Source organism: Topomyia yanbarensis, chromosome 3 (assembly GCF_030247195.1).
Source record: "Topomyia yanbarensis strain Yona2022 chromosome 3, ASM3024719v1, whole genome shotgun sequence".
In the NCBI taxonomy this organism is placed as follows: Eukaryota; Metazoa; Arthropoda; class Insecta; order Diptera; family Culicidae; genus Topomyia; species Topomyia yanbarensis.
This window is the reverse complement of record NC_080672.1, coordinates 47,924,284-47,996,372: the sequence shown is the minus strand read 5'-3', so window position 1 is coordinate 47,996,372 and position 72,089 is coordinate 47,924,284. Positions and strand designations below refer to the sequence as shown.

The 72,089-nt window shown below is 34.5% G+C and overlaps 1 long non-coding RNA gene across 1 annotated transcript; it reads left to right on the top strand.

The window, feature by feature from the left end:
- Nucleotides 1–43,482: 43,482 nt before the first annotated feature.
- Nucleotides 43,483–44,026, top strand: LOC131689402 (uncharacterized). The gene is made up of 3 exons (XR_009305393.1): nt 43,483–43,536; nt 43,656–43,837; nt 43,902–44,026. It is a non-coding gene; the product is annotated as an uncharacterized LOC131689402 (long non-coding RNA).
- The last annotated feature ends 28,063 nt before the right edge of the window (nt 44,027–72,089 follow it).

The following is a 72,089-nucleotide window of genomic DNA, read 5'->3' as shown; positions in this document are numbered from 1 at the left end:
GGGTGAAGTGACAAAGCCTATGAATTAAATGCACACCCAAAACGAATCTCTGGGAGCGTAAATCCACCTGTTTTTCTCGCTCTAGAACTGTGAGCGAAAAGCTCCCAAATGATTCGTTAGTGTTCAACCAACCTCATACTTGGGCAATACAATATCGTACCCTATAGCTGAACGTACACAGTGCAGAAATAACTTGAATAACATATACCAACGTCTCCATGCTGTCGCATTTGTGATCGATGCTGCAATGATGAGAAGTTTATATACTTCATTCGTCATGTGTCGCTATGGCCTAGACTGCAAGTAGGCGTATTTACCAGTAAATGTTTGTCGGTTCTAATCTTGAGCTACCCCTTTTTACTTTTCTTTTCTAGTAAGACTTAGTTCCCAACACATACATACAAACGGAATATTAATATCAGCGGGAAAACGGTACAAAAGAAAATGCGTCAATGGCGATGCTGCGAAACCGGCTGCGGGGAGCCAAACGATACTATATCACTCATCATCAGTGTGAAGCTGACATATGCTATTTTACTACACAACGAGTGTATGTCGTCATGCTACGGGTAGTAAAGAGGTGTTTTTGGCGAATAGAAGATTGACGGTTCTAATCTAGGAAACTGATGGCCTGAATTTTTTTATTAGAAGATTCAGATCATGAGTTATTTATAGCAGCGGAGAAAAGAAGAACAAAGCGAAATGCAGTGCAGCAGTAGATTGCGTGTGAAGGGTGAGTTGGGGGAATGCTAGGTGTAGAAGAAAGGGCACCTTTGTGAGCTTCGTAAGCAGAAATTTGATGCGGGACCACATACTAAGAAAGCCTCGCTGTGTGTGAGTATGGGTGTCATCTATTTATTCGTAAGCGTTGCGCTCATCTCGAACTGTGCGCGAACAGCTCAATGGTCAAAAAGGATTGTTTTTGGGAATGAGAACCTGAGCGCAAAAACAGAAAATCTGAGCGTGCCGTCTTGGGTGTAGATCTTTTTCTCTGGAATGACAGATCAGACATTCACAAATTTAGTTTTAAGTGAAAGGTATAAAATCCCAATAAGCTGCTGCCCAACTTCATTTAGATAGAATCTTTGTTCCTGGAGTTATGAGTTAAAAAGTGCGATTACACATGAACTCCCCTGAACAAGTTTTGCTTATCTCATATAAAAAAAGGTTTAGATGTAACTCTCTACTTTGACAGTATTACGTATGAGTTGGTAAACTGGATTGTATCAAACGAGCTCCAACCATCGTTGTCAGATCATAAGTAAAATGTCTTTGATCATTTGAACGTCTCACTAAACATCGTCATACATAGTAATACCAAATCTATGACGAACTGCGACCTCTACGAAGAAGGTTTGGTGGCTGTGTTTCATGAGTACACAGCCAACAATTTTGACTTTTTTCGAAACACTGTTAAATCAAACAATTGGTTTCCATCACTCACACAAATTTTGAAGTTTGTTCGTTAAAATTTCACAAATTTTGAAGTTTGTTAAAATTTCACAAATTTTCGTAAATTTTACAAATTTTCGTAAATTTTACAAATTTTCGTAAATTTTACAAATTTTCATAAATTTTACAAATTTTCGTAAATTTTACAAATTCTCGTAAATTTTACAAATTTTCGTAAATTTCACAAATTTTCGTAAATTTTACAAATTTTCGTGAATTTTACAAATTCTCGTAAATTTTACAAATTCTCGTAAATTTTACAAATTTTCGTAAATTTTACAAATTTTCGTAAATTTTACAAATTTTCGTAAATTTTACAAATTTTCGTAAATTTTACAAATATTCGTAAATTTTACAAATTTTCGTAAATTTTACAAATTTTCGTAAATTTTACAAATTTTCTTAAATTTTACAAATTTTCGTAAATTTTACAAATTTTCGTAAATTTTACAAATTTTCATAAATTTTACAAATTTTCGTAAATTTTACAAATTTTCGTAAATTTTACACACTTTCGTAAATTTTATAAATTTTCGTGAATTTTACAAATTTTTGTGAATTTTGCAAACTTTCGTAAATTTTACAAATTTTCGAAGATTTTACAAATTTTTGTGAATATTACAAATTTTCGTAAATTTTACAAATCTTCGTAAATTTTGCAAATTTTCGTAAATTTTGCAAATTTTCGTAAATTTTGCAAATTTTACAAATTTTCGTAAATTTTACAAATTTTCATAAATTATTATAAATTATTATAAATTAAAATTCGCAAATTTTTGTAAATTTAACAAATTTTCGTAAATTTAACAAATTTTCGTAAATTTTACAAATTTTCGTAAATTTACAAATTTTCGCAAATTTTTGTAAATTTTACAAATTTTTGTGAATTTACAAATTTTTGTCTATTTTACAAATTTTCGTAAATTTCACAAATTTTACGAATTTTCGTAGATTTTACAAATTTTCAAAAAATTTCACAAATATTTGTAAATATTACAAATTTTCGTAAATTTAACAAATTTTCGTAAATTTCGCAAATTTTCGTAAATTTTACAAATTTTTGTAAATTTAACAAATTTTCGTAAATTTAACAAATTTTCGTAAATTTTACAAATTTTCGTAAATTTACAAATTTTCGCAAATTTTTGTAAATTTTACAAATTTTTGTGAATTTTACAAATTTTTGTCTATTTTACAAATTTTCGTAAAATTTACAAATTTTCGTAAATTTCACAAATTTTACAAATTTTCGTAGATTTTACAAATTTTCAAAAAATTTCACAAATATTTGTAAATATTACAAATTTTCGTAAATTTAACAAATTTTCGTAAATTTCGCAAATTTTCGTAAATTTTACAAATTTTCGTAAATTTTACAAATTTTTGCAAATTTTACAAATTTTCATAAATTTTAGTTTTGTAAATTTTACAAATTTTCGTAAATTTACACATTTTCGTAAATTTTTCGAATTATCGTAGATTTTACAAATTTTCGTGAATTTCACAAATTTTCGTAAATTTTACAAATTTCCGTTAATTTTACAAATTTTCGTAAATTTACAAATTTTCGCAAATTTTACAAATTTTCGTAAATTTTACAAATTTTTGTGAATTTTACAAATTTTCGTCAATTTTACAAATTTTTGTAAATTTACAAATTTTCGTAAAGTTTACAAATTTTCGTAAATTTTACAATTTTTTTTAATATTTTACGAATTTTAGTATATTTTAGGAAAATTTCGTAAATTCTACAAAATTTTGTAAATTTTACGAATTTTCGTATATTTTACAAATTTTTGAAAATTTTACAAATTTTCGTAAATTTTACAAATTTTCGTAAATTTTACAAATTTTCGTTAATTTTTCAAATATTCGTAAATTTTGCAAATTTTCGTAAATTTTACAAATTTTCGTAGATTTTACAAATTTTCGCAAATTTTACAAATTCTCGTAAATTTACAAATTTTTGTAAATATTACAAATTTTCGTAAATTTTACAATTTTTTTCATATTTTACGAATTTTCGTATATTTTACGAAAATTTCGTAAATTTTACAAATTTTTGTAAATTTTACAATTTTCGTAAATTTTTCAAATTTTCGTAAATTTTACAAATTTTCATAAATTTTACAAATTTTCGTAAATTTTACAAATTTTCGTAAATTTTACAAATTTTCGTAAATTTCACAAATTTTCGTAAATTTTACAAATTTTCGTAAATTTTACAAATTTTCGTAAATTTTACAAATTTTCGTAAATTTTACAAATTTTCGTAAATTTTACAAATTTTCGTGAATTTTACAAATTTTACAAATTTTCGTAAATTTTACAAATTTTCGTAAATTTTACAAATGTTCGTAAATTTTACAAATCTTCGTAAATTTTACGAAAATTTCGTGAATTTTACAAATTTTCATGAATTTTATAAATTTTCGTAAATTTTACAAATTTTAGTAAATTTTACAGATTTTCGTAAATTTTACAAATTTTCGTAAATTTGCAAATTTTCGTAAATTTTACAAATTTTCGTAAATTTTACAAATTTTCGCATATTTTACAAATTTTTGGTAATTTTACGAAATTTTTGTAAATTTACAAACTTTCGTGAATCTTACAAATTTTTGGCAATTTTACGAAATTTTTGTAAATTTTACAAATTTTCGTAAATTTTAAAAATTTTCCTAAATTTTCCTAAATTTTACAAATTTTCGTAAATTTTACAAATTTTCCTAAATTTCACAAATTTTCGTAAATTTTACAAATTTTCGTAAATTTTACGAAATTTCGTAGATTTTACAAATTTTTGTTAATTTCACAAATATTTGTAAATTTTACAAATTTTCGTAAATTTTACAAATTTTCGTAAATTTTTGCAAATTTTCGTAAATTTCACAAATTTTCGTAAATTTTACAAATTTTCATGAATTTTTGTAAATTTTACAAATTTTCATGAATTTTCGTAAATTTTACGAATTTCCGTAAATTTTACAAATTTTCGTAAATTTTACAAAATTTCGTAGATTTTACAAAATTTTCGTAAATTTCGCAAATATTTGTAAATTTTACAAATTTTCGTAAATTTTACAAATTTTCGTAAATTTTACAAATTTTCGTAAATTTTACAAATTTTCGTAAATTTCACAAATTTTTGTAAATTTTACAAATTTTCATGAATTTTTGTAAATTTTACAAATTTTCATGAATTTTTGTAAATTTTACAAATTTTCATAAATTTCGCAAATTTTCGTAAATTTTACAAATTTTCGTAAATTTTACAAATTTTCGTAAATTTTACAAATTTTCGTAAATTTTACAAATTCTCGTAAATTTTACAAATTTTCGTAAATTTTACAAATTTTCGGAAATTTTACAAATTTTCGTAAATTTTACAAATTTTCGTAAATTTTACAAATTTTTGTAAATTTTACAAATTTTCGTAAATTTACCAATTTTCGCAAATTTTTCAAATTTTTGTAAATTTTACAAATTTTCGTGAATTTTACAAATTTTCGTAAATTTAACAAATTTTCGTAAGTTTTACAAATTTTCGTAAATTTACAAATTTTCGCAAATTTTTCAAAGTTTTTGTGAATTTTACAAATTTTCGTCAATTTTACAAATTTTCGTAAAATTTACAAATTTTCGTAAATTTCACAAATTTTCGTAAATTTCACAAATTTTCGTAAATTTTACGAATTTTCGTAGATTTTACAAATTTTCGCAAATTTTCGTAACTTTTACAAATTCTTGCAAATTTTACAAATTTTCATAAATCTTAGTTTTGTAAATTTTGCAAATTTTCGTAAATTTACAAATTTTCGTTAATTTACAAATTTTCGTCAATTTTACAAATTTTCGTAAATTCACAAATTTTCGTAGATTTTACAAATTTTCGTAGATTTTGCAAATTTTCGTAAATTTTACAAATTTTCGTAAATTTTACAAATTCTCGTAAATTTACAAATTTTTGTAAATATTACAAATTTTCGTAAATTTTACAATTTTCGTATATTTTACGAAAATTTAGTAAATTTTACAAATTTTTGTAAATTTTACAATTTTCATAAATTTTTCAAATTTTCGTAAATTTCACAAATTTTCATAAATTTTACAAATTTTCGTAAATTTTACAAATTTTCGTAAATTTTACAAATTTTCAAAAATTTTACAAATTTTCGTAAATTTTACAAATTTTCGTAAATTTTACAAATTTTCGTAAATTTTACAAATTTTCGTAAATTTGACAAATTTTCGTAAATTTTACGAAATTTTCGTGAATTTTACAAATTTTCGTGAATTTTGCAAATTTTCGCAAATTTTACAAATTTTCGTAAATTTTACAAATTCTCGTGAATTTTACAAATTTTCGTAAATTTTACAATTTTTTTCATATTTTACGAATTTTCGTATATTTTACGAAAATTTCGCAAATTTTACAAATTTTTGTAAATATGACAAATTTTCGTAAATTTTACAAATTTTCGTAAATTTTACAAATTTTCGTAAATTTTACAAATTTTCGTAAATTTTACAAATTTTCGTAAATTTTACAAATTTTCGTAAATTTTACAAATTTTCGTAAATTTTACGAAATTTTCGTGAATTTTACAAATTTTCTTGAATTTTGCAAATTTTCGCAAATTTTACAAATTCTCGTAAATTTTACATATTTTCGTAAATTTTACAATTTTTTTCATATTTTACGAATTTTCGTACATTTTACGAAAATTTCGTAAATTTTACAAATTTTTGTAAATTTTACAAATTTTCGTCAATTTTACAAATTTTCGTAAAATTTACAAATTTTCGTAAATTTCACAAATTTTCGTAAATTTTACGAATTTTCGTAGATTTTACAAATTTTCGCAAATTTTCGTAAATTTTACAAATTTTCGTAAATTTTACAAATTTTTGCAAATTTTACATATTTTCATAAATTTTAGTTTTGTAAATTTTACAAATTTTCGTAAATTTAAAAATTTTCTTTAATTTACAAATTTTCGTCAATTTTACAAATTTTCGTAAATTTACAAATTTTCGTAAATTTTACAAATTTTCGTAAATTTTACAAATTTTCGTAAATTTCACAAATTTTCGTAAATTTTACAAATTTTCGTAAATTTTACAAAATTTTCGTAAACTTTACGAAAATTTCGTAAATTTTACGAAAATTTCGTGAATTTTACAAATTTTCGTGAATTTTACAAATTTTCGCAAATTTTACAAATTTTCGTAAATTTTACAAATTTTCGTAAATTTTACAAATTCTCGTAAATTTACAAACTTTTGTAAATATTACAAATTTTCGTAAATTTTACAATTTTTTTCATATTTTACGAATTTTCGTATATTTTACGAAAATTTCGTAAATTTTTCAAATTTTCGTAAATTTCACAAATTTTCATAAATTTTGCAAATTTTCGTAAATTTTACAAATTTTCGTAAATTTTACAAATTTTCGTGAATTTTACAAATTTTCGTAAATTTTACAAATTTTCGTAAATTTACAAATTTTCGTAAATTTTACAAATTTTCGTAAATTTTACTAATTTTCGTAAATTTTACAAATTTTCGTAAATTTTACAAATTTTCGTAAATTTTACAAAATTTTCGTAAATTTTACGAAAATTTCGTGAATTTTACAAATTTTCGTGAATTTTACAAATTTTCGCAAATTTTACAAATTTTCGTAAATTTTACAAATTTTCGTAAATTTTACAAATTTTCGTAAATTTTACAAATTCTCGTAAATTTACAAACTTTTGTAAATATTACAAATTTTCGTAAATTTTACAATTTTTTTCATATTTTACGAATTTTCGTATATTTTACGAAAATTTCGTAAATTTTTCAAATTTTCGTAAATTTCACAAATTTTCATGAATTTTGCAAATTTTCGTAAATTTTACAAATTTTCGTAAATTTTACAAATTTTCGTAAATTTTCGTAAATTTTACAAATTTTCGTGAATTTTACAAATTTTCGTAAATTTTACAAATTTTCGTAAATTTTACAAATTTTCGTAAATTTTACAAAATTTTCGTGAATTTTACAAATTTTCGTAAATTTTACAATTTTTTGAAAATTTTACAAATCTTTGTAAATTTTACAAACTTTGTAATTTCACGAAAATTTCGTAAATTTACGAAATTTTCGTAAATTCACGAAAATTTCGTAAATTTTCGTAAATTTTACAAATATTCCTAAATTTTACAACTTTTCGTAAATTTTGCAAATTTTCGAAAATTTTACAAATATTTGTAAATTTTACAACTTTTCGTAAATTTTGCAAATTTTCGTAAATTTTGCAAATTTTCGTAAATTTTACAAATTTTCGTAAATTTTACAAATTTTCGTAAATTTTACAAATTTTCGTAAATTTTACAAATTTTTGTAAATTTTACAAATTTTCGTAAATTTTACGAAATTTTCGTGAATTTTACAAATTTTCTTGAATTTTGCAAATTTTCGCAAATTTAACAGATTTTCGTAAATTTTACAAATTCTCGTAAATTTTACAAATTTTCGTAAATTTTACAATTTTTTTTTCATATTTTACGAATTTTCGTATATTTTACGAAAATTTCGCAAATTTTACAAATTTTTGTAAATATGACAAATTTTCGTAAATTTTACAAATTTTCGTAAATTTTACAAATTTTCGTAAATTTTACAAATTTTCGTAAATTTTACAAATTTTCGTAAATTTTACAAATTTTCGTAAATTTTACGAAATTTTCGTGAATTTTACAAATTTTCTTGAATTTTGCAAATTTTCGCAAATTTTACAAATTCTCGTAAATTTTACATATTTTCGTAAATTTTACAATTTTTTTCATATTTTACGAATTTTCGTACATTTTACGAAAATTTCGTAAATTTTACAAATTTTTGTAAATTTGACAAATTTTCGTAAATTTAACAAATTTTCGTAAATTTTACAAATTTTCGTCAATTTTACAAATTTTCGTAAAATTTACAAATTTTCGTAAATTTCACAAATTTTCGTAAATTTTACGAATTTTCGTAGATTTTACAAATTTTCGCAAATTTTCGTAAATTTTACAAATTTTCGTAAATTTTACAAATTTTTGCAAATTTTACATATTTTCATAAATTTTAGTTTTGTAAATTTTACAAATTTTCGTAAATTTAAAAATTTTCTTTAATTTACAAATTTTCGTCAATTTTACAAATTTTCGTAAATTTTACAAATTTTCGTAAATTTTACAAATTTTCGTAAATTTCACAAATTTTCGTAAATTTTACAAATTTTCGTAAATTTTACAAAATTTTCGTAAATTTTACGAAAATTTCGTAAATTTTACGAAAATTTCGTGAATTTTACAAATTTTCGTGAATTTTACAAATTTTCGCAAATTTTACAAATTTTCGTAAATTTTACAAATTTTCGTAAATTTTACAAATTCTCGTAAATTTACAAACTTTTGTAAATATTACAAATTTTCGTAAATTTTACAATTTTTTTCATATTTTACGAATTTTCGTATATTTTACGAAAATTTCGTAAATTTTTCAAATTTTCGTAAATTTCACAAATTTTCATAAATTTTGCAAATTTTCGTAAATTTTACAAATTTTCGTAAATTTTACAAATTTTCGTGAATTTTACAAATTTTCGTAAATTTTACAAATTTTCGTAAATTTACAAATTTTCGTAAATTTTACAAATTTTCGTAAATTTTACTAATTTTCGTAAATTTTACAAATTTTCGTAAATTTTACAAATTTTCGTAAATTTTACAAAATTTTCGTAAATTTTACGAAAATTTCGTGAATTTTACAAATTTTCGTGAATTTTACAAATTTTCGCAAATTTTACAAATTTTCGTAAATTTTACAAATTTTCGTAAATTTTACAAATTTTCGTAAATTTTACAAATTCTCGTAAATTTACAAACTTTTGTAAATATTACAAATTTTCGTAAATTTTACAATTTTTTTCATATTTTACGAATTTTCGTATATTTTACGAAAATTTCGTAAATTTTTCAAATTTTCGTAAATTTCACAAATTTTCATGAATTTTGCAAATTTTCGTAAATTTTACAAATTTTCGTAAATTTTACAAATTTTCGTAAATTTTCGTAAATTTTACAAATTTTCGTGAATTTTACAAATTTTCGTAAATTTTACAAATTTTCGTAAATTTTACAAATTTTCGTAAATTTTACAAATTTTCGTAAATTTTACAAAATTTTCGTGAATTTTACAAATTTTCGTAAATTTTACAATTTTTTGAAAATTTTACAAATCTTTGTAAATTTTACAAACTTTGTAATTTCACGAAAATTTCGTAAATTTACGAAATTTTCGTAAATTCACGAAAATTTCGTAAATTTTCGTAAATTTTACAAATATTCCTAAATTTTACAACTTTTCGTAAATTTTGCAAATTTTCGAAAATTTTACAAATATTTGTAAATTTTACAACTTTTCGTAAATTTTGCAAATTTTCGTAAATTTTACAAATTTTCGTAAATTTTACAAATTTTCGTAAATTTTACAAATTTTCGTAAATTTTACAAATTTTTGTAAATTTTACAAATTTTCGTAAATTTTACGAAATTTTCGTGAATTTTACAAATTTTCTTGAATTTTGCAAATTTTCGCAAATTTAACAGATTTTCGTAAATTTTACAAATTTTCGTAAATTTTACAAATTTTCGTAAATTTCACAAATTTTCGTAAATTTTACAAATTTTTGTAAATTTTACAAAATTTTCGTAAATTTTACGAAAATTTCGTAAATTTTACGAAAATTTCGTGAATTTTACAAATTTTCGTGAATTTTACAAATTTTCGCAAATTTTACAAATTTTCGTAAATTTTACAAATTTTCGTAAATTTTACAAATTCTCGTAAATTTACAAACTTTTGTAAATATTACAAATTTTCGTAAATTTTACAATTTTTTTCATATTTTACGAATTTTCGTATATTTTACGAAAATTTCGTAAATTTTTCAAATTTTCGTAAATTTCACAAATTTTCATAAATTTTGCAAATTTTCGTAAATTTTACAAATTTTCGTAAATTTTACAAATATTCGTGAATTTTACAAATTTTCGTAAATTTTACAAATTTTCGTAAATTTACAAATTTTCGTAAATTTTACAAATTTTCGTAAATTTTACTAATTTTCGTAAATTTTACAAATTTTCGTAAATTTTACAAATTTTCGTAAATTTTACAAAATTTTCGTAAATTTTACGAAAATTTCGTGAATTTTACAAATTTTCGTGAATTTTACAAATTTTCGCAAATTTTACAAATTTTCGTAAATTTTACAAATTTTCGTAAATTTTACAAATTTTCGTAAATTTTACAAATTCTCGTAAATTTACAAACTTTTGTAAATATTACAAATTTTCGTAAATTTTACAATTTTTTTCATATTTTACGAATTTTCGTATATTTTACGAAAATTTCGTAAATTTTTCAAATTTTCGTAAATTTCACAAATTTTCATGAATTTTGCAAATTTTCGTAAATTTTACAAATTTTCGTAAATTTTACAAATTTTCGTAAATTTTCGTAAATTTTACAAATTTTCGTGAATTTTACAAATTTTCGTAAATTTTACAAATTTTCGTAAATTTTACAAATTTTCGTAAATTTTACAAATTTTCGTAAATTTTACAAAATTTTCGTGAATTTTACAAATTTTCGTAAATTTTACAATTTTTTGAAAATTTTGCAAATCTGTAAATTTTACAAACTTTGTAATTTCACGAAAATTTCGTAAATTTACGAAATTTTCGTAAATTCACGAAAATTTCGTAAATTTTCGTAAATTTTACAAATATTCCTAAATTTTACAACTTTTCGTAAATTTTGCAAATTTTCGAAAATTTTACAAATATTTGTAAATTTTACAACTTTTCGTAAATTTTGCAAATTTTCGTAAATTTTACAAATTTTCGTAAATTTTACAAATTTTCGTAAATTTTACAAATTTTCGTAAATTTTACAAATTTTTGTAAATTTTACAAATTTTCGTAAATTTTACGAAATTTTCGTGAATTTTACAAATTTTCTTGAATTTTGCAAATTTTCGCAAATTTAACAGATTTTCGTAAATTTTACAAATTCTCGTAAATTTTACAAATTTTCGTAAATTTTACAATTTTTTTTTCATATTTTACGAATTTTCGTACATTTTACAAATTTTCGTAAATTTTACAAATTTTCGTAAATTTTACAAATTTTCGTAAATTTTACAAATTTTCGTAAATTTTACAAATTTTCGTAAATTTTACAAAATTTTCGTAAATTTTACAAATTTTCGTAAATTTTACAATTTTTTGAAAATTTTACAAATCTTTGTAAATTTTACAAACTTTGTAATTTTACAAACTTTGTAATTTCATTTCGTAAATTTACGAAATTTTCGTAAATTCACGAAAATTTCGTAAATTTTACAAATATTCCTAAATTTTACAACTTTTCGTAAATTTTGAAAATTTTCGAAAATTTTACAAATATTTGTAAATTTTACAACTTTTCGTAAATTTTGCAAATTTTCGTAAATTTTACAAATTTTCGTAAATTTTACAAATTTCGTAAATTTTGCAAATTTTTGTATATTTTACAAATTTTCGTAAATTTTACAAATTTTTGGTAATTTTGCAAATTTTCGTATATTTTACAAAATTTTGTAAATTTTACAAATTTTTGTATATTTTACGAATTTTCGTATATTTTACAAATTTTCGTAAATTTTACAAATTTTTGTAAATTTTACAAATTTTTGTAAATTTTACAGATTTTCGTAAATTTTACAAATTTTTGTAAATTTTACAAATTTTCGTTAAAAATACTAATTTTCGCAAACTTTACAGATTTTTGTAAATTTTGCAAATTTTCGTAAATTTTACAAAATTTCGTAAATTTCACAAATTTTTGTAAATTTTACAAATTTTCTTTAATTTCACAAATTTTCGTAAATTTTACAAATTTTCGCGAATTTTACTAATTTTCATAAATTTTACGAATTTTCGTAAATTTTACAAATTTTCGCAAATTTTACAAATTTTCGCAAATTTTACAAATTTTCGCAAATTTTACAAATTTTCGCAAATTTTACAAATTTTCGCAAATTTTACAAATTTTCGCAAATTTTACAAATTTTCGCAAATTTTACAAATTTTCGCAAATTTTACAAATTTTCGCAAATTTTACAAATTTTCGCAAATTTTCGCAAATTTTCGCAAATTTTACAAATTTTCGCAAATTTTACAAATTTTCGCAAATTTTACAAATTTTCGCAAATTTTACAAATTTTCGCAAATTTTACAAATTTTCGCAAATTTTACAAATTTTCGCAAATTTTACAAATTTTCGCAAATTTTACAAATTTTCGCAAATTTTCGCAAATTTTCGCAAATTTTACAAATTTTCGCAAATTTTACAAATTTTCGCAAATTTTACAAATTTTCGCAAATTTTACAAATTTTCGCAAATTTTACAAATTTTCGCAAATTTTACAAATTTTCGCAAATTTTACAAATTTTCGCAAATTTTACAAATTTTCGCAAATTTTACAAATTTTCGCAAATTTTACAAATTTTACAAATTTTCGCAAATTTTACAAATTTTCGCAAATTTTACAAATTTTCGCAAATTTTACAAATTTTCGCAAATTTTACAAATTTTCGCAAATTTTACAAATTTTCGCAAATTTTACAAATTTTCGCAAATTTTACAAATTTTCGTAAATTTTACAAATGTTCGTAAATTTTACAAAATTTTCGTAAATTTTACGAAAATTTCGTGAATTTTACAAATTTTCGTGAATTTTACAAATTTTTGCAAATTTTACAAATTTTCGTAAATTTTACAAATTTTCGTAAATTTTACAAATTCTCGTAAATTTACAAACTTTTGTAAATATTACAAATTTTCGTAAATTTTACAAATTTTTGTAAATTTTACAAATTTTTGTAAATTTTACAGATTTTCGTAAATTTTACAAATTTTTGTAAATTTTACCAATTTTCGTTAAAAATACTAATTTTCGCAAACTTTACAGATTTTTGTAAATTTTGCAAATTTTCGTAAATTTTACAAAATTTCGTAAATTTCACAAATTTTTGTAAATTTTACAAATTTTCTTTAATTTCACAAATTTTCGTAAATTTTACAAATTTTCGCGAATTTTACTAATTTTCATAAATTTTACGAATTTTCGTAAATTTTACAAATTTTCGCAAATTTTACAAATTTTCGCAAATTTTACAAATTTTCGCAAATTTTACAAATTTTCGCAAATTTTACAAATTTTCGCAAATTTTACAAATTTTCGCAAATTTTACAAATTTTCGCAAATTTTACAAATTTTCGCAAATTTTACAAATTTTCGCAAATTTTACAAATTTTCGCAAATTTTCGCAAATTTTCGCAAATTTTACAAATTTTCGCAAATTTTACAAATTTTCGCAAATTTTACAAATTTTCGCAAATTTTACAAATTTTCGCAAATTTTACAAATTTTCGCAAATTTTACAAATTTTCGCAAATTTTACAAATTTTCGCAAATTTTACAAATTTTCGCAAATTTTCGCAAATTTTCGCAAATTTTACAAATTTTCGCAAATTTTACAAATTTTCGCAAATTTTACAAATTTTCGCAAATTTTACAAATTTTCGCAAATTTTACAAATTTTCGCAAATTTTACAAATTTTCGCAAATTTTACAAATTTTCGCAAATTTTACAAATTTTCGCAAATTTTACAAATTTTCGCAAATTTTACAAATTTTCGCAAATTTTCGCAAATTTTACAAATTTTCGCAAATTTTACAAATTTTCGCAAATTTTACAAATTTTCGCAAATTTTACAAATTTTCGCAAATTTTACAAATTTTCGCAAATTTTACAAATTTTCGCAAATTTTACAAATTTTCGCAAATTTTACAAATTTTCGTAAATTTTACAAATGTTCGTAAATTTTACAAAATTTTCGTAAATTTTACGAAAATTTCGTGAATTTTACAAATTTTCGTGAATTTTACAAATTTTTGCAAATTTTACAAATTTTCGTAAATTTTACAAATTTTCGTAAATTTTACAAATTCTCGTAAATTTACAAACTTTTGTAAATATTACAAATTTTCGTAAATTTTACAATTTTTTTCATATTTTACGAATTTTCGTATATTTTACGAAAATTTCGTAAATTTTTCCAATTTTCGTAAATTTCACAAATTTTCATAAATTTTGCAAATTTTTGTAAATTTTACAAATTTTCGTAAATTTTACAAATTTTCGTAAATTTTACAAATTTTCGTGAATTTTACAAATTTTCGTAAATTTTACAAATTTTCGTAAATTTTACAAATTTTCGTAAATTTTACAAATTTTCGTGAATTTTACAAATTTTCGTAAATTTTACAAATTTTCGTAAATTTTACAAATTTTCGTAAATTTTACAAAATTTTCGTAAATTTTACAAATTTTCGTAAATTTTACAATTTTTTGAAAATTTTACAAATCTTTGTAAATTTTACAAACTTTGTAATTTTACAAACTTTGTAATTTCATTTCGTAAATTTACGAAATTTTCGTAAATTCACGAAAATTTCGTAAATTTTACAAATATTCCTAAATTTTACAACTTTTCGTAAATTTTGAAAATTTTCGAAAATTTTACAAATATTTGTAAATTTTACAACTTTTCGTAAATTTTGCAAATTTTCGTAAATTTTACAAATTTTCGTAAATTTTACAAATTTCGTAAATTTTGCAAATTTTTGTATATTTTACAAATTTTCGTAAATTTTACAAATTTTTGGTAATTTTGCAAATTTTCGTATATTTTACAAAATTTTGTAAATTTTACAAATTTTTGTATGTTTTACGAATTTTCGTATATTTTACAAATTTTCGTAAATTTTACAAATTTTTGTAAATTTTACAAATTTTTGTAAATTTTACAGATTTTCGTAAATTTTACAAATTTTTGTAAATTTTACAAATTTTCGTTAAAAATACAATTTTCGCAAACTTTACAGATTTTTGTAAATTTTGCAAATTTTCGTAAATTTTACAAAATTTCGTAAATTTCACAAATTTTTGTAAATTTTACAAATTTTCTTTAATTTCACAAATTTTCGTAAATTTTACAAATTTTCGCGAATTTTACTAATTTTCATAAATTTTACGAATTTTCGTAAATTTTACAAATTTTACAAATTTTACAAATTTTCGCAAATTTTACAAATTTTCGCAAATTTTACAAATTTTCGCAAATTTTACAAATTTTCGCAAATTTTACAAATTTTCGCAAATTTTACAAATTTTCGCAAATTTTCGCAAATTTTACAAATTTTCGCAAATTTTACAAATTTTCGCAAATTTTACAAATTTTCGCAAATTTTACAAATTTTCGCAAATTTTACAAATTTTCGCAAATTTTACAAATTTTCGCAAATTTTACAAATTTTCGCAAATTTTACAAATTTTCGCAAATTTTTCAAATTTTCGCAAATTTTACAAATTTTCGCAAATTTTACAAATTTTACAAATTTTACAAATTTTACAAATTTTACAAATTTTACAAATTTATCGTTAAGTTGTCAAATTTTCGTCAATTTCACAAATTTTCGTAATTTTCACCATTTTTTGTAAATTTCACAAATTGTTGAAAAGTGTAGATAAGGAAACTGAGTATCTCCGGATGTCGTCAATGTGGTGTGCTATCACCACTTCTATGGCACCTTGTCAGCGACAGTTTGTTGAGGAAACTTAATGAGCTTGGGTTTCGGACATATGGTTTCGCCGATGATTACCATATAATGATCACCGATATTTGCATTAACATACTTTTTGAACTATGTGTGTTTATGCTATCCAACGTTCCGATTATTTATAGAGTCTTCTCATAGGAATAATAAGTTCAAGTTATGCGTAGATTAGTATTCTTAGGAAGAAGCCACTATAAATTGTCGAAACGGTGGATAACATAAACGAATCGTTTGTGCTGCATTACATGACTGATATAGTTGAAAATCCATTGAAAAACCAAACTTTTTGATTTATTACAACAAACCTCATGTGTTTTTGAGCAATGGTGTCGTCATATTGGTCCATCAGTAAATCCTAATAAAGGCATCAATGGTACTTATCACGCAACGAAAGATTGCAGTTGGTGTTCGTTCGTTGATGGTCTTTGACTCTGAAATTATTGTAGCAGATCAGGTTAAGCGGGTTTTCTACTCTCATGGTTTCAAAAAATCGATTTTTTTTTCTATTTTTAATTTCATTCTATATGTATCTAAGAATACGCCACAAAAAGTATTTGGTAAATGCATGGCATGTTTCTGGGAACCGAAAGGTACCCATCTCCGGCCGTTTCCGAGATACTAAGCGCGGCGCACCACGATGGCGCTTGTCAATGGAAAAATCATGGTTTAAAGAATTCACCGGTCCATTCTTGACGGTTTATGAATGTGTGAGCGTCTGTGAATGGTTTCTTTTTTTGGGACGAGAAAATCGTACAGAAGAAGGAATGCGTCGTTGAAAAGCGTATGGGAACGAGATTCGTCTTCAAAAGTCAAAACAAGTTTCTAAATCCATTGAGTAGATGCTTTAAAATTTATTCCCAAAAAAGTGTTCAATTTTAGGCCTCGCGAGTAGTAGACCCCCTTTAGTGTGTTAAGGTAATTCTTGACTCAAAACTTAATTGGACAACTCACATCGACTTCAGAATCAAGAAAGCTTGCATGGCCTTCGACCAATGTAGACGAACTTTCGGAAAATCTTGGGTACTCAAACCCAACTACAATCAGTGGATCTACATAACAATTGTTAGACCAATACCACCAATACGACATCCATATCGATGATGGTTCTCAATATTTTGTTGTGACCGAAAGTCACCATTTTGGATTTCAAAATGGCGCTTATCATCAATTTTTGATGTCTACTGACCACCCTCTTTCAAGTGACACCCTTATTGATGATGATTTCCACTATGATGTGATAACCGGAAGTCGCCGTCTTGGATGTCATAATGACGTTAATGATCAATTTCCGACCACGCACTTTCTAATGATATTAATATTGATGTTGGTTCGTGAATTTTACAAATTTTCGTAAATTTTACAAATTTTCGTAAATTTTACAAATTTTCGTAAATTTTACAAATTTTCGTAAATTTTACAAATTTTCGTAAATTTTACAAATTTTCGTAAATTTTACAAATTTTCGTAAATTTTACAAAATTTTCGTAAATTTTACAAATTTTCGTAAATTTTACAATTTTTTGAAAATTTTACAAATCTTTGTAAATTTTACAAACTTTGTAATTTTACAAACTTTGTAATTTCATTTCGTAAATTTACGAAATTTTCGTAAATTCACGAAAATTTCGTAAATTTTACAAATATTCCTAAATTTTACAACTTTTCGTAAATTTTGAAAATTTTCGAAAATTTTACAAATATTTGTAAATTTTACAACTTTTCGTAAATTTTGCAAATTTTCGTAAATTTTACAAATTTTCGTAAATTTTACAAATTTCGTAAATTTTGCAAATTTTTGTATATTTTACAAATTTTCGTAAATTTTACAAATTTTTGGTAATTTTGCAAATTTTCGTATATTTTACAAAATTTTGTAAATTTTACAAATTTTTGTATGTTTTACGAATTTTCGTATATTTTACAAATTTTCGTAAATTTTACAAATTTTTGTAAATTTTACAAATTTTTGTAAATTTTACAGATTTTCGTAAATTTTACAAATTTTTGTAAATTTTACAAATTTTCGTTAAAAATACAATTTTCGCAAACTTTACAGATTTTTGTAAATTTTGCAAATTTTCGTAAATTTTACAAAATTTCGTAAATTTCACAAATTTTTGTAAATTTTACAAATTTTCTTTAATTTCACAAATTTTCGTAAATTTTACAAATTTTCGCGAATTTTACTAATTTTCATAAATTTTACGAATTTTCGTAAATTTTACAAATTTTACAAATTTTACAAATTTTCGCAAATTTTACAAATTTTCGCAAATTTTACAAATTTTCGCAAATTTTACAAATTTTCGCAAATTTTACAAATTTTCGCAAATTTTACAAATTTTCGCAAATTTTCGCAAATTTTACAAATTTTCGCAAATTTTACAAATTTTCGCAAATTTTACAAATTTTCGCAAATTTTACAAATTTTCGCAAATTTTACAAATTTTCGCAAATTTTACAAATTTTCGCAAATTTTACAAATTTTCGCAAATTTTACAAATTTTCGCAAATTTTACAAATTTTCGCAAATTTTACAAATTTTCGCAAATTTTACAAATTTTCGCAAATTTTACAAATTTTCGCAAATTTTACAAATTTTCGCAAATTTTTCAAATTTTCGCAAATTTTACAAATTTTCGCAAATTTTACAAATTTTACAAATTTTACAAATTTTACAAATTTTACAAATTTTACAAATTTTACAAATTTATCGTTAAGTTGTCAAATTTTCGTCAATTTCACAAATTTTCGTAATTTTCACCATTTTTTGTAAATTTCACAAATTGTTGAAAAGTGTAGATAAGGAAACTGAGTATCTCCGGATGTCGTCAATGTGGTGTGCTATCACCACTTCTATGGCACCTTGTCAGCGACAGTTTGTTGAGGAAACTTAATGAGCTTGGGTTTCGGACATATGGTTTCGCCGATGATTACCATATAATGATCACCGATATTTACATTAACATACTTTTTGAACTATGTGTGTTTATGCTATCCAACGTTCCGATTATTTATAGAGTCTTCTCATAGGAATAATAAGTTCAAGTTATGCGTAGATTAGTATTCTTAGGAAGAAGCCACTATAAATTGTCGAAACGGTGGATAACATAAACGAATCGTTTGTGCTGCATTACATGACTGATATAGTTGAAAATCCATTGAAAAACCAAACTTTTTGATTTATTACAACAAACCTCATGTGTTTTTGAGCAATGGTGTCGTCATATTGGTCCATCAGTAAATCCTAATAAAGGCATCAATGGTACTTATCACGCAACGAAAGATTGCAGTTGGTGTTCGTTCGTTGATGGTCTTTGACTCTGAAATTATTGTAGCAGATCAGGTTAAGCGGGTTTTCTACTCTCATGGTTTCAAAAAATCGATTTTTTTTCTATTTTTAATTTCATTCTATATGTATCTAAGAATACGCCACAAAAAGTATTTGGTAAATGCATGGCATGTTTCTGGGAACCGAAAGGTACCCATCTCCGGCCGTTTCCGAGATACTAAGCGCGGCGCACCACGATGGCGCTTGTCAATGGAAAAATCATGGTTTAAAGAATTCACCGGTCCATTCTTGACGGTTTATGAATGTGTGAGCGTCTGTGAATGGTTTCTTTTTTTGGGACGAGAAAATCGTACAGAAGAAGGAATGCGTCGTTGAAAAGCGTATGGGAACGAGATTCGTCTTCAAAAGTCAAAACAAGTTTCTAAATCCATTGAGTAGATGCTTTAAAATTTATTCCCAAAAAAGTGTTCAATTTTAGGCCTCGCGAGTAGTAGACCCCCTTTAGTGTGTTAAGGTAATTCTTGACTCAAAACTTAATTGGACAACTCACATCGACTTCAGAATCAAGAAAGCTTGCATGGCCTTCGACCAATGTAGACGAACTTTCGGAAAATCTTGGGTACTCAAACCCAACTACAATCAGTGGATCTACATAACAATTGTTAGACCAATACCACCAATACGACATCCATATCGATGATGGTTCTCAATATTTTGTTGTGACCGAAAGTCACCATTTTGGATTTCAAAATGGCGCTTATCATCAATTTTTGATGTCTACTGACCACCCTCTTTCAAGTGACACCCTTATTGATGATGATTTCCACTATGATGTGATAACCGGAAGTCGCCGTCTTGGATGTCATAATGACGTTAATGATCAATTTCCGACCACGCACTTTCTAATGATATTAATATTGATGTTGGTTCCAATTATTTTGGGCGAATGACCATCTGGTTAAAGCCCCCAATAAAAAATTACAATTACCAATCTCACTATTTTGTTGTGACGCCATCTTGGATTTCAAAATGGCACCTATCATCAATTTTAGATGACAACCATATTGATGATGTTTCTTATTGTTATTGTTAAACGTTAATCATCAATTTCCGAGGTCTACTGATCATCCATTTTTCAATGACATCCATATTCTTTCTTTCTATTTTATGGCGAATAAACATCCATTTCCGCTGTCTGTTGACACGCGACAATGGTTAGAGTAGCACGGCATTTGGCATCAAAAACACAAATTCAGTTTTGAAATTTTCCTTCACTCCCCCTTTGAGAATTTTTCAGTTCCTGCTTATATGGAATCAAAAACCGTCGTAGGCGGCCAATGTGGTCAAAGCGTTTTTATTCATTATTGAGCTAGACTGGTAAACTGAAGTAATTTTGCACCCATTTTAATAGGTTTTGCATCATTTTCATATCATGTTGGTACCAGTTTATATGGGAATTTGCTGTGTGATCACACTCTTCAACCCGTAACTCCGGAACCGGAAGTCCGACCAATGAAAAAAATCTAAAGCGACTGATGGGAAAATTATACTTCTCATTAGAGACTAAATTTGTGCAAATCAGTCCAGTCATACACATACACACACAAACATTATCGGATCTTGACGAAATGAGTCGAAGGGTATATGACACTCTTCCCTCCAGGCCGGGATTATTTTACCCATGTTCAGAGCGATTGCATAACCTTTTTTATGAGAAAGGCAAAAGGTGTAGAATCAGGTGATTCCTAAAAAAGTCGATTCTCAAAATTTTTTTTCGAGATGACATAAAATCTCGAGGTTTCATGCATTTTAAAGACATTTGGCATAGAAAATACGAAATCGGCCTCTAAAATATTCAAATAAATGATAATAAATATTTTAGTTCCGGCTTATATGGGAATTTCTTATGTGACAGGACGATTCGAACTGCACGAAATTTTGTAGCAGTTTATAGGAATAATATGCATTCATTGGTAAAGAATTCGTTGAGAAATAGGTGTGACATCAACTTAGGGATTTGCCAAGTTCCCTGGGGGCATCAAGAACCGTCATAGGTGGCCAATGTGGTCAAAGCGACTTCGATAGGTCATTTTAATGACCTAGACATGCAAATCCAATTAATGTTGCACACATTTTAGTATATATTGCATCATTTGGACATTAGTTTATATGGGAATTTGCTAAGTGACCGCACTCTTCAACCCATAACTCCGGGACCAGAACACCGATTCAAATAAAATTTAATAGCGACCTATGACAATACTATTCCTTTCATTTGAGTATAACTTTGTTAAAATCGTACCCGCCATCTCTGAGAAAAATGAGTGAAATTTTTTGACACATACATGCACATGCATACATACATACACATGCGCACACGCATATACACACATAGAGACTTTTTTCCGATCTCGCCGAACTGAGCCGAATGGTATAAGAGATTCGGTCCTGCGAGCCTCGGTTAAAAAGTCAGGGTTATAAATTCTGACCAATTGCATACCCTTTATTATGAGAAAGGTAAAAAGGGTTTCAGTCACTTTCTGTTTTTATTTTCACTGACATCATCAACGCTCTCCATATCCTTAATCCAAAGACTAGTAATTAATAATCTAAAATAAAAATATAAACATTTTATGTCATTTGTTTGAGCATGTGCATTCACGAGGATCTATCTCTCGACAAAATTGCGCAGCCAAGCTTTGGCTATTTCGATACTCTATTATTCCTAGAATAAATTTAATATTACATAGAAACAGGATATATTTAGACGCATTATTTGGGTGACCATTCATGTACGACGGCTTATAACATAAACTGTGTTTATATTATTTTTAATTTATGTACATTATTAGATATTACCAAAATCTTATATTTTCCACGCACTTACAAGCATGTAGAACATATTGAGTTGATCAATTACGGTTACAACATGGAAAAGTTAAGAAAAAGACAAATTTTGCAATTAAACTCCCAAATTTCGGTTTAAAAACAAATCTGCAGTATGTATAAGGTATTTTCAACAAAAATATTCGAAATTGATTATTATACAACTTTGCTGACGTCGTCAACTATTTTAAAAATAGAAATGATTGAATTACATTGTGAACATTTTTCCAAAGATACATAATATTTAAGGCCTCAAATAGATATTGTTCTACTTTTATGAAATTGTAGAGCTAACCTTATTGGTTAAACTAAAGTAGAAATCCCTGACTAAAAAAATCAAATTTTGTTTAACTAGTTAAGGTCTTCAGAAAAGATGTCAAATATTGTATTTGGAACAATTTTGTTGAAAAAAAAAAGTAGAAATTTTTTTTGAAATCGTTATTCTTTGCAGTTTAACTTCGAAATATTATTTTTTTTTTCACTTTTCCATATCGTAACCGTATTTGATCAACTCACTATGTTCTACATGCTGGTAGGTGCGTGTAAAATATAAGATTTTGTTAATAGCTGTACATAAAATAAAGACAATATAAACACATTTTATGTTATAAACCGTCGTACATGAATGGTCACTCAAACTATCCGTTCAACTATATCCTGATTCTATATAATATTAAATTTTTTTTGTTGCCTCTTTTTTGTACTAAACTATATTGTTAGATAACTGTAAAATATTTCGTAAAATACTATTACTCCCCCTCTTGTATATCAAACTGAATCCCTTGTTTTAAAATTTTTCATAAAAAAATCTTTTGGCCCTCTCTTGTATATTGAATCTTATTTCTAGTCTTAAGATAGCTGTAAACTTCCTTTTCTTTTGTAAAAAAAATATTGCAACATTGTAACCTCCTAGTTTTAAGATATCCAAAATGTAAAAACAAAAGAATTTGGCACCGCTAAGCTAACGCATTTGTCCCTATCAAATAAATTAAATGAATAAAAAAAATATTAAATTTATTCTAGGAATAATAGAATAGCCAAAGTTAAACTGCACAAAAAACAGAAATCTTTGATGAAAATAAAGAAAATTTATATGAATAAGCCAAAATATTGATTTTACGTAAATAATTCCTTCAACAAAAAGTTGTATTTTCGTAATAGCTGCAAGTTTGTAGAACATAGTAAATTAATCAATTAAGGTTTTTAGCATGGAAAAGCCGTAAAATTGATTTTTTGGTCATATTTACAAAAAACAATTTCGCCTCAAAAATGCGGTCTGATTTCTATAGTATCTTAGAAGAAGTTATTCAAAACATAATATTCTACAACTTTGTCGAAGACATTGACCTTCTAAAAAAATTGTTTGAATTTTTTTTTGCTCGGGTACTCTACTTTAGCCAAACCAAAAAATATGCTATTTAAAAAAATTCAGAATTATATTGTGAACATATTCTACTAAATAAAAATGTTGGCTCTAAAATGACATCTAAGGCCTCAAATAGGTTTTGTCCCACCTTTTTTGGATTGGTTCCACTGTGAGACGGGTCCCCGACCATACATTAAGTGCGATAATTAGACTACGCGCGGAAAAAGGTATGAAAACTGTTAAAAAAACTCCGGCAGCAGTTTTGGTCTTTTAGAATGAAGATAGAGAAGACGGAGAAACTTATTTTGTTTTTTATTCGGACTAAAATTCATGGTGTTGCCGTTGGGAACTGGTGGTTGCTTTTGGAAAGTTTTTGACTTTTATCTGCTAAATCCACCAGCTCGACACTGAGGACACACCCTATTTGGTGACAATTTTTACCAGTAACCAATAAGGTCGAAGTTTAGCATTGTAAGACTGGAGTGCGTTCGACAACTTCTTGTTTCGATGGTAAACCATTAGACCGTCTTCAAAAGGTTTGGCGAACTTACGATGTCGCAAGTTGTATTGATATCGAATGCACTCGCTTGTCTCTGCCAAATTTTGACTACAATCTCACGGATTTTGTCTAACTGTTGGTGTCTTGTTTCAGTTTAAAAAAGTATAATATTTAATGAACTCAATCACCATGAGTTCAATGTTATCTTCAAGTGATCATATTTTGAAATGCTGGTAGAATGGATTTGAAAGTGGAGGGGATGAGAGCTAGTAGAGGTAGAGTCGAGAATGTGTCAAACTCTTTATCGTTTTTCGGCACGCGAGGTGGAGGAAGTGAAATGGGGGGGGGGGGGGGGGGGGTAAGAGTAAAAGGGGGGATGCAACACCCAACTGCATATAATATCTTCCATTTGAGATTTGGTTTTAGAAAAATCGGTTAAGTCATAAGTCGGTGAAGAATCGATGTGATTTTAACTGGGGAATATGTCCGGAAATCGGAACTTCTGGAATTGTCGCTAGTGGACAATATATTCAAAGAATGTTTGATTGGCAATCAGTGATCTAGACTTGCGAATCGAAGTAATTTGGTGACCATTTCAATAGATTTTTAGCCCCTCAGGAATGACGATTGTAATGGTTTAAATGGGAAATTCCAGTGTAACGTTACTAACCAATCTGTAACTTCAGAACCAAACGTCAAAACCGAATGAAATTCAATTGCAGTTAGTGTGATTAGTGTATCTTTTATTTGAAATCAAGTTTGAAAAAATCGATCAAGAATTCGCTGGGAAATAGATGTGATACAAGTTTAGGAACTTGACGAGTTACCTGGAGCCATCAATAACCGTCATAGGTGGCCAATGTGGTCAAAGCTGCGTTGCATGATCATTAGTAAGCTAGACCATCAAATTCAAGTAATGTTGGACCCTTTTTAATATGTATTACAACATTCGGACATTAAAGTTGTTCCAATTTATATGGGAATTTGATGTGTGATCGCACTGTTCAACCTGTAACTCTGGTACTGGAAGTCGGATCATCCAAAAATTCAATAGCAGCTTATGGGAGTATTATACCTTTCATTTGCAAATAAGTTTGTGAAAATCGGTTAAGCCATCTCCGTGAAAATTATGTGATTTTAAATGACACACACATACAGACATTTTCCAATCTCGACGAACTGAATCGAACGGTATATGATACTCGGCCCTCCAGGACTTTTAACCGTGTCCTTTTTAGAGTGATTGCATAGCCTTTCTTCATATGAGAAAGGCAAAAGGTGCAAAAATAGCCCAAAAAGTTTATTTAAGATAATATCTCGACGTTTCATGCATTTTAAAGATATTTCGTCGCTGTTGTGCTATCTTATGACAAGCACCATTTGGCACATTTTGAGGAAAACGATTTTTAAAGTTTGAGATTGAATATCTTGAAAGTTATAAATGATAGAAACTATTCAGAGAGGACAATTTATGCTTCTATCTATTCTGTATTAGTCTCTAAAATATTACGAAGATCGGTTGACTATATCGAGAGTTTTTGCTAAAAGTATCAACAAAAGTCGCACCCCTAAAAATTAAAAGGAAGCCGCTTAAAAAGAATCGCACAAAAATCCGCATAAAAAACCGCATAACTTTGAAAAACCGCATAAAAGAAGACTTGAGTGTACTCTTAATTAATTTAAATTGCATGTAAATTACGGTGTCATTTCGGGAGTATTGATAGTTATTTGTTAAACTATGTTTTAACAGTTAAAGGGAGTGTATAAATATCCTCTTGAAAGTGTTGATATTTGCCTGTTACATAAATAAGTGGTATATCTTCGGAAGTGAGGGTATTTCTTTTAACTTGTAATGATTACGATGTACGAATTACTTACTGTTTGAACCAAAGACGAATCGATCGACAAACAGCCATTTCCATTTGAGTAGAGTATGCCATGTTCATTGAAACACCCGAAATAACAAATACATAATCCCATTAAGCAACGTTTCACGCAAGTATCTAAATATATCCGATTTTGTTCGCCGGACGGCTTATTGTTCCATTGAAACTGACCGAACGGAATGCTTCGTCCCGCTCGCCAACGGAAAAACTCACAGCCAAAAGTTCCGTGAGCGGAAGGAATTTTAGATTAATTTAGAAAAAATACCCTCCCTTGGCGTTTTCGGCACGTCCTTGACAACCTTCGGGATTGCTGACTTCGTTGGATGGGATTAGGATCCAAAACCCTTGGCTGGTGGGGGAAAGGTATAGGTGAATCTATAAGCACTTTCAACAGGAAAAAATGTGCCAGCCTTTCAAGTTCAATTTGCCCTAATTAGGTCCCTCGCGCGGAATACGGAGGAAAATCAAATGGAAATCACCGGAAAAAAAGGACAACGAGGGTAACCCGAGGGTTTCCGGATGTTTTTTTTTGTTTTTTCTCTCTTCCTCTCCACAACATAATATTTCGTTTAATTAAAGCGCACAAGTCACTAGGGACGGAACGAAAACATTCCACCAAAACTGGGCAAAAAATCCATTGCGGAAATTGTGTTAATTATGTACCCAATTTAAATTTGGGATGGAATTTTCGGTAGCTTAAACAAATAAATGACGAACAAAGCTTATCAAAAATCAATCCGTATTGCGTAGGATTATTATGTTGATATTTTCAACCTATCATGTTGGGTGCAAGATTGTCGTCCGCACGATAATTACAAAATCATTTCGAGTAGTTCTACCGAATTGAAGTAGGAGACGCTCTGGTTATATCGTTTGGGTGTGTATTTTTTTATATTCCCCACCGACTGCACTGGACTAAAAAAATACTTTAAAAAGGGGACGTAACTAAACATTAAAAAGTTAACAACACTCCCCCGAGTAACAACACAATCACTCCCTCTTTAATTCCACAGTGCTGAAATTATCACCCCGGTGGATGCCGCCAGTCAATCCGACCTGAAAGCCTGCCCGCCTGGAACGGAGCCGGCCGTGCACATTCAGTCAAAATAGGTTCCATTGTTGCAGCAAAGTTCTCCTCGCACAAATGCAAATCATTCCCGGCACATCGGCCGAACCGCGGGAGAAGAAGCGAAGATACGCTTCGCTGAACCACTGCGGTGCTGAATACCACCGACTGCTGCTGTTGCTGTGTGCACACATTTGCGAATCAGATGCATTTCGAATGCAAATGCAGTGCACTACTGACAGGGGGGCTGCTACACACATAGGAGAGTTAGTTTGAACCGGGTTGCAAAACAGCTGAAGCACAGCAAGTCACCGAATGGAAGAGATAAAAAAACTGTTAACCTACAGTGCCAGAATCAAGGGCGAAATTGCGATTTAACTTAGTTCCATTCAATTTATTACTTAAACTTTGAACGAGTAGCGATACAGAAAAAAAAATCGTTGAGCAGTAATGAAACATGAAAAACGACTGCTATAATTAACAATATTTAGGCGAGCGGAATGTAATGAACCGAATCGAGGGGCATTACTTATGCATTGACATTTGAAAGAATACAACTCAGATTGGTTGCCTGCTTGAGGTAGAAAATCGACTAATCTGAACCGCGATCGACGTTCGTTACTCTGCAGCAGACTCCCTATTCGCCGTCGGTTTTCAGTACGTTTATGGGTGCCCTCGTGTTTGAGCGATTGGACGCCCTTTTTTGTTCGGGTTGTTTGGTCATGGAGAATCGAACCGATTCTCGATAAAAACTCTCTGCCTGTTTAGTGGTATAGTTCCGGTCAACATTTGATTGATAACTTTTGGCACGCTTGAGGGGCTCTTTCACTGCCCTCGGAGGGTCATGCCTATACGAATTGAAACATTGATTTCAATCACGTGACGCATCATTCGAAGGAATGAGAGAGAGCGTACTTTTTACGGCCCTCAAACTGATCCACTTAACGCAGGGTTATGCGCGTATAGGGTTTCAAAATTATCATGTTGATTTACGCCAGCAGCAGTCAGCCGAGCTCGAAGCAAACGAAGAGTGTAACTAAATTGATTGAATTATTTTCGGCAGTCGACAGCCAATCAGTTGTAACGAGATCCGAAACTGGAACGAATGGTAAACCGGACGATCGGACGTTGCAAACAAACGCGTGTACTCGAAGCTACGGTTCAGTTCAACGGTCAACGGGAATACGATTGATTGGCGGTGATGGAATTGGGTTATGCAGCTTGAAGTTTAACAATTTGAGGTACACTCCCAAAGTACTAGAATATTGATACGAATTAATCAAAATGTTCACACAAGAAAACAGTTATTTTTAAAATTTATGTTATTGTTGTTGAAAATGTTGATCCATCGCTGTTCATTTCGCTTTTTATTAAAATTAAATAAAATAAAATATTAAATGACTAATTTATTACTTTATTAGATTCATCACATTGGGAAGTTGAAGCATGCAGTAGAAATGAGGCGTTGGTGCAGAACGCCCTTTCAGTTATTTACAAATTTCACGATCTTCACAATGAAACAAAATCTAACAAAAGATTTTACAAAATTGTTCAAATTCAGCAGGACTTAACAAAGTTTTAGATTTTATGAGAAAAAACTGAATGGTTTTATTTATGTTAATTCTTTATTTTAACGGGTGTTCAATAAAAAATGAGAATGTTTTCATTACCTAACTTTCTGTAATTAAAGTAAAGAGCGTAAATTTTATTCTCTACAAAAGAGATGCTCTCTGAACTCTCTAGAAATGTGTGGCATGTTTCTTGAACTGACTTCAATCGAAGATGGCGTCGAAACAGCAAGCACTCCGCGAGCGTGTTGTACGGTTTTACGAAACGCATGGTCATCATAGAAAAAAAAATTACGGTAAATCACTTTCGAGACCTAAACGTGCCCGTGAGTACAGTTTACCGAAACCTGACATCCCTGAGCGTGGAGTGGAAGGCCGGTAGCGGCCGTCCGGCGATGATAATGTCAAACAAGAAGAAGGAAACGCTGAAAAAGCTACTCGACAACAAGGATGGAACGAGTTTACGTGACGCCGCCCAAAAATATCACTGCTCCCTTACCTTGATTCACCGAACCCTCAAGATGAAGGACATCATGTGTCGGAGGAAGATTCGGTTTCTCGAGTACGCGGACGAGCAGATAGCGATCGTGAAATAGCAGTGCTGGTGGATGACGAAGAACTACCGCGGGACATCGTTCGTGCTAAACGATGAAATTCCAACAACATTCCAGGAAATGACAGTTCCAGTTCCAGCGACAAGTCGGCCACACCTCCTCAAGTAAAATATTAGTTTAAGCGTAAATTTGGAAAACAAGTTATGCTGTGCATCGTTATATCGGACAGAGGGATTTCAAAGCCGTGGTTCAAACCGAGCTGTCTGGCCATAAATCAACAAGTGTACCAGGAGGAGTGTCTTGAGAAAATTCTTCTGCCTCTCCAGAAGTACGTCTTCAGGCCAGAAGTACGCCTTCTGGCCGGACACGGCGTCTTCCCATAACGCCAAGAAGACGCTGGAGTATCTTGAGCAGAAAAAGATACCGTACGTGTCGAAAGAAAGGAACCTGACCAACTGACATTTTTCGGTTCCCTCAGTGCCCTAGTGTACAAAAATAATGGGCGGGGCAAGGATATGAAGCAGTTGATCACCAGGATCCGGAATTGTATCCGGAAGATGATCAGTACTGTCCAGCGCTTTTGTGAGAGCATCGCGACTAAGTTGCGTCGTACGGCTGACCACGGCCTCTTATCCAATAATCATTGATGTTTTTTGAAGAATAAACATTATGTTTAAAAAAAAAAAACTAAATTTGATGATTTTTTTTTTGTTTTTAAACTACAAAACTGAAAAGATTCTCTTTTTCATTGAACATCCATTATTTTATTTATCAAATTTTCGCAATGATTTTAACTATTGATATTTATTTTAGTTTTATATTTACTTTAAGGGGGACGTCTGGGGTAAACTGAAAGTTATTTTGTTTTACGATTTTGAAGGCACGGCGACAATGGGTCTTTTGTGTAATATTAAAATCTATTTATACATACATTGTGAATGGGAAACATTTTTTTCAGTCACGCAGAGCCACACATACGAGCGTTCCACGAGTAGACGTCCAACCATTTCCACGTCGAGGAGCACCGCGGAGCACAATAACTCTTGATAAAATTGGCCCACACATGAACTTCAATAAGTTATGTTCAGCTTAGAGTTGTAGTTACTCGATGAATAAAAAAAAATAGAAAAAAGTTTCAATTTTGGGAAAATGGCTTCATGAAAACCGAAAAATCTCATATTGTACGGTAAAATTCGCTCACTTTTCTTCAAAATAAAGGGTGATTTTTTTATTTAGTTTTCTGTGGTTCATCGACAGGCTACACATATTGTGCATTCTCATAAAAAAATCAAGTCAATTCGTTGATTAGTTTTTGAGTTATCGTGTTCGTCAATTTAAAAAATGCGGTTTCGGGAAAAACGCTATTAAAAGGTGTCCCGCATCAAATTGCGACAAAATACAAAAAACCCTAAGGTTAAGACCTCTATAATCACAATAAAAAAAATTGGTTAGTTTATCAATTATGCTAGTTTACAAATTTTAGGATAGTCACGTGAAGCTAAGAAAAAAGATGTTTTTAAAATCAATTTAGCGTCGCTGAAAACGAAAAAAAGGCCATTTTATTATCTAAAGAAGCGTTTTCGAGATTGTTTTGAAAAACATATTTTGGATACTCTGTGCAGTTATTTGTCGACATCTTGTATAAACATCTGATCGGTATAACAGGTAATTTTCACAACGAAAGGTAACGATCTACCCTTTTAAAATATGTGTAATGTGTGCAGATTGAATATAATTTTTTTAATTTTTCTTGCAACCAAAGTTTGAAAAGTATAATTTGTTATATTTTTGTTTTCGTGGGGCTCCCCGGTAGAATCTCTCACTACAATTGCAGACGAGAAGGGAAATGTCACCCATGGAAGCACTGCATAAGGCCAATTGCAGCGGGCCATGATTCTGATTGTGATATTGAGTGTACGGTTCAGATGTGCGGGTGTATGGTCTTTACGATCGCGTTGGAATGAGCATTTATTTGTGCGCGTTTGAGACCTCGCTAATCAGATTATATGTAAGTGCTATTGGGTTCGCTAAATCATTGGGGTGTTTTGTGTGTTGCAAAATTTTAGGCGTAGTTGTGCGTAGATGATAGCGATTGCTTGATCGTTTTTGTGTATCATCACGAAGGGCTCGAGCGTTTGTAAGTAAACGTGTTCGATAGCGTGGGCGTTTGTATGTAGCGTATGCTAGCGTGTACGTAAATCCCTTCTTTTCAAAATCGCAAAATCGTGATTAAAGTAACAAACAAAGTAACACATGACGGGTGAGTATTTTGGAAAGCTTGAAGTTCCTATTTTATGGAACGATTTTATTTGGGTGAAAACCCAGATATTTGCAAGACGCTCACAACTTTGGTACAAAATAAGCATACGGGGTTATTCGGACTGCTAATTCTATCAACCACTGTTCAGCGGCTTGCGTCGGTGCACACGATTGCCAAGCCATTGCAAAGAAAATACATTATGCGCCAATCGACAGCTGTGATTACCCAGATTAATTTTTGGTTATTTTCATGTTGCTTTCAAATGGTTTTCAACATTGCCTTGATGCGGGGGGTGGGCGTAGCGTAGTTAGTAAATCGATTGCCTTGTACGTAGCGCACCTGGGTTCGAGTCCCGACCCCGCACATAGGGTTAGAAATTTTTCATAAGAGATTTTTCTAACCAGAAGAGGCGAATGACCTTAAGGTTAAAACCTCTATAATCGAAAAAAATGCCTTGATGGATAATTGTAGATGGAGAAACTGCAATAACTTATGAAAAGGTAGTGATTAAACAAAATAATTGTGTTGTTGGAACAAAATTTAAAATATCTCGAGAACTACTACATTTCAGAAATTTTTTGTTATGAGCATTTTGATTTGAAGTGGCATTTAGAATCATATTCAAAAACAAAATGGTATTTTTGACTTCAGATAGTATGAATAATAAAAATATGTCAAAAGTTGTTGTTAGGAAAACTAATTTATTGAAAGCTTCTCCATGATCAATATATATAAAAAAAGGGGGCATAATTATACGAATTAACTGTTTTTATTGGAGCAAAATTCCAAATATCTCGCATTTTAGAAGATTTTTGTTAAATGCATTTTGATTTAAAATGATAGAATCATATTCTGTAATAAAATTACAGTTTTGCATGTCAATTAGTATGAAATTTAAAAACATGTTTTTTCATTTTTTTTATTTCGACTATGTTAGTCACATTTTCTTTTTATACATTTTAACGATATTCATTTAGCTAGAGATTACTGAGTAGGGAAAGTAATGAGAATTAGAGCAATAGTACTCAAGTGAGAACAAGGATGTGAAGTAAACAGATCGTAAAACTAGAAGAGACAGGGTCATTAGAACAGGCTTAATATCATACGGGTTTAATCTTTGTCTTCTACTAATGATGGTCGAGCTTAGGCAGCATAACTACGAATCACCCGAGTTCACTAGCATGTGTCCTGGTATAGATAGACGTGTCCATCTTACGATATTAAGCCTGTTTGTTTTTGTGAAAAATGACACAACTTTCAGTGTATATTTTTTCGTATAGAAGTATTCATTCTTTGTAACTCGTTCTCAGATAGTTTTCCTGTTTAAAATAAAGTAATCGACCAAATTTTTTGGAACATAATGCACATAGAAATTAGAGATGGTCGGGTTTCAATTTTTTCGAACCCGAACCCGACCCGAACCCGAGAGCTTAAAAATTGAAAAACCCGAACCCGACATTAACAAATTTGAAAAACCCTCACCCGACCCGAGCCCGAAAATTTTAAAATTAGAAAACCCGGACCCGACCCGTACCCGAGAATGAAAATTTTATAAAACCCGAACCCGACCCGACCCCGAGAATTTGAAAACACGAACCCGAAAATTTTTAATTTGAGAAACCCGATCCGAACCCAACTTGCTAGTACGGAGAATCCTCCAGATCTCGAAGATTTTTAATTTTAGACACCCTAGCTCATCTTAGAGTAGTAGAATCACTCGAATTTGAAGTAGCACCATACGCGTTGAGTTATATCTGCCTATGGCAAAACAAATCACTGGCGAGTAGAATCCGCATTTTTATTTGCTATTATTGAACGTCGAATTTGTAATGTTATGAGAAACTTACAAATCGTCGATATCTTAACCGGAAAGTAGGATAAATCGATGGATAACTCATGGGGAAGCAAAAAACTTAATGGTGACAGTTTCAAACTACCTTGCCCGTACCTAATCAAAATTTCTAATTTTTTTTAAAAAACCATTCCCGCAAGGCAGTTTTATATGATTTATCCCATGTATTAAATTAGCTATGGTAATTGGCCACATCAGTACCACCAAATTTGTGATTTCAATATATGGGAATTGGTAAATCGTCCCCGGGTACAACGCCCTTTTTAGTCAATGGTTGAAAAGCATCTCGTGGATCGCAACTATGCCAAAAATATAAATCGTGCTGCATTGAAATTTAATTATCATTTTATTTTATATTTTCGTTTAAAATATACATTGGCAAATCTTATCCCTAGAATGGTTTTGTGGGGTACATTTGTACCCCAGAACTATTTGCACTCATTGTTATTCCGCCACAGTTTATTTTAACTGCAAGCAATCTTTATCATCAATCAATTTTATTATTATTAAACTTCCATTAAAGCAGGTACAACCTATTTGTTACATTTGACCAACTTAACAGTACCCGCTTAAAGTTTGTTAAAATACAAAACCGTTTACGTAAATGTTTTGTCATGTGTACATAATCCTGAAAACATTATATCTTTTTTAAAAGCAAAACATCGATACATAGTAAGCGAGAAACTTGTGTAAAATTTTATGTTTTAGAATAAAACTATCCAATTTAATTATAAATTTAATAAAAATTAGGCATATTAGAGCGACTGTAGTTCTGGGGTACGAATGTATCCCAAAAAACCGGTTACTTAGAGAAAAAGTCATGAAACCGTTGTAGGATTAGTGGACAATTATTATTCAATATGTAGCCACCATACTACCATCTCTCTGTCAATACGACCAATCAGGAGCGGATCAATAGATTGGTGTTTATTATTTCTACTTTCCGTAGATTTCTAGTCGCTTTGCTTTAGATATAATTTGCTGTACACTTCAGCCGAGTTTTACGCGTTTACTCAGACCGCGGCCTACGTATCGGTTTTAAAGTACCTGTCGAAATTAATATTTTGAAACAGAAAGTTGAACCAATTTTTTCCGATAAATTCCTATTAACTTGATTTATTACTAATTATCATGAAAAATAAATCGCAGAGATTTTAGATGTGAAACACGTATTGTTGAATGCTCTCTCATGAATATTCTTTTAAAAAATAAAATACGACGAATTCTAGCGATTTAAAGGTCTTTCATTCGTATCACGAAGTATAAAAAGAGACTGGGTTTTGTACATAGACGCAAACAGCGTCAAGAAATGGTTGGGTAGTTTGGTTCAAAACCCGAACCCGACCCGACCCCTACAATTTCTAATTTGAAAACCCGAACCCGACCCGAACCCAAAAATTCAAAATTTTAAAAACCCGGACCCGACCCGAGCCCGAGAATTTCAAATTTGAAAACCCGGAACCCGACCCGAACCCGAGAAGCTTAAATTTATAGAACCCGAACCCGACCCGAAACCCGTCGGGTTCGGGTCGGGTCCGGGTTTCGGGTCTAAAAACCCGAACCCGACCATCTCTAATAGAAATGTCTACGCCATTTTGAAAAATAGCTCTTGTATCAAAATATTGCAATTGGCAGAGAAAATCATGGAGATTCATGAACCGAACACGACTGCAAAGTTTTGTTCGAATCCCCGATGGTTATATTTTGCCATCGGCCGTTTTTTCATATGGAATCGCTCTAATGGAACTTTGTTGTTTTGATCATTTAAATAACTCTAAGGCAAGTATGTCAATCCATAAATTTCATATTTCTAGTATTATTTAGAAGACTGAATATATGTATGCAATAATAGGGTAAAATGCGCTATTCTTTCTAATGAGAATTGAAACTGTACTTCCCAATATCAAACGGTATCGTTTGTGCTATTATTTCGCATAAAAACGTGCTTAACAACTATTGGGTCAAGTCAGCCTGCCAAGTCGGTATAGTTGTAATAGTAGCAGTATTTTGTTTTCTAATTACATGACTAAGTAACTCTTTTTTCCTTCCAATCTATTCGGGTCGTTGTGACGAGATTGGCAACGTTAAATTGACTACAAAATACGAATAAAGTCAATGATAAATTTAAAGTAAGTACTCAGGTGGCCAGAGTTGTTAAATTGATTGATAATAATCGTCTTCGTCTATTATTGAGTCAAAATATCTCAAGTGGGCACCGAAAGTAAGTGGAATTACAACTTCGCTGTAAGATATAAATTTTGGGTAGTATTTGGCTTTGCACAATCAATTCAAGATTGGATTTGTGGAAAAACATTGTTTAACCATGATATTGACATTTAAAGTTTTTAGCCTGACAGTTTTTTTAAAAATATAATAAACTGCATGAAAAATAGCTCAGTTTGTGAAATTTGCGCTAGATTGAATTGCGTTAAACAGGTAATAAGGAAACAGACATCTCTCGAAGAGATTTTTCCAGACTTTACCAAAGATGCGCCTCCTTGTTTTTGGAGTAAGGTTTAGATTTATATGTCAAATAATTTAGGATCGGAGGGGTTTGCATTTTCGTGACTGATTGTGACAAGGGCCCTAAATAGATAAAAATGTTCATCACTCGTGGCATATTTTGTGCATGTACCTTTAGTGCATAAATACTACTATCTTATCTATAATTATACTTATATTTAATAAACCCCTCTGATTAGGTCTCTAACATACTATCATGAGACCAATACCATATCCTCCGTACCGTCAGACCAGGGACATATTATCGTTCACATGTCTAATTAAATCTTTCATCGCGAATACGATCATAATAACAATAGTGCATTGCTATGACATTGCCTAGTTTCGCTGTGAAATGTCACACCACCATCCATGCCCCATAGCCGCCGAACTATGCCTTCAATCATAAATTTTAATTTGCAAAACAAACGCAAACGGTCCTGCTAGTTGGCTGCTGCTATTTCAAGCATCAAGCTACTCTATCGGTTCGTTACCGCGGGGTGACGGCGGCGGCGAACCCGGTGGTGACGTTGGTTGGTGCAGCAGGCCAAGTGTACTCAACGCTCATCGGCAGGCAAGCCAAGTAGTGCATTCTAGGTTTCTATTTACTCTGCACTCGACCGCACATTCGCAACTTCAAATTAATCTAGGTCAGTTTTATTTGCACCACTTGAGCAACAGTAATAAAATTAATGAAATAATAATCTTCACGTACTCACGACTCGATGCCCCGCCGGGCGGCATTAGCACAGCACTTAGGAGCGTGCCATCGACACTCCCCACACTCGGTGCTGTTTAGGGGTCCGGGCGTTGAAAACAAGTATTCTTGTTTAAACAGTGGGACTGTGCACGGCTGTTCATGACTTCCATGGAGCTCTCCTCTCGTAACTCAATAGCTGATCCATGCTTCGTATGGATTGTCAATTCAACCGGCGAATATTCCGAATGCACCACCATTGCATCTGCTGTTGACGGGCAGTGCACTATTCCGGATCGAGTGGCTGCTAAACTGCACCAAGTATTTAAGCATTCATAGTTTTCCTTCTTGGCGAACCTCACTGCACCAGTTTGCATTCACTGCAAAAGTCGAGTACGATCGTACTTTTGCACTCATAATTTACGACCCCGATGGCCCTGTTCGGGGAAAGGAATGGCCGTACCCGTTCCTCGGAAACCTTCTGATTGTTTGTTTAATCAAATTGGATGTTTTGAGATTTTTCGACCCGGATCGAAATTAAGAGCGACGCGGCAGGCGGTATTCTACCACAAACCGGGAAACAGAGCGAAGCCAGTTGGATGCGGCTCAAAATATGAAGATAGATCGCACTCGTGACCGAATGGGATGCTTCCTTACGGTCGCGCGCGATGCTTGAATTGACCGTGAGTCGAGAATAATTAAAGTAGGTAACGAATGATCTGGCAATCAATTTCGATTTGGCTAGCGATGATTGTTTCGCTGTGGATAGGTTGTTTTCGTTTTCATCACTGGCAAGGGTAAACTTTTCGACGTTTGACTTTTGTGCGGCTCGATGAACAGTAATTGTTATCCAGTGGGTTAGTTCGGAAAACAATTTTCGCAGGCAAACCCAAACTAGCAGTCACTGGAATGGATCGAGTTGTGCCAATAAAAGTTTCTTTTTTTTTAATTGAAAACCTGTTTGCTTGAAATATGACCGACATTTGCCTTAAATTTTATTTCCTTTCTGCATGATAGTCACGAATGGCTTGCATGACCTTGCTTGAACTGAGTTCTCCGCTCTACCGTGCATTAATAAAAATAAAACAATTGCCAGTAAATCCACTCGGCTCATAAACGAAAGTCAAACAAGCGATGATCAGATCGTCCGATGTTTGCTCCTAAAGTGGAAGAGTTATATCGACCATTAGGCCGCTATTCACTGGAAGCGGACCCCGCCGTCGTCGTCGTAGTCGTTGTCGTCACCGCGAGGGTCTTCACCGTCTACTACCAACTGGCACAGTAGAAGGGATGCTTCGAGCGTGGTGGGGACGACCGTAAACTACTGCTTTATTGTTTTAAATTTATTTGACCCGTGCCAGTCGAGAGTGATGGGGAGAATTGTGTTTATTTCGCTGATGGGCTGAATTTATTTTTTTTCTACTGCCTTTGTTGACGATTGTTTTCTTAATGATTCTGCAAATAGTTGTCAAATTAGATTGTTTTGATGGGTGTTTGTGGCGGGGAACACAAGGAAGGAAGCGAAGAAAGCAATAGTTTGGTCTAAATTGACCAATGGCAGTCGTTTTCTGCCTTCTCTCGATGACTGGCAGTATATGTAGTTGGAAGCGAAATTAAATGGTCTATTTATAGCAAACGTACCGCTTGATTGGGTTATTCAATGTTGTTGCTTCAATTAATCGGAATGAGTTTAAGATAATTGATGGCTATTAGGGTTGATCAGTCAATTTTGACACTGCGATCGGGCAATCAAAAAATATCGGACAAAATACTGGCAGTTGATAAAAAAATTTGTTAATTTTGTATATTTAAAACCAGTTAAATTATTGTTAATAGTAGAAGTCCCAGTTGCGTACAGAACATTTGCTTGACTAGATCTAAAACTACAAATACTAGAGAAGACTCTATTGTGAACACTAAAGAATTTAGATCTAATGTTTCAAAGGTTTTCTTCCATTTAATTCCACTATGTTTTTATAGTTAAATGCACTTACACTTCACTATTTAACAGATACCGGTATTTCGATTACTACTTGTAATCTTCTTCAGTGTTTGTATCAGTCAGTTCAGATTACAAGTAGTAATCGAAATACCGGTATCTGTTGAATAGTGAAGTGCAAGTGCATTTAACTATATAAACATAGTGGAATGAAATGGAAGAAAACCTTTGAAACATTACGTACATTCCACTAAGATCTCCGTTCGCGTATATATTGAATTTGGATCTTTATGATACAATATTTTATGTCATAGTTGCCATTCATAATTCTCTTGAAAAAAATATTCTGGTTAGTTATATTATATTTAGAAATGCTTTCAGATTGGGCAAAAGGGATCACAAATTTGAGATTTGACGTTCTTCAAATTGATACTAGTGCGACTAATGGAGTAGAGTAGGAAGAATTTTTATTTGAATAATGTGAGATTTGCAATTTAGAGTCGGAAAGTACAAAACCAGAAAAAACCGAGTTCAAGACAAAACAATCGGTAAAAGGATGCTGGCAAATGCGGATCGGGCGATCATGACTTCTGCTGATATTGGAGAATTATTTACGACCGAAAAGATTTCTAATCGGTCGAGACAAAGATGACACAATAGCAGCCGATGGGAATGGTTGCACTTTTCATTTGAGACTAAGTTTGGGCAAATCGGTCCAGACATCTCTGAGAAAAATGAGTGACATTATTTGACACATACGCACATACATACATACACACATACACACACATACACACATATACACATACATACAGACTTTTTCCGATCTCGACGAACTGAGTCGAATGGGATATGAAACTCGGCCCTCCGGGCCGGGATTAGGTTGATGTTTTTCAGAGTGATTGCATAACCTTTCTATATGAGAAAGGCAAAAATTGTATTAAAAAATTCTCATCTGCAAAACAAAAATTTATGCATAAAAAAGGAATCGTTCAGATACGAGAAAAAGCAATTACGATCGATGAAAGATTTTTTTTAAAAAAATCGACTGAGTGGTTATGGGGTTATGGCAATCGTATTCACGGAAAAACCATTGTTGAAAAAAATACGACATTTCGAGATAATCGAGTTTCCAATCTCAAATTAGAGACCATTCATAAATTATGTGAGGCTTTTAGGGGGGGGGGGGAGGGGGCACGACAAGTTGTGACATGTTGTGACATAGGGGAGAGGGGGAGTAAGTGAGATCGTTACGTAACATGTTTTCAACGAAGAAAAAAAATCAAGAAATTTGTTACGTAATGGTGGAGGGGGGATGGTGAAATTTGTGACAATTTGTTACATGGGGGGAGGGGGGAGTCAATTTTGGACAATTTTTGCGTTACGTAATTTGTGAATGGTCTCTTACCACTGCTCTTGGTAGACGAAGTGCGCTTGGAAGCGCTGTAACTTTCGATCTATTTTTCGGATCTGGGACCATCCATAAATGACGTGAGTGAGTGATTTCGGACATCCCCCTCCCCTATCGTAGCATTTCATCACAAACCTTTAAATATCTCCTGGTAATTACGTAGCTTGACGGTAAACCTACCCGCCCCCTTGTCCCCGCAAAAATTTAAAAAAAATAAGAAAGATGTTAGTTAGATGAAACGGGTAAGATTACCGTGACATCAGGTTAGGCCCCATTCCCCTTTAAGAAAGCTACGTAGCATCACATGACCTCCTACCCCCCTGTCGTCACACATCATCACAAAATACAAAACTCCCTCCTCCCCCATATTTATATGCCATTACCGCTCTCTTTAAAAATTTGGAAAAATATTCTCAAGTACGGTACTTTTAGATAAAGTAATTAAGTAAAGTAAAATTTCGATTTTTTGAAAAATAAAGAGGTATGTAACCCCTTAAGCTGTACAATTGTAATCCGTAGGGCCGCTTGTCTTCTCGAGCGTTTAAGCTGCACTATATGGATAGGTCGGGTTTGTTGATAGGACAGCTGCCATCAGTTTTTTTCTCCAGAATTTTGCCGTTCGGCCGAATGTCAATGTCGGATGGGTCATCTGACCGAATTGGTCAGAATGGGTCATTTAGCCGAATGGGTAGTTTGGCCGTATGGGTCATTTTGTTGAATAGGTCATTTGTCCAAATGGATCCTTTAGCTGAATTGGTCATTTGGCAGAATGGGTCAATTGGCCGAATGGGTCAATTGGTCGAATGGGTAATTTGGACGAATGGGTCACTTGGCCGAATGGTTAATTTGATCAAATGGTAATTTGGCAGAATTGACTATTTGACCAAAAGGGTAATTTGATCGAAAAGGTAATTTGGTCGAATGAGTAATTTGGCCGAATGGGTAATTTGTCCGAATAAGTAATTTGGCCGAATGGGTAATTTTGTCAAATGGGTAATTTTGCCGAATGGGTTCTTTGGCCAAATGGACTATTCGACCAAACGGGTAATTTTGCTGAATGGATAATTTGGCTAAAAGGTAATTTTTTGGCCGATTGGGCAATTTGGCCGAATAGGTAATTTGGCCGAACGGGTAATTTGGCCGAATGGTTAATTTGATCAAATGGCCGAATGGACTATTTGACCGAAAGGGTAATTTGGCCGATTGGGTAATTTGGGCGAATTAGTAATTTGGCTGAATATGTAATTTGGCCCAATGGTTAATTTGATCAAATGGCCGAATGGACTATTTGACCGAAAGGGTAATTTGGCCGATCGGGTAATTTGGGCGAATTAGTAATTTGGCTGAATGTGTAATTTGGCCGAATGGGTAATTTGGCCGAATGGGTAATTTGGCCGAATCGGTAATATGGCTGAATCGGTAATTTGGCCGAATCGTTAAATTGGCCGAATAGGTAATTTACCCCAATGGGTCATTCGGATGAATTTGTAATTTGGCCGAACGAGAAATTTACCCGAAAGGGTAATTTGGCCGAATAGGTAACTTGGTCGAATGGGTAATTTGGCCGAATAGGTTATTTGGTGGAATCGTTCATTTGGCCGAAAAGGTCATTTGGCCGAATAGGTCGTTTGTTGGAACGGGACATTGGGCCGAATAGGTCATTTGTTGGATAGGTAATTTGGCCGAATGGGAAATTTTGCTGAATGCATAATTTGGCCGAATGGATCATTTGACCGAATGGATTATTTGGCTGAATGGGTCGTGGCCGAATGGGTCATTTGGCCGAATGGGGCATTGGGCCGAATGTCATTTGGTCGAATGCTGGTTGGGTGAATGCTAGTTGATCAAAAGCAATTTAATCAAATGCCATAATTTCATTGCTCTTTTTAAAAAAAGTAACATAACTAATATTAGCATGTTCGATGATATTATTTTGACAATGAAAGTACAGTTGTTTTTTGTACAGTAATCTTTACAGTGTATAGCATTACAGAATGGTTCATAAGAGTAACACCATACCTGCGCGCAACAAGACATAATAAAGGATTATTTGCGAGATATAAATTATTTGCAAAATTAGATCAGTAACAACGAATATTGAAAATGCAAGAATAAACAACATTCAACTTGTGACAAACCAATCGCATTCGTTATTAATTATTAATAACTATTTATTTCTCTGTTACGGCCATTCAGTCGAATAGAATGGGCGCATTTTTGTAAGTATTACTTTCGCCCGAACGGCATGCTGCCAAAAGGCATTCGGCCAAATGGCATTCGATCCAACGACCAGTTCGGTCACTTCGTGTTTGACCAAATGACACAAACGACCGAAAAGCATTCGGCCAAATGATCAGACACCATTTTAACCTTAGCGTTATTTGCCTCTTTAGCTTTTGTGTGACTAGGAATCCAATCAATAATTTGCGACTATAAACATCCGGCAAATCTTTTCTAAATAAAAAATTACGAATAATAATCATTTATTTTCTTAAAAGTTTATCAAATAGCAAAATGTTTCCAGTTATATCAAATCATTTCATCTATCAGATATCACAGTAAAGCTACATCTATTTTATCTCAGACAGACAAAATGTTGAAAAATATTCCGTTATATTTTTTCCGATAGCACATAAATCGTATTTATTACAACGGTACAATAATGGGGACAATAAATTTTCTTCGAATTATTCATTTTGTTGTTGATCAAATTTATTACTTTGTGATTACTGTGAGACTAAAAAAATGTTAAAACTCAACTGATCCGCAATAATTCCATTTGCCATTTCCCGGGTGTTTCGGTGAGGAGAGAAAAAATAACTCCAACCTCGACCTGCTGATCGAACCTCCGGTCGCCAATAGCGAAAAGAATTATAATTAAATTTATGCTAATTGCACACGGAAGCAGTTGGGTGGGGAAAATTAAGTTACGTGCAAATGAAATTTGCAGTTTGTTGTTGTTTTTTCCATTTTTTTCATCGTCCCCCTCCAATATTTTCCAGCGGGAAGAAGGTAGGCGAGAGGGTCACATTTCGGGGTCACAATGCGGTAAATATTCATCTCCATGTTGTTTGCGCAAGCGGAGGGGATTAAACTGAGCAATATGGTGACCTCATTGGGACCTTGGCCCGCACCAAGTGTGCATAAATTTCACCACAACCATTGTTTCGTTTGACGTTTGGGCGAGATATGTGTGACACGGAAAAAATCAGAAATAAATTAATAATTCGTTGCAAACGATAAATTATTTCAACCGCTTTGTAGCGGAATGAAAATCGGATCAAACTCATTTTCACTAATTTGATTGAAAAATAGTGACGGTTGAGCAATAAATTAATTGGAATAAATTTCAATGTTTGATGAGGTTTGATGCCAACAAGCTCCGAACGACCGACCGACCGACCGAACATGGTGGGTTATTATTATCAGCACAATATTTCTCTCTTCTGCTTTTTCACCTAGCCCAGTAGCGATGCAGCGGTGATGTTGTTAATGAGGCTGAGTGCTATTGTGCACAAGTTCCCATTTTAATTTGCACGGTACGTGATACGAGATGTGTAGATAGTACGAATTAAAGCGAAAAAATTGATCAATACCATCATTAACCCTTGCATGTATGTTTTTTTTCGACAATGCGATGATGCTTCTGCTGTAGCAGATGAACTCAACAGTAGATAGTGCTGGTGGAGCTGGAAAGAGAAAGAAAATCCGAACAACATAACAGAAGCATAAAGTACAAAACGATTCAACACTCCCCGTCTCCAGTTGAACCCCCGTGCGTCGCTGTGAACTGCGAGTTCGGGTGGGTGCCGCTGCTGCCTGGCTGCTGATAGAGGAAAAGTAAAGATCATTATGATTTTGTGTACATAACCTAAATTTCTAATCGCCGGGCCTTTGTTTCCAGTCTACTCCCAGCGCTGGGACCCAGGTGTACCAGCATTAAAAAAATCGGCAGCCGTTTACCGGGGAGCCAGTGCTGCTAGCAAAGTAAACAATGTTTCATGTCGGATCAAAATGTTTGTTTATACTTGAAGCTTCTTGGAAATCGTAATCTTAAATAATAAAATACTCAAGCGAAACAAAATTTTTCGCAGGAAAGTAAAATTAGTAGTGATAGTATAAAAATCTACAACTATTTTAACTGAAAATATGTTATGCTATCGGGAAAGTACAATTTGATTGGCTGCCATCACTGCTTCCAGCTTCGGTACGAGCAGAGCAAGTATCAGCCTCCAGTAATACCGATTATAGGCTTTCATAGTTGAAACCGAGTCAAACAATGGCAGCGATTTTTCTGTTAGAAGCAGAAATAATGAAAATAAACGATGTACATTGCAGAATAATACACACCCGAACAAGTGAAACTACACAATAGAATAGAGACGAGCATGACGTCGATTGTTATTCGATTATACCCTCTTCTCGGCTGTTTGCCTACACCGAATGGCTCCCAATAGCGAGGAGGCAACAACCCACCAAAACCGTCTCTTCTTCACCATCCCCCACCAACCAATAAACAGAGCAGCATGCAATTTGCATCATTATCAATTATCTGGCGAAGCGTTCTTCTATTCATGCTGTAAAGCTACTTATTCAGCTTTGTCTGTGTGTTTGTGTGTATGTGTGTCGAGACAGCGCGCATAGTTAATTGGCCCACACATCCATTCTGCAAGAGGTCCGTCCAGCTGCGGTTCGGCAGCAGCATGATTGGCAGGATTCTCCGAATTGTTTATGGTCGGGAGCTTTTTCTATAATTCTGTCGAATAGATGCTATGCAGTTAATTGGTTTCATGAAATCAACCGAGCATTTTTGTTTGGAAGCTATATTTAGTTTGTTATGAATGCTGATTTATTTCACTAATTAATTAGCTCGGATACATAGTTTTGACAGTGCACAATGGTCTACAATGTGAATTTGGCTAGAATTTAAAGTTTTAACTTAATCTAAATAACTTCCCATTTTTATGTCTTTGAAAGAGTTTTCGTTGTTTGTAAGCCTCTCTTTTTAGTGGGATGGTTCTAATTTTACTAAGTTAAAAAATAACTTTTTAATTAATCGTTGTAGATCTTTACTGCCTTCTGTACCAAACAATTTTAGAAAATTTTGCTGAGGACAAGTAAGCTCCATCAGTCAGCGGTTAACTTTTGCGGTATTGATTTAAAACTAAGGTAATCTTCAAAATTGTATTAAGAAAGATAATTTGATTCAAGCTACCACAATTATTGTTGACAAGTTATGAGCACTTTTCGTCAAAAATGGACTTCTACGTGATTGACCAGAACAAGCGAAAGCGCATAGACAATCAACTAATGGGGCATGGGAGCAGAGCCGTCTTAAGACCACTCGGGGCCTCTGGGCACTATTGAACTAACGAGCCCCTATCCTTGCACAGGTGTAAATAGATGTATAGTAGACTGCCCTAGCAAATAATGAATTATTGAAAACTCAATCGGCCCACCCCTGAGTCGATTCCTAGTTCCACCAGGAGTACTTGCTCCAAATTTGAAGCAAATCGGACAAGTCTAGCTACCGGACCAACGTGCTCGAAGTTTGTATGGGATTTTTCGACAATTTACATGGAGAAAACCCCACTAGCGCGCATTTTCGCCGCTAGGTGGCACTGTATGCATCGCATTATCACTGTAAGTGAAAACAAGGAAGATAATTTAATTGTCTACAACTTTGTCGAAGAATGCAAGTCAATCCGGCTTTGTTAAAAGAAGTTATTAAACTTTTAACGAAGTGATGTCTGAGTCAGTTTTGCATGGGGCCTAGTAGTGCATGGTTGTGTATCGGTACTCGATTCCCACCAACTATTAATTTTTGTGAGTTAATGGTTAGATTTTGCTGAATAGTATGTTCAGAAGAATTGTAGTACATAATACGAGTTATATTTTGGTTAGAAAATTTTAGTTCCATCTGTTACCGCATAGAGGGCGCCAACACTAACTTGTCAACGAAGAGAGATAGAATATCGAGATGTTTGGAAGTATTACTGAAAAATGTCTGTTCTACAACTTTGTAGAAGACACCTAATCCCTATCTCTCTCCGTTGAAAAGTTAGTATTGGCGCCCTCTATGCGGTCACAGGTGGAACTAATATTTTCTAACCAAAACATAACTCGTATCACATACTACAATTCTTCTGAACATACTATTCAGCTAAATCTAACCATTAGCTCACAAAAATTAATAGTTGGTTGGAATCGAGTACCGATACACAACCATGCACTGTTAGGCCCCATGCAAAACTGACTCAAACATCACTTCGTTAAAAGTTTAATAACTTTTTTTTAACAAAGCCGGATTTACTAGCAGTCTTCGACAAAGTTGGAGACAATTAAATTATCTTTCTTATTTTCACTTACAGTGATAATGCGATGTATACAGTGCCACCTAGCAGCGAAAATGCACGCTAGTGGGTTTTCTCCATGTAAATTGTCAAAAAATCCCATACAAACTTCGAGCACGTTGGTCCGGTAGCTAGACTTGTCCGATTTGCTTCAAATTTGGAGCAAGTACTCCTAGTGGGACTAGGAATCGACTCAGGGGTGGGCCGATAGAGGTCATTTTTTCTTGTCACTCTATTGTATAGTATCATGGTTCTTCATGTCACTGTAAAACCTTTCCAAATTTGAGTCAACTAGACCAACAATTAAAACCATCAAATTATACGGAGGAAACACATGGTTTTAAATTTTACCACCAGGTGGCATTATACACGCAAGATGATCTGAGTTGATCTGAAAATTTACTGGCAAATGAATAAAATCCTCTGGGTAGTGTTACTAGCGATTAAAATGATAAAGCAGAATATCACAGAGAAGATTCGTGCTTCAATCTAAGATTTCTTAAAAGAGCCATATAGTGATGGCTAGTGAAAAGATAACTGGATATTTGAAGGTAGGAATCAAAGATATTGCGTGGCGTTTCTTTTAATAGCAGTTGCATAATGTAGCAGTAACCTAACAGAATTAACATGTGGTAATCTGACCTTCCTAGTTGCATAACGTTGTTTGAGGATGAACAACGCTTCGGCGTAGGAGGAATGGTGAAGCTGGCCGGTTTTATTGCCCACCATTTGAAGGTTGTCTTGAATAGATTTTTTTTTGTATTCCGTGATGAGTTTAAATTAGTTTTTGTAAACACTGTTGTTTATTTTTAATACAATACGTTTATACAAGGGCGAACATTGCTATTTTAGAGAATTAAAAAAAATTGGCCATTTTCCTAATGTTTGTGGATGTTTAACGGCTGTGAATATTTGTTTTGTGAACGATTTTCGGTTAAGCAGTCAATAGAAATATGATTAAGTAATGATGAATCAGGAATACGAATATATTTCCTGTATTGTTATTTGTAGATTTGTGCCTTACCATGTTGTCTCATCAGTTTCCTGATGAGAAAGGAGAGGTAGGTGAATGAAAAAAGGTGGGGAAATGTAAAATGATAACGCAATGGGTTAGAAACAATAGTATATACTTGAGCTCCCTGTGTATAGGTTTAGCTATGTATGGAGAAGCCAAAATCTAGAAACGCAGTGCTACAGGACAGTTTCATATCAAATGAAAAGAGGTTCCGCAATCGAATTCACAAAGATCACACGAATAATGCTCAGCACGCTGAATATGAGCCATGTAATAATTGAGTTTGCAATGCCCAGTCAGAATCCTGTGTAGAAAACTGCAATTGTGCTTAGAAAAGCAACAAATTCTTTCACATTTTCGGACTCACATCCAGAAGAAAAGTTTTGTGTGAACGCGAGTGTGCAAACTACGCCAATATTTTTTTTTCTGAAGGTTTATTTGACACGGCTCAGTGCATTAGCCTTAGCCTTCTTTTAAGTTTTTGCAATAAGCAAATAATAAAAAATACTAAAAATGTATGTCTGCCAGATCTTGTTAACGCAGTTTTCTGCTGCGTGTTGAGACCTTTTTGCTAGGCGGCGAAGCATTAGTTGCCTTATCCGTCGCAACTTGGTGATCATTCAGTTTGCCTTCTCTCGCATTATCGTTAACGTCCATGTAATCATTAATACTTCTTTCTTGTTGTTCAAGGTCAGAGCATTCTATTTGTGTCTTGTTAACCCGTGAGAACACCGTTGTAAATCCGTCTTCATCTATATTTGATTCTTTATTGGTGATGCAAGTTGTTGGTTTGGGAGTGGTTGTAGTGGTTGTAGTCCCTTTATTGTTGGTTAATGGGTCGTTGTTTTTGGTTTATCTGTAAGTGTCGGTGACAGCTTGTTGGAGTTTGCTGTAGTACAGTTTTGACTAGTTGCTTCGGCGGATGTTTTTCAGTTGTGGACTGTCTGGTTACAGCATTGACATGTTGGGGTTTGCCCGGGATGTGTGATCAGCGTTATTTGCGTGTACATTACGCCAACATTCAGTGATTTGCATTCGATAGTCATGTGAGAAGGTATTGGTTTAGTCACTCACATCCTCACAATATGAACGCCGTTGGGTATATCGCTGAAAAAATTTCTGCAAGTGTCATTCGTAATAGATTCTATTTTTCCGTATTGCGACATCTTCCTTAGTGCACGTTGCCAAACCATGGATGCGAACGTCCACCATATTGTTTTCCATATACAAGGGGATCTTGATGCTGGTCTTATAAAATTCGACGTCGTATTCCATATGACACATTCTTTCGTGACGTTACAACGATTTGACGATTCTTCATTCCATAGAAATGTTATAACGTTATCAAATGAACGCCTACATCAAAACTTATTACAGATTCGGAAAGTAGACAAAATTTCACTAAAGATTTAATAAACATAAACTGAATATACTGGAAGAGGATTGTTTTATGATCGATAATGTAACGTGACGTTACAACGCGTCACAAATCAGAACTTTCAACGTATTTATAAAAAAGTCAAAATATCTGCTCTATAAGATTTTTTATCAAGAACAAATCTTCTATGATGTATTCCTAAATAGCATACGAATAACTTGGTGTCATTAAATATATTTTTTATTGTTTTGTTTCTTATAAAGCGTCTTTTAACTTTCGTGACGTTACAACGCTCCTTTCTCAAAAAAGCGATATCTCATTGCGTTGTAACGTCACGAAAATCTTCAACTTTTCTAAAACTCTGTAAGTTACGCTGGTGCTATTGTTTTGAATAAAATTTTAAATATTTATCACATATAGCCAATATTTAATGATAATTAACTCGAATAACAATATGGGGTTGTTGAAAAATCACGATACAGTTTATTTTTTGATTGTAGCAGAAATAATTGATCAAACCAAGAAATTTTTTATTTCATATCTTGTTGTGGATAGATTTGAGCCATTTGACACATTTATTTATTTGACACGGCTCAATATGGTAGTTTAACGGAGCCAAAATAGCAGCTTTTATCACATATTTCACAAACAAAAATAAATTGGCAGTACTACTTTCTTTAATTTGGTAAGGAATCAGGTTCCCGATCCGAGTTTATAGCATGATATTTGTATTGTTGGGCTTATGCAAGTGGATTTAAATGACAAAGCGAGCACAATTTAAGCGCCAGACAATCGACAATGCTAAGTACTCTGAAATATTGTATATATTATAGTTACAAAGATTCAGAGAAAAAGAACACGTCACATCGCCGTGATGTTTCTAAAGAATGTGTTACATCCAATCGTCAATTCGACGGAATTTTAAATGTCTGCAAACATCAATAAACACTCCCTCATCTATCTTTTTTGTGCTCATTTGAGATGAGCCAAAGCCTTTTTATCCTTACTCTAAGCAATTGAGACGATTTAGTGCGGTCACCCAGATAGGTCTCTGTAGACCCAATTATGTTTTTGCAACCTCCCGTAAATTCGGATAGATACCCGTCTATATTAACGTCAGGCATTTCGATTATGTAGCTGCTTCGACGATGTATTTCGGCTTGTAACGGAAGAATTGGTTAGTTACTAACTGACGGCAAGTGCGACTACAAAAGAGGTTGCGGACAACCTTATAACGGGCGTCTCGTCGATGATGGCGAAGTGTGAAATGGTTGATTACTGTGACGAAAGATATATTCAGGGAACGCATTATTTTTCATGGCTAAATACTAACTCGAGAACAAAGTTAAAAAATTACATAGCATGTCCTGGAATACGTTGCTGTTAGCGTAATTGGATCGGAACGTGCCATATGACCGGGGCCGAGGAGAGTACAGTGTAGGTGAACTTTTAAATGAAATATAATGTGACGTTGCTCAATCGTATATTTAACATACCTTCTCTAGTGCATTCAAGTGTTGTTGATCAAATCTTACATAAAATTTCGTTTATTTTCTGAATCTATAATTAGGTTTGATGAAGGAGTTCATTTGAAAAAGTTATAAGAGATTTATAGAATGAAGGTTGGTCAAATCGTTGTAACGTCAAGAAAGAATGTGTCCATGGTGTATAACCCCTTAAGCACTTAAGGATATACATTCTGAAGTTATGAATATCCCGCTAGTATAATTTTCTGTTTACGAAACAACTTGAAAGTGTTTCAAAAACCATGCGAAGTAAAATTTGACACTATATCTGATAAATCATTCAAGCGGCTGATAAAAGTTGAATTACGTGACGTTACAACGCAAAGTGTATTCTGTCGTAACTTAAGTTCTGCACATCCAATAAAAGAAATTGTAGGCTTTTTAGAAAAGTATTTTTGAATACAAAGAGAATCCGGAATATAAATTTGAACAAAATTTTAGTTTTTTAATAAAATTAAAACATAGGCATTTTTCGTGACGTTACAACGCAGAAACAATAAAAACTTCTAATAGTTCAAAAAGTATTAGTGGTCAAATCAAGAAAAAAATCTTTCTAGTTTTATTGTTCTACACTCAATAACGAACAAATTCCTTTAAACAGATTAAAATTTCAATAATAGTGTCATGAAATAGAGCTTTTCTTAGAAGTCAATAATTCAGGAACCATTTTCCGTGAAATTCAACTTCATTCTCTATATATTTTTCAACTATTTGTCGAAATGCTAATAGTTGGATTACATAACTTTTCAATGGTTTAAACACTATCGAATCGAGGAAAAAATATTGTGATACCATAATAAGACAAAACAAAAACGTCCTTCTGGTGGACAAGCCCGCGGAATGTGTCATATTGTTATTTGCAATGAACTTTTCTGCCTGTGCTAAACTTCTAAACGTAATCAAAACGCAGTTTGTGACGTGGTGTAGCTGAATGTGCGTAATTTCCGGGAGATTAACCCTCCGGAAGTCATGCTTATGGCCCACTGAACGAGCAGCCACTGGTGTCCTAAGACGATTTCGCTAGATTTTCAGAGCAGCGTGAACTCAGTGCACTAGCGCGAAAGCCGGAAGGTTAAGCTCCATTTTAACTTTAACTGGTTGTTCCACCTCCTGAACTGTGGGCCTGTCACGAGTTTTATTAAAATCGATCGAAATTGTGTTACTCACGGTCACTTTTGCTTTCTTTGGCAGACTCATTGCACTGCGCAGCCGAAGGCAACGATACAATACTGTTTGTGCACTGGATATAGAACAAAGCGTTTGCTTTACTGGTGCCTATAGCTTAGTTTTTCGCTTCTGCTTTGGTCGAGGGCAGAAGATAAACTGTACTCCAATGGTTGTCATGTTCGGATGTAGCCAAAGAACGTAGCCCAGGGCGATAGATTGGTTTTGTGTTGTTTAGGTTGGGAGCCTTGGGTGGTCCTGGGGGTGCTAGACCTTTTTGTTCCCGGTTGGGACGATGTGTTTATTGAGCGCTGGTGTACGTCGGGGCACAGTCGACATCCCAAGCAACTCGGAGGGCCCGTGTTGGGTTGTAACTGTTGGTGGGTTTGTTTGGCCGGTTGGGTTTGGGTCATTGGCGAGCTCTCCAGCACCTGAGGACGAGGCCCACCACTGATGCGGTCGTGAGTTATCTCTTTATATGTTTCGAACAATCCGGCGTCTTTCAAGAAGATCAGGACAACCTTTTCTCTTACGGGGTCATTGGCCAGAACGTCGCAAATTGAGGAGCTACGGTCATGTTTTTCTTGATGGTTCTGGAGTTCCAGTTGGAAAGAATGTACTCTATTGTTTCAGGGTTCTGCAGGTGATGCATGTGGAAGTTGGACGTTGGAAACAGTGTGGGCGTGCGAGCTTTTGGTATGCCTTGTCCGCAATCTAAAAATATTCCTCTGTTTTCTCCAGTCCTCGTGGTCGTCCTATTATTAGAGGTGCCCTTCAATTTTTTGCAAGTGTACCTGGGAAACCTGCCAGTGAACGGTGAAATTGGTGTTAAGCGCTTGGGCGAAGTACCTTATGATGTCAGCGGCTGGCACTTACTTCTTTCGCAAAGCTCCTCCTTCAGACCACCTGTGGCCCGCGCTGCCACATGCAATGCCCGAGGATTCAGAAGAGCGTGAAGAGTGGATCGTCGTTCATTTCTAAGGTCTGGACGAACGGGGCGATGGCCGATGCTTCTACGGAAACAGCTGGCTCCCACTCTAGTGGGAGCCGGAGGGACGAGTCTTTCCCGCTGTTACTGACTTTCGATTCTGGGGCAGGATGTGGTTCATTTTGTCGCGGTTACGTCAGGTGATTTTGATCGCGTAGTAGATCAGACTATGGATTAGCGCCTTGCTAATGGTTATTGCCAAGCTCCGATTGCATTTGGGGTATCTGGCGCAAATGGTACCCAAGAGTCTTTTCCGGTTTGCGCACCGTTACTCGATTGTAACTCCAAGTATTTTCGGTTCCTTACAGTACGGCATCGGTGTATTATTGATTTTGATCGGACGGTCGGTTGCTCTGTGGTGCAGCTCTTCTGGGTCGAAATCCGGAAGCCCACCGATGTAGCCCATCGGAATACGGTGCCTACTGTTGTTTGCAATTTTATCCGTGTTCGATCTTTTGTCATTCCGGTGATAACTAGCAAGATGTCGTCGGTATAGAGGTAGATGTAGATTCCCGGTGATAGGCAGCCGAAGATGGACTGCGTACTGATTAGGAAGAGGGTAGCCGCCAGGGCAGATCCCTGGGGTACCCCCCCCCCCCTACTCAGTGAAGGGGTCTGATTTTCACCCTCCGATTCCGACCCATCACTTCTGGTTTTAAAGAAATCGTTGTATATAGTTGCCGAGGTTCCCGGCTATGTCTCGGCGATCGAGTTACTGGATGATTCCTTCCCGCCACACTGTGTTGTAGGCTTATCGATGTCCTAGGCGGTGACTTTCTTTTTTCTTTCATTGTCTGGTCTAGGATCTCCCCTCTGCGAGCTAGGACCCGGTGCCTCTTCCTTTCAGAAACACGTGGGAGGATTGTGGTAAGGCGTCTATTGGCCTAAATTCCTTAGGGGTATGGGTCCTTTGGATCCTTTTGTGGATCGGTATTATTAGTGCTGTCTGCCAGGAATCTGGGAGCGATGCGTCTTCCCATTTACGATTGTAGCTACGAAGATACGCTTTTCTGCCTTGGGGTGGCAGATTCCTAAGTAATGGATAGCCGGTATTGTCGAGTCCAGTGACTTTCCTTCGCCCGTAGGAAAGAGTATCGGTGAGTTCGGGTCCCGATAATGGTCGGTTCCATTCCGGTGTTAGGTCGGGGAAGAAAGTCACTGGGGTTGATCTGATTGCGGACAGTGGAGCGAAATGGCGTTCCAGGTCGTTGGTGATTTCCTGGGGGTTTGCAGTTACGATGTGTTCGGCTTAGACGGAGAACCCTTTGTTCCGCTAGTTCCCAATGAGGGCTTTCACCTTTCGTCAGATCTCTTCTATGGGCGAGTCGGGAATTCCGTCCACGAAATCCCTCCAACTAGTTGCTTTTTGCTCCGATAATTGTTTTCCTGGCTGCATCCGGGGATTGGCGAAAATGATTTATCCTGCTGGTTCAGAGGTTGCTATTCATCGGTGTTCTTCGGAGTTTTCTTAGGGCTTGTTGGTGGGTTTTTTCGCGTGCGCCTTCTCGGTGCACCATCAGTAGATGGCTTTCCTGGGGCGATCCGCTGGTTCGGGAAATGCAGGGTTGGGCGGAATCGTAGGTTATCTTATGGGGTTCGAGCTTCTGCAAAAGGACTTTTCGAACTGGTCTGAATCGGTTTCCTGGTTAAGCCAACAGCACTGGCAGGATGTAGCAGGGAGGTGGATTTGTGTGTCACCAGAACGAGGTAGTGATGTTGCATATATCTGGCAGTACGGCAGTTGATGGCGAATAGTATCTTTACTCTGGGGAACGTTGAGCTCTCATCGTTCATGATGTCGTTCCCGTGACGGCTCGGTCGCTGTGCCCCCAGGCAAGGTGGTGGACATTCATGTCTCCCATTAGCAGGTATGGAGGTGGGATTTGGCAGATCAGTTCTTCAAGTTTCTTGCCCACTTCTCAGACCTCTTGCGGTATGTAGACGGATACCAGGGTACAAGGGTATTCGTATTCTTCGCGCGACTGCCAGCAGATCGGTGCCTAGTTTGATGATTTTCCCGTGTATATCAGTTCGGATGACCAGTCCGATTGTTTGGAAAATGTTTTCTGTGGTTTGTAGTTTTCAGACGTATCGGTTTTCGTGCCACGTGAAAATGTCGGTATTTTGCGGAACATGCGTTTCCTGAATCGCCACGGTGATATGGTTGTGGCGGCCTGGAGGTCACGCAAAATAATAGGTTCTTTGATATCATATCACTAAATCCAAAGATGAAAGTGTTATCAACAATAACAATTGTTTCCTGCTAATTTCGCTTCTTGGACCACTGTGCGCTGGTCACGTATCCAGGGCAGACCTCTACGTGCCCGTTCTGTAAAAAGATATGATAACAAATATTCACTCAACAATGATTGCGTCCAGTATCTCTAAACAAACAACCAGCATCACCATCAAAGAAGCGGCTAAAACATATTAGAATATCATACCGTGAACAACACGACGACGCTAGAGAAGACTGGCGAATTGATTCCCAGTGCAGAATAATTGACTAATGGCTCCGCTAAATTTACTCATCGAACAAATTCAAAAATAAAAACCTGTCTATATGAGATAGGCTAAATGAGAGTATTATGACAATACAATACAATCTCATCATTTTTGTGTGAGGTATTTCACAACCATGCAGAAAATATCCCTAATTTCAAACATTTTTGCTGTACTCAATTCCGAATCATAACCAGCTGAACGATAGCACTACTGGCATGTACCGTAATTCAAGTGACTTAGGGGAAAAAAGCATTTTTTACAATTGAACCCATCATCAAACTGTTGCTTGCGTGACTTTTGCAACTTACACTCAGCTCAAACAGTCCGTGTCAAGTCCCTAAGAACGGCTAGGCGGATTGTAGCTACCCCGCTGGCTGCACCCTTTCCTCCGTTCACATCCCCAAAAGCCAGTGTGGATATTGAAAAGCGCAAGAGTGAACACGAAACAAACCAGCGCAAAAAAAAAAAATCAAAAGTGCATCTCTTTGCATCACGGTGAAATGCATTTGCACAATGCCCTGTGTCTCTATCGGAATGAACGGAAATGCAAACTAAAATAGGGGGTCGCATGGTTCGCAGTCTGAATGGGGGATCATTACTTCGGTCGGCACGGCACACGAACGACGACGGGAACGGACGACTACTTTTGACGGAGCGCTGGGGCTCTTTTTGTCGTCCTGTTTCTTTCATTTTTAAAATCAGCATTGAACAAAAAAAAATGCACGCTGTATAGGACCAGCAGTTACAAAAGGCCTTTTGCTGCACTGCACACCGTACAAGAGATGACAAATTTACAGTCGCTTTTGTGTGTATATTTTTGCACCCTTTCCATTCAGCAGCAGCCGAGCCGGGAGTATGACGAACGTGTTTTCATTCGTGAAACAGAAGATGGAAAAAAGCTCCAATTTAGACTTTAGCCAAAAGTGTTTTTCAGGGGGAGTCTGACCATGTCATTGATGTACACTCTCCCGCATCCCGGTGAAGCCAAGTGATGGGTTCAATGTTTGTCAACAGCAGAAGTTTTCGGGGACAATGTTTTTGATCCTGCTGTGCTTCCCCCTCCCCACTACTAGGCCTATACAGCTGTGGCATGGTACGGTTAAGGGACCGTATGCAGATGAGTTAGTCGAAACGTGGGCTGTGTGCTTAAACACTACTTGGGTTGTTGCCTTTATCGCGGCCAGTAGGTAGGATACTGTCCAACAAGCTGATACTGTGGTTGACCACAAATTACGACATGAATTTATGGTAGTATATTTTCGGATTTATTAGTGGTTAGAGTACCTATTGCATGAGTTGAAAAATCGAGATTCAAAAGCAGGATGGATGTTATAGTTACTGTCGAGTTTTAACCCATTGATGGTCAATCTATGGTGTAATATCTGGCATACACTTGATCGTTGAAGCAATAATAATAATGCAGGTCAAAAAGTTATAATAACGAAAATTATGTATTCTTATAAAATATGGTGAAATGGTGATAAAGGTTAGTTTTAAATCAATTTTCTCTCAATTGTCCGAAAGCAAATAGGGTATCGCATTTTCGCTCTACTATTTTGAGGCTTGATTGTAACTTATTCAATGTCATTTTTAGCAATTGAAAAACAAAAAAACAGAGGCAAACATAGGCGGCTTCAGCCGGCTGGCAAAGGGAGGGGGGGGGGGTCACACCTTTCTGACAAAAAAGTGACGAATTTTGGAAACTTATTTCTTAACACGATTCGTATTTAGAGATAGAGATAGACGAATCACAGCATTCTTTTCTCTACTAATCGTCAGGGAGTCCACTTCGCTACTGATTTTGTTAACATGAACAACACGTGGTGAATGTTTTACGCAATCGATCAGAATACAATGGGCGATATGAAGGGTTTCACTATAGCAGGTCTGTTAGCAATACAAACTCAGAAAGCATTTACAGAAAAACGAAATAATATTTTAATATTAGCTTCAAATTTAAATGTCAATTTAAATTAATTTTATTGTTAATTTATTTTCCTCTGCAAAACATTAAATTGAATACTTGCTTTGTTATCAATAAGAAATTTCAACATCTCAATGAATTTTCAATTTACTTTTACTGATTTCACAAATAGAAATTCTCTTCTGGTTGATGCCATGAGGCAATTTTTTTGACCAACATCGTCCCAGCATTCATATTGGAGCTAGTATTTTCAGAATAACCGCAGAAAACGGAATCAGGGACCAACTAGCACAAGTCCAAGTACAATGATTGATTCAACCACATTCAATAAAGGTTGAGAAGCGTCGTTTCTCACTTGTTGACCATAATTGATTAAAATCTAATATCTTAATACAGCCTTTGAAGGGTTAGAGTAACTCGGTCAGTCTCAGTTGAAATGCCTATTGGTTTCACACAAGGAAGTTACTTAGAACAATTGATTTTTGGTTTATTCGTTAAAAATCTATGCCATAATGGCGAACAAACTGAACACTGAACTGTGCGGCAAATTCGTCTTCGAGAAGGCTATAATTGTCACCGAGCAAATAATCAACCTAACAGTAGCCCGTAAATAACACGAACTGGCCAGAACCCAGGTCCGTTAGCTATACGGCCAGGTACTGACGGAATTTGATGGATATGTCTTGATCGACGACGAAATTTATGCGAAAACACATTTCAAATAAATTCAGAGCTCAAATTTCACAAGTCTGCTCACGGTTTATTAAATTAAATATTTGTTCTCGAAACAAATGATTTAACAAGGGAACTGTTCCTGTGGCAAGAAAATCAGCATCAGCAGTTCCACGATGGCCCAATTACGTAATGCCCTAATCTAGCCAGCTGTCATAACAGCAAGGACTTGCTTCAATGGTCGACAAAGGGGTCCAATTGGGGGTGTATGTTTTTTTTACTTCGTGGTAAAGCTCTTACGCTGACCCAGCACACGTTCAATAGTTATCATACTACCGATATCGTCCATATCGTCCATTCTGTGCCAGAGTGAGGGACTCTGAACAGAAACGATAGCTCTGAATCCTACTCCTCGAACCTTCACCAAGGAATCCGACATTTGCCTGATACCTCGGATTTCATGTGAAATGACCACTTCGGGGGGAGGCTGTGCTCATGCACTTCATTGGATTCGAGATCTAGTTGGTTGTGCTAGTTCGCTGGTCTCATAACCGCCATATCAGTCCTGCACGGCATGATATTATTCATGCGCTCTTCTCTGCGTTGATCAGTTAGATGCCGCGGTCGATCCAGTGATTCCGGTTGGAAGGTGGCTTCCGGTTCACTGGTACCTCGACGAACCTATACTGGTGGTTTTTCATTTTCGGTGGTGGAGCTAGCCTCGGCAGAGAGTTCCCCGACGAAAGAATGACTCCCACTACCGTTGACGGACGCGTTATTCTTGCTTCGAGGCAGTCCAGCAGAATGCCGATCTCTGTCCGGCGATTCTATTTGGAGGATTGCATCCGGTTCACTGGTGCCCCGACGATTCAAGCCGGCGATTCACTACGGTCTACTCAGAATAGTCGCCGACGGTGGATCTTTCCTACTCCGACGAAGAGTTCCCCGACAGAGGAAGATTCCGAAACCAATGCTACCCGGGCGACCTTGGCCCTGCGATTCTGGGTGGAGAGTTGATTTCCAGTTCACAGGCGCTCCGATGACCTTTTGCCGGTGCTACTTCACGATCTACTCGAGCTAATCCCCGGCGGTGGGCCTAACCTACTCTGACGGAGAAATTTCCCCTACGTCGAAAGCTCTCTCGAAACCGTTATCTCGATGCGATGGTCGGTTAGATGCCAAGGTCAGTCCAGGGATTCTGGGGGAGGATAACTTCCGGTGCTCTTGTGCCCCGACGATCTATCGTCGACGATGCGTGTGCTCAGTCTAGTCCCCAGCGATGGATCTAGCCTCTTCTGGTCGCGATTGCTCTCTCTTCAGCAGACTGACTTGTCGAGTGCCAAGGTCGGTCCAGTGATTCCGGTTGAAGTGTAAAATTCGGTTCATCGGTGCCTCGATGACCCGAAGCCGTGTACTGCTACATTGCTGGTCGTTGTTTCTCTCACCATCTTTGTTGCAACGCTGACATGATCTGAACAACTGTTCTGTTCATCGCGTCCCATACTCCTTTGTCAACGCACATTCTTTGGACAATATGGTTCATGTTAACGTCCTCATCGACAATGGTTCTCATTTCGCTTTTCTCTTGCTCGAATCGCGGGCATTCGAAGACCACGTGCTCAGGCGTTTCCTCTGCATCACTGCACGCGTTATCCCACTGAAGCTGCCACTTGCTTAAGGTATCAGCTTGGGCTTGTTTATGGATTCCTCTCGTGCCTCGAACTCTATAACACTCGCTATCTTCTTCGAATAGAAGGTTTATGGGAATCGTTCCAGCTATCACGTAGGCAGCCTATGACGAGATAGTTCGATACGCGCTAGACACTCGTATGGCTATCAGCCTGAACGTGCTGTTCAGCAGAAATGTATTCTTGTCTGTAGTGCCGTCACCCATGCAGGTCCTGCCAGTAATCGCTTTTTACTGCTGTTGACCGCCCAATTGTTGGGCATGATCCGAGATAGTGTAGAGATCACTTTTACGGCCTTCCGCATGCGAGGTCGATGTGGCTATTAGAGCTTAGCTGGTCGTCTATAATTACTCCCAGTTGTCTAACTTCCGCGTTGAGTTTATGATGCACTCTCCGACCGAACCTTGCTGTACTGCCTTGCGGTTGCCGGATGCAACACTATCTCGGTTTTGTGGTGAGCTAACGTCAGCTTCTTCTCGCGCATCTAATCTATCACAACATCTATCGCCTCCATTGCGAGTACTTCTACTTCCTCTAGTGATTCGCCGATCACTTGGATCCCCACGTCATCCGCAAAACCGACAATCGTCACGGTCCTGGCGAGGCTCAGCTTCAGCATCCCGTTGTACATAGCATTCCAAAGAGTTGGGCATTAGAGTGGCTCAAAAATGACATTTTTCAGCACAGCACTTTTTAAGTTCCTTTTGTGCTCCCAAATGCCTGTGAAAAGTTTGGGAGCAGTCGGTTGCTTTCCGGGTTTGCGCACTGCGTTTAAAGTTTGTATGGGATTTTATATGGGGAAATCAGTTATTTTGCATTTACGTTAATAAAGATCGCTATTTCACTCAATATGAAAAACCAGGTTTATAAAACGATAATTCAAACCTTGGTTAACAACTTTGTCGAAACCTGTAACTATCTACGAGTTTTCAAAAAAATAGTTATAACGATTTTAAAACTTATGGTTCAATCCAAATGCAGAAATTAATTATTTCTTCCAACACTGTCAGTACACCACGACACCGATACTTTAAACTTGAACAAATGAGAATATATTAATCGCAGAGACTTGGTACCTTTGAATGAAATGTTCAGAATGAATTGCTGAATAACACAGACGTAGTCAGAAAATGAAAAGAAGAGGGAGGGGGGAGGCTTGTGTACTCCCCAGTCCCTTTTTTAGATTGTTTTGTATAAGACAAAGAATCATTACGGCCTTGTAAAAGTCAACGACTGAACTTTCTTAATATTTTGATAGACCCAAATATGAATCATACGTAGTCTCAGTTTTGCGTCCCTTTGGTGTTAACTTTGCCATTTTTTCTAGATCGACTTTCAAACAATGATTTCGTGTGTACATGGAAATGGCTTCGCTCTTCTAAGGCGGTGACCACAAAGGCATTTGGCAATGCTAGCAGTATTGTCAGCGAATATGCCGCGGTGAACATAAACTGTACACAGCAGATGCAATTTGGTATTCAAACGATATAATATGTAAACATAAATCAAAACAATCAATCATGATCTCTAAGATGGTAGCTGGGACGATAGCACGGACGAAAATCTCCCCACGCACTGGAAAATTGCGTGTTCTGGATTTGATAGATAGACATTCTACTTATTTTATAGGGTACATATACAATTGACTAATGGCTCAGCGAATTACTGACACTTTATACAGCATCCCAACATATACAGACAATGACACTATTGAAGTTAAGTTACATGACCTGGCACATAGCGCTATCAAAAAACTCATGTCAAAATACGGAGAAGAGGATACCGTTAAGGAAGATACTTGGGGGAACTTCTTCCACGGTCTTCGAAACGGCTTTCGTGTAGTGACCCCTCCTACCTGACCATTCAATGCAAATCATACCAAGATATTACATATAGTCAACGAACATTACTTACCTACCAAGGACAGATTCCTACATGCTAATTCTGTGATCAACCGCTACACGACGGAAAACCTTGCCCAGGGGCTGCTAACGAAATTCCATCTGTTACAGGTAATACTGATACCCAGTAGTCGTATGCTAAACCACAACCGTATGCTAAACTACCAACTGTGGAACGGGCAGTAACAAACACTAAATCAAATATGATCGTGCCCGGTACCAGTAAAACAACTGCTTTAACCAAAATCAAAGAACCAACGATTGCATCAAATACCTCCAAACCAACAACTAACATCACCAATTAAGAAACAAATGCAGATGAAGACGGATTTACAAAAGCGACCGGTAAGAACAAGAAAAAAATTAGAACTACCGACAATGAACACCATGAAAATAGTACTGATGATGACATGGATGTGAACGACAACACTAGAGAAGGCAGATGGACTGACCCTTAAGTTGCAGAGGATTACGCAACTAATACATCTCCGCTAGGAAAACGATCTCAACACGCAGCAGCAATCTGCGTCAACAAGACTCGTTGGACAGGCAGTAATTTAGTTATTTTTTAATTTTTTACATTTTGTAAAAACACGAAAAATCCACAGCTCAGTTGTGCTAACGTATTGAGCCATGCCAAATAAATTGGAAAAAAACAAGTATAAAGTTATCGTTAATAAAACTTTTTCACCGATAGGTTCTCCATCATGCAATTACATTAAAAATGTTTCTTTTCTCTTTAAACCACAACCGTATGCTAAACTACCAACTGTGGAACGGGCAGTAACAAACACTAAATCAAATATGATCGTGCCCGGTACCAGTAAAACAACTGCTTTAACCAAAATCAAAGAACCAACGATTGCATCAAATACCTCCAAACCAACAACTAACATCACCAATTAAGAAACAAATGCAGATGAAGACGGATTTACAAAAGCGACCGGTAAGAACAAGAAAAAAATTAGAACTACCGACAATGAACACCATGAAAATAGTACTGATGATGACATGGATGTGAACGACAACACTAGAGAAGGCAGATGGACTGACCCTTAAGTTGCAGAGGATTACGCAACTAATACATCTCCGCTAGGAAAACGATCTCAACACGCAGCAGCAATCTGCGTCAACAAGACTCGTTGGACAGGCAGTAATTTAGTTATTTTTTAATTTTTTACATTTTGTAAAAACACGAAAAATCCACAGCTCAGTTGTGCTAACGTATTGAGCCATGCCAAATAAATTGGAAAAAAACAAGTATAAAGTTATCGTTAATAAAACTTTTTCACCGATAGGTTCTCCATCATGCAATTACATTAAAAATGTTTCTTTTCTCTTTAGAGGTTCGTTGACAAAATATAAAAATGGCTCTTTTTGCAATTTAAGATTTTAACATAAATTTTAGTTTTTGTGAAAAATGACACAATATTTTTTTCAGGGAATATTTTTTTCCGTACAGGAGTATTCATTCCCTGTAACTCGTTCTTAGATAGTTTTGCTATTTAAAGATCAGTAATCGAACAAAAAGTTTGAGCAATTTGGTTCTGCCATCTCTGAGAAAAGTTAGAAATTTTGGATTAGATGGGCGGTTTTCAGAGAGATTGCAAATATTTTCTATTTGAGAAAGGCAAAAACATGAATATCAGCGACTTTTAACAATTGTGAACAAATTATAAAGAAAAAGTTAAAGAAGATTGCTGGATCCAAAAACCAAAAGCAATGGTCACGAAACTCAGTGTGATTTATGCTTCTATCCGAGTCGGTGCGAAATGAACGACAAATTATAGTGTGTGCATTGGCTGAAAAACAAAGGAAACTGCTACTATACTTCTTGCCCTAGTAATCTGTCGAGATGAGTAAGTCGCAGAAGCAATAAGTGATGCTCCGGCCAAATAGTGTGATTATTGATGGCTCGCAAAAGACCGAGTACTCGTGATGAGGAACATTTTCTGAAGGTGAAAATGAAGGTTAGACTAACGACAGTCACTTTCCACGAGTTCTACCATGTAAGGTATCTAGCGATCATAGCATTCAACAAATTCGCCCAGGCGAAACCATTCATTTTGAATAATTAAAAAAAACATGACTGCGTGACAATGCTATATTTAAGAGCTTCATATATATGGACGGTGAGAAAATCAATGTTCGGTTACAAGATCGGATACCGCTTACTTGCAGATACATATCATATTTGGGAGAAACGCAGCACAAAACATAATGCGATATTACAATTACACATAGTATTCTTTGCATATTTCAAGGACAAACTAGTACATTCCAGTTCTGTGAAAAATGGCACATTACGGTTTACCCTGATCAAAAATTAACCAAATTTGTGGGACTTGTTCTAGCGCAATCATTGAGGATTTTCACACTCGTAAAGGCAGCAAGCAGGAAAGAAATAATTTATTCGCGAACATAAAGGCAGCAACCACGATGATGACACGGAAGTGTTCAACAGCGAGATAGATATGAATGACCTCGTATACGCCTTATTTTTCCGTCTCGTAAACAAGTATCCACGTGCAATGGCTAAGATCTTGCGCGAGATTTGTTGCACAACCATTAAAACTCATTTTGTTATATTTTTTTGTTGGAAATAGATAAAAGAACCACTGATTCGACTGGCAAAAGCATTGAACCGAGTCCACTACAAGAATTATTTAAAAAAAGTGGAAGTTTTATGGGCGACTGAGCACTAAAACTATCGCATGTGATTGTCACGTTTAACAAAACTCAGATGTACTACTCGATATTGCCAATTCTATTATAAATTTAAATGACAAATTTTTGAATTCAAATTTGAACATTCAATCGTACTGGGCAAACAAATATTTCAATTTACTGAGAACGATATGGTCATGACGACAGTTTTTGTTTTCATATCATTTTCATTTGCACTTAATTTCATTTTCATTCGGGGTTCACCGTTTCGTATTAAAACACTGTTGCGACTAAAATGTTGCGACTGGTTGAATCTATCCAAAGTGAACTTTATGAAAGTCCAATAATTTCTATTGCATGTCTTCAGTATATGGCAGTCTCTTGGTCTGTTTTTTTGTTCATTTTGGAATAAAATGAGAGAGGTGATTAGAAATAATGGAAGAGGAAAACAGAATCAGCTAATCTAAGTCGCCTAAAGAGCAACTCTTCTATCTTCTCCATGCACTCAGAACGAGTGCTTTCGAAATTATGCTCTGATCCCCTCAATTCGGTTTGAACAAAAAGGACATTTTCGAAAGCACCTTACGTCTTCGTTACACGCACAATGTTAGGTGCAACAACTTTAATTGAATTTGTTGAATCTTTCTTCAAGAAGTCGTGCATCTCTTTAAATATTGATGATTATAAAAGCTAATTAAAAACGAACTAATTGCTGATTATCCCGTATTTTCTGGAGAAGATACGGGTGTCTCTGCGCAAGTTAACTGAAAAATCTTACCAGATTACCTTTGTTTGGGTCCCCTCTCATTGCTCTATTCCGGGTAATCAAAAGGTTGACTCTTTAGCAAAGGTGGGCGTATTAGAAGGTGACATCTACGAAAGACCAATTTGCTTCAACGAATTTTTCAGTATTTGTCATCAGAGGACACTCGACAGTTGGCAAAACTCGTGGAGCAATGGGGAACTTGGACGATGGTTACATTCAATTATCCCGAAGGTATCAACGAAACCTTGGTTCAGGGGGTGGATGTGGGTCGGGATTTCACACGTGTAATGTCCCGGCTTATGTCCAACCACTATACATTGGATGCGCACTTGCGGTGTATAGGGCTCACAGAGAGTAGTTGGTGCGCTTGTAATGAAGGTTATCACGACATCGATCACGTTGTCTGGGCGTGCACTGGGTATGGTGGCGCCAGATCTCAGTTAAAGGATTCCCTCCGGGCCCGAGGTAGACCACCCGATGTTCCAGTTCGGGATATCCTGGCAAGTCGCAATTTTCCCTATATGTCTCTCATCTACCTTTTTATTAAATCGACAAATATCCTAATCTAGCCCAAATCCTTTATTTCTCGTTTTTAGAAGTTCCCTGTTTTTCTTTTTGGAGAACCAGAGTACCACTATGTGACTGCCATACCCTTCACCACGCCTGCAAAAATGAAGTAAAAGCGAGAGCAGGTCGATGGTCTGATCACTCTTGAAGAATTCTCTGCCGTCAACCCGATCCTAGGCATCTACCATCTACCAGCCTGAGGCTCTAACTCATGTCACTGTTCTTCTCTTCGCCTGAAAGTTGCAAGTTTTGTTCTTCTTTCCCCGTCATCGTGCTCGCCTGCTTCCCCCTGTTCATGATACAACTCCTGCTGCTGTTACAAAACTAATTTGTATTATATTCCTAGTTTTAAGATAGCCTTGAACCTTTTAATTTTTTTCCGTTTCCCATCTTGTATATCTAATTGTATTCCTCGTTTTAAGATAGCTGTGAAATTTCTCATTAAAGTTTGTTCCCCTTCTTTTATATTTATCTACATTTCTAGGCTTAAGATAGTTGTAAAAATGTTCTTCTTAATATTAAAAAATATTTGTGCATTGTAACCCTTTAATTTTAAGATATTCAAAATGTAAAAAGAGAGAATTTGGCACCGCCAAGCTAACGTATTTGTGCCTATTAAATGAACGAACTGAATAAAAAAATAATTTAATTTAAGAACAGAGAAGTCTATAGAAAAGTCTCTTCGGCACAGGAGAAGGAAGTGCGATGTGTTCTATTTGATTTCTCGTAAGCAAGTGTGATGCTAAAATTAATAAGCTCACCCTTATTTATAGTTTCTAGTTATTTTAGTTGGTGTTGTATCGGACCACCCCTGAGTCGATTCCTTGTCCTATCAGGAGTACTTGTACCAAACTTGATGCAAATCAGACAAGTTTAGCTACCGGACCAACGTGCCTGAAGTTTGTATCGGATTTTTCGACAATTTACATGGATAAAACCGACCAGCTCGCATCTTCGCCGCTTGGTGGTTATGTATCAGTACTCGATTCTCACGAACTAAACATTTCGTGAAATAATGGTCAGGTTTAGCTCAATAGCATGTCCAGAAGAATTATAGTAAATCATGCAAGACATATTTTGGTTAGAACATTTTCGTACCACACGTTATCGCATAGAGGGCGCCAACACTAACTTTTCAAGGGAGAGCGATAGAAATTAGGTTTCTCCTACAAAGTTGTAGAACAGGTATTTTTCAGTAATACTTCCGAACATCTCGATATTCTATCTTACTTCGTTGAAAAGTTAGTGTTGGCGGCCTCTATGCGGTCACAGGTGGAACTAATGTGTCTAACCAAAACATAACTCCTATCATGTACTAAACTTCTTCCGAACATACTATTCAGCTAAATCTAACCATTATTTCACAAAAATGTATAGTTCGTTGGAATCGAGTACTGATACACAACCCTGCACTGCTGCCCCCCCCCCCTGCAAAACTGATTCAGACATCACTTCGTTAAAAGTTTAACAACTTCTTCCAACAAAGCCGAATTGACTACCAGTCTTCGACAAAGTTGTAGACAATGGAATTATCTTTCTTATTTTTCTCTTTCTTATTCATTTACATTATTCTTATTCTCTTTCTTATTCATTTACAGTGATAATACGATGCATATAGTGCCACCTAGCGGCGAAAATGCGAGCTAGTCCGTTTTTTCCATGTAAATTGTCGAACAATCCTACTCAAACTTGAGGCGCGTTGGTCCGGTAGCCAGACATGTCCGATTTGCTTGAAATTTGGTACAAGTACTCCTGGTGGGACAAATAACCGATCCAAGGGTGGGTCGATTGAGTTTTCAAAAATTCGTTATTTTCCTGGGCAGTCTACTTTACATGTTAACAAGCAAAATTACACGTCTGCCTTTTGCCATAGTTTCAATGATCTAGAAGAAGAATTACCGAGAAAAATCAGCCTGTTTAATGATATAAAAAGGAAAAATAGGATCTGTGTAAAAAACTGTATACTAGAAAATACTAGTGAATAAATAAAAAATTAGTTATTCTCACTTGTCTGATAATATTGCCGAAAATAGTAGGAGTTGAACCAGTTCGCCGCATTTAAAAATCGCCTGCCTGATCAGAATTAACATTCAAGACATTCTCTTGTACTAAAATAAACTCTTAAAAAGTTAACTAGTAGGTACCAAAATTTTAGAGTTTGTGTCTTTAGAAAATTTTCTCGTAGCATTTTAATATTCAATATTGTCTGCGAGTTTAATAGAACTTTAAATATATATTGTAGACAAAATTCCAGGTGAATTGATCGCAATCAACATTACGCTCGAGATTTGTATAAAAAATACTTTCAAAAACCACACCGCAATAATCATCACAGTGTACCATCGAAGGACGGACCCTTTTGCGGGTGTCACGTACCGAACGGTACATTGTTGTAACTTGACCAGTAATCACACTGGTTTGTAACAGCTCACCGAAAGTGTCACGAAAAGGGACATGGCTGATATGGCGTACGAAGCGAATGCCAAACACTAACACTGTACTCCTGCAAAGTGCCATCACTCGCACTCGCAGCAGCTGGTCGGTCGGTCGGTCGGTCGCTGGTCGATTCGGTTTGGTGACATCGCGCGGCGCTGCGGACGAATCGAGCGGCAATAGTCAAAACGCGGTATAATGGTTGCTCCTTGCCGAATGAATGTAAACAGCACGTTTTCTAACGCTCCCCACGTACGAACCGCACGGTATCGCAACAAAGAAAAAGGTTTTTTGAACTTTCTGTGAAAGTTTTGCGATTCGTGCTGGATGTCGCCCCCGCCCCCGCTCGTACACAGTTTTATCGTAATCGCAGCACCAAACGAAGCGCCAAAAGGTACCGAATACGTGGTCATACTGTACTATGTGTCTACAGTGCGGCAACATGTAGCTGTGTAACTGCAATGGATATGGCAGTATCGTAGCCGTGTGACTCTGATTGTTTTCAAAACAGTTGATGAGGGGGGAATCAACTCTTTTTTCAGAGGTTTCGCAACCGAAATGGAGGATCTGGGGTTTGACAATATGTATACTTTTGATCAATCATACCATTGGCGCTCGCTACGATGGTGCCGGTTTCAGGCCATCGAGACGACATAAAATATTATCCATTTTTTTCAAGAAATTGTCAAAACACAACAAAACTACATCCACGTAACCTATTGAACCTTCAATATCGGGTTGCACGTTCCGCCCGCCGCAGTTTTCAAACACGGCATCGCCTTCGAACTCGGGGACGTGATTGATCTAAAGTGACTCAAAGGTACACAATCATTATTCATTTCACTTTCCCCGCCGTTTCCCCGACCGACCCGCACTGACTGGTTGCCTGCCAGTCAGCCAACAGCAGTTGAAGAGGTTTGCCAAGCTAACAGCATCGCAGGCTGCACTATACGACTGGGTTTATACGAGTGGACTCAATACAGCGTGGACTTGGCGTAAAGTTTCTCCTGCCCGTGATACCTCGCTGTCCGCTCCGTTCTCTGCCTTCTTCGTCCTATAGGCCTAACGAAAGGAGTGGGTTTGTTGGCAAGAACGGGTTGACCGATTCGTGCAAGATTGCACGAGGCCTTTACAAACAATAATTTTTCTCCACTTAAGAATTGATTGGCAGTAGGTGGGTCAAAGTGATCGGACTAATCTCCGCCAACCTAGCTCGAAGGAGGGGGAGGAGATGGGTGCAGAGCGATACGAGACTGAAATGTGCAACGAGGCATTCTTTATGGACCTCTGTGCAGTTGGCATATACCTAGAGTTCACCGAGGCGGTTGACTTTGCAGGCTCAGTGTGAATTCAGAATGCAGAGTACAATGGTTTTACATCATTAAACAACGAGAGTTCAGTAATTTTTAACCAGTTAGCGCTTTAAAGGTTACTTACTTATTAACTACTGAATTGATTATACTGGTTCTGATGGCAATAGAAAGGTGATAGATACATTAAAAGTTTTATTTTTGTTTCTGATTTAAGAGTCGTTGAGATTTCAATTGGATCCGTAATTTAATATTGAAAACGCTTTACTCAGTTGGGACTAGAACTTTTATTCTCTGACGGTTTTCAGCTTCCCGAGAATTGTGAAATAAAAATTTATTTCCCGGGAAATTCCGGGTCCCGGGAATTAAATGATTTTAAAATTAAACAAAATCTTTCAGTAGAACGTTTTATTTTTCTCCTTACTGGTAATATTTGAGACGTAATGGTCAGTTGATGCTAAGTTGATATTTTTGAAAATATTTCAAGAAAGTTAGCACATTAAGAACCAGTTTCCATCAAAATTTGATATTTCCCGATTTTCAAGAAAATAAAAATGTCTTCGATGAAATAGTAAGTTGTAATAGTTGGTCCGAAGAAATAGGTAGTCTAACTCTGGTTTAACTTGATGAAATCTGATTTTGTTTAGTTTAGTTCTGAAATAGCTTTGGGCGAGGTAAAATATAGGATATACCTAGGATTGCCAGCTCCAGAGAGTTTACTCGGAGATTATTACTGACCTGGGATAGGCTGCAAAGAACATGAACACGCTCAAATCAGACAGAAATTTTAATCAAAACTTTTCCATTTCATCAGTAACCCGTTAGGGTATCAATTTAGCACTGGCAGAAAAAAAAATACCACATTGACTCGCATGCACCATTGAGAGTTTTGTATTGGCAAAGCATAATGCGTACCACTGCTCTGTTCCGTTCACATTAAGCTTTGTGAACACACAGTTTTCGTGATAGAGAACAATTTTGTTTGTTTAGATGGGTATAGAATTTCGCTTCCCCAGGTAACCGCTAGAACCCAAGAGCACCAGCCACTCTCGCTGTAGTGAATAAGCCGAACGAGCATTGCTCCCCGCCACAGCGGAAGGGAAGTGTGAAAGACACTACAGCGTCTTCAGAAATTCATTACGGGTTATTCGTCGTAAGGAGATTCCTACAAAGAAGTTAAACTCTCACTCTCACTGATCAACAGTTAAAAACCGCAGCGGGAGCAAGCAGCATAACACCAGAAGAATTCGTTTGAAACAAATAAATTCAGTACGTCAAATATTGAAACTGTGTCATCTCACCCGACCCGGAGAAAATAAGGTGAAACGCGGAGGCCCGGAAGTCACCCGCAAAAACTGGAGTCTCCGGGTCAAACCCAGAGGGGTGGCAACCCTAGATATACCATTTCGCTTTGTAATTGTTACATTGAAAAGTATTCATAGTTTCGCTGGGAAAATGACAATTTTAGAAATGTTATAGCTCAATCCAATCCAATTGACGGTTGATAAAACTTATCAACTTAGACTGTCTTTGGCAACTTAGACTGTCTTTGGCTACCTGTCTTCATGAAAATAGACTTTTCATGTTTCTTAATCTCACCATTTTCAAAGAAAAGTAGTTTTGAAACCCTAAATGCACTAGAAAAAAGTTGGGCATGAAAGGGTTAACGACGTGCCTTTCAACAAAACATCCACAACTGCTAAGTGTAGACCGTTATAATCAACAAAGTTGATGAAAAAAATCCGACTCCTTTCCAAATTTGATCATTACTAAACCTATATCTGTCGTTGCCGCAAAAATATGTTTTCCTTGTAAACGTGTTGGAAGTGATCGTGCACTGCACTACCGAAATTCGTTTTTAATATCAATTTTAGTAACCATGCAGGAGCTTCATAACAGTTGTATTTGATTTTGGAAGTTGCAAATCACGGGCGCTGAAGTCAAAGTGTTTCTCCGTGCCGAGGACTGAATGGCTAGCAGGATTAAAATATACCAGTCGGGCATGGAGTGTCGTGTGTCTTATCGGTCTTGTCCTTGATGTGTTAAGCGAATATCTGACACAGTGAACTTTTGTTTCTTCGCGAATCATGGGATTCAACTGATGGTCATGTCCCTCTTCCCCAATTTCGGGGCTCCCAATATGCGATAACAAGCCAACGTGTTTCCTATCTGCTAGTTGCTGTACAATAAGCTCTGATCATGAAATGTGTAGTGCTGCGATCGAGCGCAGCACAATTTTTTCTTAGCATAAACGTACAGCAACTATGAATCTATCCCGCCCTGTACAGGAAGAAAAAGCTTCTATGGCTTTGGTTGAAGAACCGTCTTTCCATAAAGAAAACTTCTATGTTGAAAGCTACTTAAACCAGTCTTCGTAGCTTTCAGCAAAAATTGCCTGATAAATCCACGTGAAGTGCCTCGTGCATGTATTCTTGCGAATAGTGCTATTGACGCATGTCTTATATCTGATCTCACAACTGGAGATATTTTTGCTGTCACGGTCAATATGCCTGTTGATAACATAAACAAGAAACAAGTCTATTGTTTAGAATATTTGCCGGATAATGAACCATCACCTTCTGATGATTTCAAATAGGGTTGTATCATACTGTGGCAGAAATGAGCTTTTCACTCATAATGGTCAGTGATACAAATGGCCACCACATACTTTGGGACAGCAAATATCGATTTGAGAGGCACCGAATTAATGGAATTCTTATGTAGTACAAATCTGCATATTCTTAATGTAGGAAATGGCTTAATATTTGCACGATCTGGCACAGAAGAGGTGTTAGATGTAACTCTCTGCGCTGAAAATATTACGCATGAGTTAGCAAACTGGCTCGTACCAAACGAACTCGAACCGTCATTATCTTATCAAAAGTACATTGTCTTTGATCATTTAAACGTCTCGCTAGATATCGTTACATATAGTAATCCCAAATCTACGCCCTGTGAACGCTACGAGGAGAGCTTGGCGACTAGTTTTTATGGGTATCTTCCGCCAGCTGAATCTCCAATGGACTAGGATGTGGGCATGGATAAAATAAGCTCACTCATAGCATTTCAAGTGGCTTGTCTGCTTCGAGTTTTGCTGCTTCTAGAGGAACCCCTTAGTGGAATACCGAACCTGCTAGACCCAAAAATTTTTGTAGAAGAGCTTGGAACCACAGACGCAGGGACGACTCGGTGGCAATTAAGTTGGCTTACAAAGCATTCAGAAATGCCCTTCGAT